The sequence below is a fragment of the Amaranthus tricolor genome, chromosome 7 (genome assembly GCF_026212465.1).
Source record: "Amaranthus tricolor cultivar Red isolate AtriRed21 chromosome 7, ASM2621246v1, whole genome shotgun sequence".
Lineage (NCBI taxonomy): Eukaryota > Viridiplantae > Streptophyta > Magnoliopsida > Caryophyllales > Amaranthaceae > Amaranthus > Amaranthus tricolor.
In genome coordinates this window covers 3,543,385-3,615,473 of record NC_080053.1, presented here as the reverse complement: position 1 = coordinate 3,615,473, position 72,089 = coordinate 3,543,385, and the positions used below count along the sequence as shown (strand labels likewise).

Genomic DNA, 72,089 nt, shown 5'->3' with positions numbered 1-72,089 from the left:
TTGACAATGGAAGAAAAAATAAGAAAATTTTGTAGATGTGTAATTTTGGTTGGTTGAAAACCTAATTCAATTAAAATACACAATTTTTTCACATAGAAAGGGTTAGATTATTGATGACTTATATTCACCAAGTAAACTAAACAATGATTAAGTGCCTTAATCATTTATATTAGTGTACACAAGAATGGGTACAAGGTACTATCTTGTAATTGGATGATCAGGAATCAAGCAAGTACCATAATATAATGTACTAATGGTAGTGGAGTCTTATAGATGCAAAATATGGCTTTGTAGTGTAAGAATTCAGACCAGGACTAGTCAAAGAGCCATAAGCTGTTGTTTAGCTGCTGCTCGACCACTACTCACCCGAGCCAGGGTAAAGCGAGCTACAGTTGGCCCTTCTTATAAGCATTTTAGAGAGACTTTTTTTATATGGTAGAGACACATTGTATAGTGACTAGTGAGGATGTTAGAAAGACCTTAACATAAAAGGACCTTATTGATTCTCAATTTTGCACAAAAGTTGTCAATAGAATCTAATGATGCATTTAAGGAGTCAAGTTGAAACAAGAGAGGTATCACTTGCAACTATTGTAAGAAAAAAATGCTATCTTAAGGGATATTGTTGGAAGTTAAAGTTCAAATAATCTGATGATTGCAAGTCCAATGGAACAAGCTCCACCGAGGCTAGTAAAGTTGAGGAAGAATATGATGTAGGTGCTCTTATTGTTACTAGTGAGTACAAGGGTAGTGAGTCTTGGGTATTTGATTCGGATGTTCTAGCCACATGACTTCTAACTGTAGTTTCTTCTTAACTTATCAAAAGGTAGGTTGATAAAAGAAAAGTCACTATGGCAATGAGGCTAGTTGTCCAGTAGTTGGTGTTAGTGATGTTAGGATCATTATGTTCAATGGTGTTATGAGAACATTGTCCAGAGTCCTTCATGTTCCAAGCATGAATAGGCACTTAACTTTCCTTGGTAATTTGGATAAAGAAGGTTTTAGGTGCATTAGTGAAGGTGGAGTTATGAATGTTGGCAAGAGTTCTAAGTTGTCCATGAAAGGGTCCGTTGATGATGATGGCTTGTATAAGCTACTTAGTTCAACCTTAATTAGTTCGGTTTGTAATGCCACTACTTCAACCAAGCATGGTAATGATGATACTTCTTTTGATGACATGAATGTAATTTCAATATCTCCCAAGAAGTCCATGGGTTGTATGGACTTGGTTGGTAATTGATCATACTCTTTTGTAAGCCTTTAGAGGGCATTGTACTGCATGTGCTTTGTTTGTTTTGTGCACATGTTTATTTTGCTTTATTGAGTTTTTTTCTAGCTAGAGATGTCTTTGGGAGTGTCGTTGGATGAATCTTGAAGGTGTTGTTTTGTGACTTAGAGAACACAAATCAAGGTGGAGATTTTAAGGATTATTGATGACTAATGTTCACCAAGTAATCAAAACAATGATTAAGAGCTTTAATCATTTATGTTAGTGTAAGTAAGAAAGAGTACACGGTATTATCTTGTAATTGGATAATTGAAAATCAAGCCTGTGTCGTAGTATAATGTACTAATGGTAGTGGAGGCTTGGAGGTGCAAAGTATGGCTTTGTAGTATAAGAATTCAAACCAAGGATAAGTGAAAGAGTAATAGGGACAAATGGGGGACCATAGGTGTTTAGAAAAGGCAAGAAAAAACATCCAGAAGCAATTGTTCGGCTGTTACTCGACCACCACTCGCCTGAGCCAAGGTCAAGTGAGCTGCAAGTGGCCCTCTGTTCATGTTCTGATGCTCGTTGTCTCCTCCATTAAGTTGATGCCCCTCTTTTGTGTTACTCATGCATTGCCTTAGTTATTTGGTGCACCAAAGTCTCATACTTAGAGAAAACCTTCTATGTTTATGTTTTCTCCCTACATTAGCTCCTCTCTTCTACACATAACTCCAGTGCAATTCCTCTCATGTTTGCATTTCTCCTCTAAACACATTAATATTAATCATAGGCTAGATGGTGTATGTAACCCATTGATTGGTGAACCACCTTAAATCTTTGTCTTGATTATTTCTTTAGTATTGTCATTTATTATATATACTTGCATAGTTTCTTCCTACACTTTGACACAACATAAACATCAACTTAACTTCATACTTTTGATCACTGCAGGAACACCATAGAGAATCATGAACAAATAATAAACACATATACATCAGTAATCATTGAACTTACAACAATTAGAACCATAGAACAAGGGGATAGACAACGATATAGTCCAGCAATAATGAATCTACTCATCTGTCTAAGCACTTCTATTTATTCATGATTTCTCTTTCAAACTACTAATCCCTCGAAGTATATTCAAAGGAAGTGGATCTTTTCTCTATTCAAGGCATAGTGACACGACCAAGGGCATTATCGGCCACTCGGCGCCCACATGGCAAAGTATGAGCTCATACCCCCTCCAACTGACCCTCCTAGGTCCTACCTTCGGAAAAACTAATACACTGGGGTACCAATTCAGTGAAGAGGCCACCATATTGGAGTTTGCAATGCCCGCATGGTAAAACCTCGGTCAAGGGGCAGTGTCGGCCACCCGGCGCCCAATGACAAAAGTATGCTCATACCCCCGTTACGGTGATCCCGTCGGATCTCACCTAGGGGACTACTAAATCAATTGGACATGATCCAATTGAGTCACGCCAACTGTTGGCCTCTTAGGTTTTGATGATGACTTCACTTTTAAATAAACAAACATGTTTTAGAGATTGTTTTGTAGGTAAATATCCGATTTTGTTAAAATCGTTGATGAAGCCTATGACTTGGTTCGTGGAAGTTGTACGTGTCTTAAATATCCAAGAAGTTAGATAAATGCTTAGGATGTACAGGCGGTCTACTGTTCCCAAAGTTGACAATCTGACGGAAGTTGTAGATGGAGACAGTACACTGTTCTTACGTTGCAAGTCTGGAGAAGACATCGGCTGGAAAACTGCAAATAATTTATTTTCTGCTTTTAAGTTGATGTAACGGTTAAGAGTTAAATTAGTTGCTTAATTAATTAATAAGTTGGTTGGCAAAACTATTTTTAGTTATCTAAAAATAACCTAAGACATATTCTTTGATTAGAAAAAGTCTCCGCTAAATTAGGATCTCACTATTAACCTAAGACTTATACTATTTGTACCGTGGCTCCATATTCAAGGGTTCCGATAACTTCTCCTTTATTTTAGGAACAAGGAAAATTGGAAGTTACTTTGCCTATTTTTGGTATGGTTGTTACTCTATAAATAAGAGTGATCTTTGCTTAACCGAATATCCATCTTAGAGTGTCCTTAAGGTGAGATCAAAATAAGAAAAATATTTTGCTCATGAATTTGCCAATATCCGGCTGCTGGTGGTTGGTCGTGGAAGAAGGAGGATGAAGTGGTGGTGGCAGTTGGGGCTCCATGGGCAGCCTCTTGAGGCAGCAACTGGCGGCACAAAAGGAGAAAAGGAAGAAGACAGGGAAAGAGGGAACGAGGAAGATAAGTGAGGCGTGATTTTCTTTGTGAGTGAGGGAGGGAGTACTCACTTAAATCCTAACTCATCCTTTTATTTTATTTATTTACTTATTTATTTATTTATCTAGGTTTATTTTTTTGCGAGGCCCAACTAAGAAAATCACCTTCGTGTGCTCACACATTTTAATAAAATAATTATTTTGATTCGAACCTCTTTATTTTAAAAATCGTAACTATATTTTTAATAAAAATATAAGTTGACATTGAAATTCGTATATGAAAAAAAAAGAAATTTATTAAAACTAATTCGAAAACAATTTAATATAATTATAAAATCTCCCAAAAGTTATTAAAATATTAATTAATGACGTCAGAAATTATCGGAGTATTACAACACCTCTTCTTTTAGAAAGGAATCTGATAAGTGAAGAAAGAAAATTAGGAAGAAAATCAAGAAGATAATATGAAAAGCAAGTTGAAAATGGAAGATGTGTATGTATGGTGGGTGAAAGATTCCATGAAAAGGTTAAAGTAGAAGGAGAAGATAAAAAGGAGGGGAAGGAAAGTTATGGTGAGTTGTGGTGGTGATGGTAGAGAAGGAGGTGAAATGTGTTAACAGAGTGTAGTATGGAACGTGGATTAGTTGCGAGTGAGTTGTGCTAAGGTCAAAGATAAAGGAAAAGATTTAAAGCTATTTTGGCCACAAGTTACAGAAATGACTTGACTGTATCGACGTTGTCTTTTGTAATTTGAAGATTGTAGTTTCCAACAAAAATGAAGACTGTAATTTTTAAAACGACTAAACTTGAATATTGTAGTTGGCAAACTATTTTAAGATACAATATAGTTTTTGCCGGAAATTTTCATCATATTGAGTTTGTAGTTGTAAATGTTTAGTGACTCATAGGAGTTAGCTAGTTAACCAATTATTCATTGATTAAAAGAGGTGTAAATTTTTACTAAGATTAGCTACTAGATTTACTTAGAAGTTACTTATTTTACGAAACAAAAAAAAAAAAAAAAAAAAAAAAGCATGATCAATTACGGTCCCTATCTTCTTATATTTTTTATAGTTTTTAATTATGTAAAACTAGAATTATCAATGACCACATTAGTACATTTCATTCAAATAGCAAGAGAGATTTGTGGTAACAAGTTATTTAAACGTTCATTCCATTTACTATAAATAATGTTTTCCTTAATACTGGGAATAAATCCTGAAATCAAAAATAAAATTCAAGACGACTAACCAGGATCACAGAGTTTTATAAGTGTAGATGATTCTGCAAACTATTAAAAAAACATTATTTAATGAATAATTAGACGATCCAGATTACTCTAACGACTTGTTTTGTAGTCTGTATGTAACACCCCGAGATTTTCTAAGATCTAGAAATAAGTGATTATAAGGCAAAATCAATCTAACAAATGTCCTTTGGGCGTTACCTTGAATAATAGTTTATTTGAAAAAGTAACTGGAAAATAAATAAAAAATAATAATAACAAAATACATTTTGATGTGTAGTTTGATGATAGATAGCTATATTAAGGAATATAATATTATATTCATATAATTTATAGTTTTAAATATATTTTAGGCTATTACTTAGTGTTAATAATATTAATAACAATCATCATAATCATAATTATAATGCTAATAACAATCATCAATATCACAATCATAATCATAATTCAGTCAAATTCATAATGCAGGAAAAAATGTTGCATTAAATTTTGTAAAAGCAGCAAATTATCACTCACATAGTAAAACTAGACATTAAATCATAAATTATAATGCAAGTATTTTTTTAGAGGAATTATGATTTTCGGAGTAATTATTATCATTAGTTTTAATTTACTAAAGATGCACCAAAACATGACCAAGAGAAGATGTAAATCAGCATGAGTTAAGTAACAAACCTTATTCTGAATTCTGTATCATCAAAGTATAATTCCTCTTACCTGTGAATAAAGTGACTTTGCTTTATTTTATTCCCTCATTGCAATATAGAATGAAAACAAGATAAATAATAATTAACACAATAGATACTATGAGAGTTTGGTAACATAATATAAAAAATAAAAATTTTATTGATTAAAGTATAAATGTAATAATGTCGTCGAATTTCATTGGGTGTATATAAAGTAAATACATTGAGAATTAAAATGTAAACTAGTTTCTATAAATCAGATTATGTGTAACAATTTCCTTAAATTCTATTGGTTACTAAAATAGAATGTACCTAAATGAGAAGAACATTTTAAAATTTCCTAATAGGGAGTGTGAGAAGAACAAACGAAAATAAAGCCAGTACTTTTAAAGCCTATTTTAAAATTCCAAATAAAAAAAAGCATTAATTTTTTAATTATTAATAAAAATCCATAGGACCCCTATTAAAATTAAAACTTAAAAACCACAAGTGATTTTGTTTCTTGTCAAAATGAAGGAAAGTTATTCCTTTGTTTTTTATTTGTAGAAGTTGTTATTCATTAAAAAAAATTAAATAATTGTAAGGAAAAGATGCTCACAAAGCCTAAAAGAGCAAATTATGTTGGATCTTCCGTTTTAAATTTACATAGTTCTTTGTTCGCATCTTCTAATGAGGCATAAGACAGTCTGATCTGAAAAGTAATCAAGATTAGCTTCAATCTTCCATCATAAAACCATTGCCCACTGGTGATGATCGTAAAGAAGCTACGATGATTAAAGCTGCTGATAGAAGTGCTGATGAAAAAGTGATGATAGACACCATTCTTGCGTGGGCTTTGATACCTGCTGGTATGCTCCACACAATATCATCAACTTCTCCCGCATCCGTGCCGCTAATGGATGAAAATAAACATCCCTCACCAGGAGATTGTCCGTCCATCTTACAGTAGATAAACAAATCAGGAGCACCAAATCTGACTTTTGCATATCCACTTTCTTCTACAGGCTATTAAAATGAAAGAAAAAAGACTTTGTTAGCTGCTGAATAAAATAACAGGAAGGATAAAAATGTTTGATCAATCATCTTCATTGTTTTGGCCCAAATTATTGCACCTAAATGTCATATCCAACGTCAGAGTGTTCAGGTTCTAACATGAGATGAAATACAAAATCCGAATAGTATGATTTCAAATTTCTTGTTTAAAACTATGATGAGAAAGACGTCGAAAGTGGCCAATCACCAAAGGATGTGTCTAGAGCTACCTCAATCATACATTGAATTACGATGTGGAATCTCAACTAACATGCTGAAGTTAAGACTTATGAGATAAATAAACAATTAAAGATATTTTACGAGACAACTAGAAAACCTATAGCACACGGGATTGCGCAATCCGTTAGAAGATGCATAGATTGCTCTTTATCTAAAGAAGAGCTTCACCCAATCCAAAATTTGCTTAGGATAAAAAAGTAGACTGCAAAATGCAGATATCTAACATTCAGGGTTTGGCACTCAGCATCAATAATCCAATTGTTGTATGCTTCTAGAATTCTGCACCCACGGTCCTAACCACTCCCCAAAAAGCTAAAAACGCAAGAGTAAACTGCATTCATTGAATAGTCGTGTACTGATACTTTCCATCATCCTCGTCAAGAAAGCATACATCAAATAATTCGTAAATTCCAAATTTTTATTGAGGTGCCATATTAGGGAACAAGAGAAGCAAGGGATCTATTTTATAAGGAGGAAGAGTATACTTGTTGCAGGACTTGCCTACGTGTCTTTCTAGCCTACACGTGTATCCCTTAAATTAAAAACTTGTCACTACCTGGATTGATCAATCTAGGCCATAATATGTAAAGAAAACTTCCAAACAAAATCTATGACCTCGAATAGATTTGTTCACTTGCCAAAGCTCTCCTAAAAGAATCTACGGCTAATGAAAAACCATCACATCACAACTTTTTATTATCTTTGTTTCTTATATTAAAGATAATAGCTTCAAAATCCTACATATAGACCTTAAGAATAAGTTAACGATTCAGAGAACCTAGACCAAGCTCAAGTAAATTAAAGCATAAATGATATACATCTGGTACAAGCTACACAACAGAATTGTTTACCTATTTCCTTGGCCAGTAGAGTGTTCAATGATCACTTACAAGAAGAACCCTGCAGATGATGATTCATATAAGAGGATTTTGCTATATTTGCTCTTTATTTAATAAATATGTAATTTTACTTTTGCATAAATTCTAAGAAATGAAGGGAACAGTTTCTATTTAACATTCATGCACATGTGGCTGAACGGTGTAAATGAAGTAGGCCAGGTTATCACTTATTGTGATTTGTGAATAAAAAAAAATCAAGGGCAACAAAATTTTACAAAATAAAAAAAAGTTTTTTTTCTTAGAACCTTATAAGGAAAATCTTTAATTAATTTAGATTCAAAGAATGTATTTAATAAGCAAGTCTGACAAAATGTATAAAATTATACATATGCATGTTGTCCTTCAAAAATCATAATCAAACAAGCATCTCCTCTTCTAATATGCTTCTAAAAATCTAAACTGAGAGATTAAGCAAATATGCCGTTGTAAAAGCAACCCATCTGCAAATTCAGGTTAGATTGCAAACATGAAATCCAACTCAGCTTCATACAAGCAGAAATCAGCATATACATCAATTTTCATGATCCTTAAAGGTATGGACACCCTTGATTTCAGAACATAAACACCTTTTTTAGTAAAGTGTACCATGAGACCAGTAATCATTTGGACTAACAACATGCTTAGAAACCAGAAAATTTTAGAGAAACGATATACTTCCGCAAAAGAAATAAATAATTAAAAGTTGCAGTTAAAGATACTATAATTTAAAAACGTTTACCGGATATCGTGCATGCAAAGGTATTTCAATCTTGTACTCTAGTAATATCTCCTGCCCTGCTGAATGATCCAGCGCTGCATCTAAGTGAACTTCAACTGTTGACTGGTTGGAAAGAAAAGATGGCAACTCCAGATTTGTATCACCGAAAACAGCAGCATCCTTGAAAACTGCAGTAAAGAGCTGCTCTTAGAAATTATTTCATAACAAAATTAATAAACCACAAATTTTAGAAAACAGCTTGCAAGCACCTCCACGACGAAGAAGATGTTGAAGTTCAAAAGGATCCGCAAAAACCCCAAATGGTAGCCTTTCAATTATTATGAAGTCACATATCTGTGAGGCCACGTCAGCAATCAAATTTGCCTGAATGCTAAATCTAACAATTGAAGATAGATGGCGATGTGAACCCTCGCCAATTAGATGGCGCTCGATATCCAATAGCCTGGCAAGTTTTGTCTTTGAGCCAACAGCATTTTTACTCATGTGCTCAAAAACGTTTGAATTGGTGAAGCTATCATACTCCCTGAAAAACGACTCTAGAGCATATCTTGCAAAACAAGGCATGGAACTGTCTTTGTTCTTGTGAGTTCTATCGCTGTAATCATTAAGACTTTCCTGAAAACAAAATGACTAACAAATGAAGATCCAACCAGGGACAAGCATTAAGCAGACATTGCATTTCATGTTCCAACTAAATAAGGATATAAACTCTAACATGACACATTATATATGCTCCAATAAAAATTAATTTAATAGAGCTAGAACAACAACATTCATTACCCCAATGTCATTAAGTGGCTCCCATCTAGGCAAAGTTTGGTGGTCAGATGTATGCAACAAGCCATTGTTAGCTATGTTACCTGGACTCTAATACCAATGTAAGAATCATATACGTGTCCAATTGTCCGACCTGGCTAATTTATAAAAATTTTCAATATTTTAAACTAAGATTTTAGTGTTCAAGTATCATACACTTGTCCAAGTAAGGTCAAACATAGGTACTTTTAGTAAAGTGAAGAGCCCGGGTAACAAAATTTGTTTGTAAAAGAAAGAGTTTTTTCAATTGGCCCATGGTAATGAATATTATTTGCAATTTCACATAAAAAGCAAGTGCACGTAATTTAATTAGTCAACTTATAGCCCATTATAATTTGAGAAGCTTGAGGTTCTCTAAATAAGTCATAAACTCATCTCACATCTTTTACAAAATGAATGCCCTTCTCTTTCCCTTCCCCTTCTATTTATATGTTTCTCCCTACATTTTATTCCCCCAACTAACTAATTACAAAGTATTATTTATTATTTAATTCCTATATTTTATCCCGAACACCGATCGTAGTCATCCATTGGAACACTGGTAAAATTGGCAGTTTCTGACTATGCCCCGATTTCCAATAGGACATTCCTAGCCTCCCCTTACCAGGTCCGACCATATGTCGTTTACCCCTTTGAAATAGCCTTGGCTTTGTCCCTAACTAATCCCAAGTTCATGCGCAACCCCTTTGCTCGGGTTACTTGTGTCAGCCTCGATGTTGAATAACCCCATGTCGTATTGTGGTTGACTATGGCATCCATATACAAGTGTCCCTTTCGTGTCTCGAATTTAGCATGGATGGCACCTAAGTGGCGTGAGCACGCTACTCGCTTCTCCTCATTCTGGATCATCTCTTGGGCTAAGGCAGCAAGCTGGGTGAAAGTTAGGTACTTGCGTGCTATGTGTGGCCGTCCAAAAAAGAAAAAATTACTTCACCCCTTTGGCTCGTGCCCCTTTGACGTGCTTCCCCAAAAAGTCTTAACCTCGGTTTATGACTTCAGAGACTTTCTGATGCAAAGGCATCAAGCAACAAGAGTCTCACAAAGGGCATGCAGGATGCAAGTGGGTTAACACCTACACCGATTGCACATGAGAAACAAAGAACCAGCATTGACACGTTAGACATGTCAAGAAGGGACCTATGAATTCTCAAGGAAGCTGAGGAAAGCCAAAACACTACAAAAACTAACAATCTGAGCATAAGGAGACAAGCAGACAACAAGAACAGAACAGCAGAAGAGCCTGACGACCAGCAGACCTTGCTGTCACTGCTGCGCTCAGACCGGAGACACCTGGACCGGGAGGAAGACGAGGATGTCATAGAGGCCCTAGAGTCTTACTAACAATACACCAGGAAGCCTGTGAGACACGTTGAAGAAAGGCTGGCCAACAGAATAGAAAGATCAGAAATTTGCCTAAGTATTGGGTTCTGTTTGCATTTCTGTTTTGTTAGTTAATTCCACGTGTATTAAGCAAGGCTCATTGTAACGGCTATTTCTAGATGACAAACTCTATAAATACTTAGACTCTCATGTAATAGTTCATTCATGTTTTCATTTGATCAATCAATATAGTGAGGTATTTTCAGAAGAAGTTTTTTTCTGTTTTGAAGTTTTTGTGCAAACTTCATCAAAGTTGTGGATCAACTTTGGTCGGAGAGTTTGAAGAGTTACATAGCAACTTGGATTCTCAAAGGAACTATACAATCCAGGATTAAACGTCTTGGCATTGTATGTATTGTAGGATAGCCATAGAAAGCAATCAAGGTTCATCAGTCATCACATCAGAAAATCAAGAAGTTCCTTCTTGTTCTGTTCTGAGTGTCTGATCGTGTATTTGTTGATTGTTTTGGGTTTATGTGTGGATAATTGGGTAAATTTCTGAATCAACATTGATCCTTGCATAACAAAGGCCATAATCAGCCCTTTGTTTTGCATCACTTTCCCTTGTCTCCCCCGCCTTTGCCTGAAGGTGCCTCAACCCCTTATCTTTAGAGCCTTCCTTCTTTTGGAATTCTATAAGAGACTCGGATACCAATAGAGCTATTTTGATATCTTGTACGTCCCTTCGTTGTAGCTTTAATTTGGCCCATCGATTTAGACCATCCATGAAGGAGAACAGGGCTTCCTTATACGACAGTTTCGGTATTTCTAACATAAGATCGTAAAATTCTCGTACATACTCTCGGATATGCCCATCTTTGTGGTGCAAGCGAAGTTTAGCTCGCACATCATCTTTTGTATCGGCGAATAAGAATTGGTTTCTAAACCCGTCCTTCAACTCCTCCTAAGTAGTGATACTTGGCCCTTTGTCTTCAATGGATTCCATCAAGACAAGGCACTATTTTTTAAGTAAAAAGAAGCTTGATAAATCCATAGCAAGTCATGCTCCAAACCAATCGCCCCAAGGTGATGCTCCAGAACGTGAAGGAAGTACTCCACCTCTTTGAGATTCCGACAACCAGTATGTATCTAGCTTTGGCAACTCCAATCGGTGAGCCACCGTTGTGACTCCCTCTGTGCCTTGTGCGTCAAATCGTGTCTTGAGCCTCCTTACTTCCACCTTCGTCACATCGAGCTCATTTCTCAAACTATCTACATCCCCTTGAAGTGTGGCAATGAGGAAGGCATTGTTGTGACTAGCCTTGTCACTTCATTCCACAACCTCAATAAGAGCCCTAAGCATTTCATCGTGCAGTTATTGTACGAGATCTAGCAATTCCTCCTTGAATTACTCTATGCACGTAGTGACTATCTCCTTCAGGGTGTCAATATGCTCCTCCCAATGCTCTTGTTGTTCCGCAACCGTCAATGTTAACTAGGCAAGCTTCTTTTCCACTTAGCCTCAGTCTCACTTGTCCCTCCTACTTATCTACAAGTATCTAGAGAATTCTACTAGTAATCTAGTATTCATAAGTCTACATACTACTCTAGACTAATGTGGAAAATGCTAGAGAAAATTCTAGTCTTCAGAGGTTTCTCCTTGTTAAAGATGCGCTTTGGGCAGATTTGGCCACAAAAAAGCAAACTGCTCGACACGGTCCAAGCAAAGTAGGTCTTGTCATTAGAACCTGGATAGTGCTACACTTTGTAAAACATCTTGAGATTCCTAATATGTAAGACAAGCCAATTGGTTTACAAATTGGTGTCAATAACAAATAATAGATGAAGATCCTAAGCAATGAACATATTTTTCTTAAAGACTATGGAGTTCATACTCTTCCGAATAATCAAAAAATCATAAACTCCACAATACCGAACAACAATCAGAAAATTTTACCAAATCCCAACATTCCTAGAAAGCATAATTTTTGAAACATGTGGCTAACTACTTATTCTTGTCCTAAGCAAACATAGACCTCCTTTCTAACCTACTTCTCCTTTGCAAAGGGTTATTCCATCCACACAAGAAAACGGACCAAATCCATACTAAAACGCCTTTACTCTTTGTTGAAAGTCTTAATAGAAAGTGAAATTTTCTACCCCTAGTGTTGACATTTAAGAAAACCTCCTCATCTCCTTGGTGAAAGTCCCCCTACAATTTCCGGCTTAAAAGAGTCTCAATCAAACAATTTCTTGCTCACTTAAGTTTTGAAAATGACTACTCCTCCTAACACAAATTTCAACACCAACTTGTAATAACTATGCCCCTATTACAAACACATTACTCAGCTGAAATAATATCACTGAGCAAGCAGCCTTTTCCTTATATCAAATGCAAAAGCCTTATTTACATTGTCAACCGCTCTTTAGAAAACTTAGCTCTTATCTAAACAAAAAATCCTCTGATATAAAGTCTTAGATCTTATAATCATTAAATGCAGCCTGGTGGAAACACCTATTTTGCTCTACCCAAATGCAGCCCAGATAATAACCTTTAAATCTTATAACAAAACTTGAATCCCAAACATGGAAGACTATAACATAAGAACCGTAAAAAGTGTTCCCTAATTTATATTCAACATGTCAATGATAAAAAGTCCTAAACTTAGATACCCAGCAACATCAGGGTAATATGATGACATGATGTTACTTAAATCCCACAAGTCCTTCGAACGGAGTTCTATTGGTACCCCTTTCATCATCAAACCCTAGCTACATTGTCATACATTTCAATAGGGTGTCCTTAAAAGTTCCAATAACATGGTCAAAACCTCCCAAATTCCTCAAACTATAACAAGTCATTGATCCCACAAATCAATCGCTTGGAGCCCTAATCAAAACCCTTTTTTACCAAGAGCATTCACACTTAACCAATCTCACAATACATTTTTGAGAAAAAACTATCATAAACGGAAATTTGTTAATCAAAGAAAGAAAATTTCCATAAAACCTTTTTCCACCTTCACTGCCGATGATCTACTTAAATTTTTTTCACAAATTGAGATCAGAAAGCAATGATAAAGCAAGCTCAGTAAAATTTAAAAAATCAGAAAATAAGCTGTAAAAGATATGGCATAGCAGATGACTAACCTGACTAGAAACTGAATAGCAACCATAAATGCAATGTTGATGAAGAAGCATCACCATTAAAATAAATCCAGAAAGTTGGGTGAATTTGGCAACCATTTTCTGTCTTTGTTAGTTTGTATTAATTAAAGTGCATGCTGATTTTGTCTCTGCTCCAAACCAAATGGTGGATCAGTTGATCTGACTCGATCAAACAATATGGGTATCCTAATCCAAAGTGATATACTGACTTGTATACTTGATACATGAAAATCAATCAACAATCATAACGATTAGAAATCAGAATAAATGGAAAGCAAACAAGGATAATACTAGTACTCAGTTCGAGTGTGCCATAATAAAGATTAAAATGATGCGTTGCTTGTTAAGGAGTCAAGTAGGAACACGAGAGGTATGACTTGCAACTATTGTAGGAAAAAGGCCATCTTAAGGGATATTGTTGGAAGTTAAAATTCAAATAATCTGATAATTGCAAGTCCAATGGAACAAGCTCCGCCGAGGCTAGTTAAGTTGAGGAAGAATATGATGTAGGTGCTCTTATTGTTACTAGTGAGTACAAGGGTGGTGATTCTTCGTATTTGATTCGGGATGTTCTAGCCACATGACTTCTAACTGTAGTTTCATCTTAACTTATCAAAAGGTTGATAAAAGAAAAGTCACTATGGGCAATGAGGCTAGTTGTCCGGTAGTTGGTGTTGGTGATGTTAGGATCATTATGTTTACTTGGTGTTGTGAGAACATTGTCCAGAGTCCTTCATGTTCCAAGCATGAATAGGCACTTAACTTCCCTTGGTAATTTGGATAAAGAAGGTTTTAGGTGCATTAGTGAAGGTGGAGTTATAAAGGTTGGTAAGGGCCCTAAGTTGTCCATGAAAGGGTCCGTTGATGATGATGGCTTGTATAAGATACTTAGTTCAACCTTAATTAGTTCGGTTTGTGATGCCACTACTTCAACCAAGCATGGTAATGATGATACTTCTTTTGATGACATGAATGTAATTTCAATATCTCCCAAGAAGTCCATGGGTTGTATGGACTTGGTTGGTAATAAATCATACTCTTTTGTAAGCCTTTAGAGGGCATTGTACTGCATGTGCTTTGTTTGTTTTGTGCACATGTTTATTTTGTTTTATTGAGTTTGTTTCTAGCTAGAGATGTCTTTGGGAGTGTTGTTGGATGAATCTTGAAGGTGATGTTTTGTGACTTAGAGACCACAAATCAAGGTGGAGATTTTACGGATTATTGATGACTTATGTTCACCAAGTAATCAAAACAATGATTAAGAGCCTTAATCATTTATGTTAGTGTAAGTAAGAAAGAGTACAAGGTACTATCTTGTAATTGGATGATTGAAAATCAAGTAAGTGCCATAGTATAATGTACTAATGGTAGTGGAGGCTTGGAGGTGCAAAGTATGGCTTTGTAGTGTACGAATTCAAACCAAGGATAAGTGAAAGAGTAATAGGGACAAATGAGGGACCATGGGCATTTAGAAAAGGGCAAGAAAAAACATCCAGAAGTTATTGTTCGACTGTTACTCGACCATCACTCGCCTGAGCCAAGGTCAAGTGAGTTGCAGGTGGCCCTTTGTTTGTGTCCTGCTGCTCATTGTCTACTCCATTAAGTTGATGCCCCTCTTTTGTGTTACTTCCCCTATAAATACTCATGCATTGCCTTAGTTATTTGGTGCACCAAAGTCTCATACTTAGAGAAACCTTCTCTGTTTATGTTTTCTCCCTAAATTAGCTCCTCTCTTTTACACATAACACCAGTGTAATTCCTCTCAAGTTTGTATTTCTCCTCTAAACACATAAATATTAATCATAGGCTAGATGGTATATGTAACCCATTGATTGGTGAACCACCTTAAATCTTTGTCTTGATTATTTCTTTAGTATTGTCATTTATTATATATACTTGCATAGTTTCTTCCTACACTTTGACACAACATAAACATCAACTTAACTTCATACTTTTGATCCTTGAGTGAGGTATACACTTGTAACACCCCTGAATTTCCAAACCCTTAAACGAAACCAAAATCGTAAAGGACGGGAGGAAATTCGGGTGTTATATAAAAAGAAAAAGAAAAAAATTTAAATAAACGTTAAAGATTAACTTTAAAAGGTGAGTGTAAATTTCGGCAGCATCTCTACTAAAATTGAGGATATAATGTAGATCGATAGATAGAGTAATTCAACTAAACTAATCGAAGGTATCAAAGCCCTCTAGAATATGTCACGACGGAATGAACCATTGTCGACTCATCAATTCATCGATTCTAACACGGATCGTGGTTCCAGTGTTAACGCATTGGTTTAACAGCTATAAAAGAAGTATACCTACAACCGTACATCCAAAAATCATGCAGCGAAACTATAAATCATACAAGGAGTCACATGGCTCCACACAAGGGATTACACATCCAAAAACTTTACATGTAATATAAGATTCACAAGCATTGGCTACTAGTAAAATAATTGCTACGATCGTACTCCGCTCTATCCCCCAATGCAATACAAAAGAAGCTCCTATACCTGTTATGTCAAACTATGATCCTCCTGTTGTTCAACATAAAGACCATAGCCAAATGTATCATAGCAGGAACATCATAGAGAATCATAAACAAACAATAAACACATACACGACAGTAATCATTGAACTTACAACAATTAGAACCATAGAACAAGGGGATAGACAACGATATAGCACAGCCATAACGAATCTACTCATCTGTCTAAGCACCTCTATTTACTCATGATTTCTCTTTCAAACTACTAATCCCTCGAAATATATTCAAAGGTAATGGATCTTTTCTCCATTCAAGGCATAGTGACACGACCAAGGGCGTTATTGGTCACCCGGCGCCCATGACAAAGTATGAGCTCATACCCCCTCCAGCTGACCCTCCCGGGTCCTACCTTTGGGAAAACTAATACACTGGGGTACCAATTCAGTGAAGAGGCCACCATATTGGAGTTTGCAAGGCCCGCATGGTAACACCTCGGTCAAGGAGCAGTATCGACCACCAGGCACCCAATGACAAAAGTATGCTCATACCCCCCTTACGGTGATCCCGTCGGATCTCACCTAGGGGACTACTAAATCAATTGGACATGGTCCATTTGAGTCACGCTAACTAATCATAATCAAGGCTCAATAACTAGGGAATCACTTCGATACCACACACAACCATAGTGCGTTCTCTACTATTTAGAAATTTGTTCTCATAGTCTCCTAATGCTTTCATTCTACTTGCCTATATCAGTATTATGACTATTTGATAGCATAGTTTACTTTCTGGCGCTCTATAATTCTAATACGATGCATATAATCATGAAATATTGATAATACCTTAAAACGATGAATATGATAATTAATTACTGCGTATACGTATCTGTAAGCGTCACTACACGATCAAAAGTCACAAAAATCACCCAGCTAAAGTTCTACCTTCCTTTTATGAAATAGACACCTATATAAGTTAAGAATAGAACTAATAAGTCCCCTTAACTACTCTGTCATACCAACTAAATACCAAAGTAACCACTATCATCCATTCGAGATAAGTTCCAATCGCCCTAACACGTGCACATCTCATTCAATACAAGTCATAACCATTAACTCAACACAACATAAGTCCTTTCATCAAATTAAAAGTACAAGTATATGTGAATCGTTCCTTTCCATCAACTAATTTTGAGTATATCGGTTCGTGTTACCCAAAAATAACTAATCACAACTAAGCCTTCAATTTTAATATAATACTTATATAACGATAAGGCAAATCTTATAGTTATCGAATCACGATATTATTTGTTACATTCTCCAAAGCTAGAAAGAACTATAATCACAACAACACGACAAGTAAATTTAGCAACCATCGACGATAAGTTGACATTATGCTCTTGGCTTTACTAAGATTATGCATTTATAACTTCAATGACGACCTACTAAGAGCATTTGTAATTCACAACAATCAACTCACAACAATTAGCAACTATTACTCCCAATTAACAACCAAAACCATTTCTATAGTCAACTATAATAAAAATCATTAATAACTTAAATATATCATAATCACAACTAACACAACTAAACCTTAAAACAACTTATGAAATTATCAAATCAATCATCGCACCACCAACATATAACATAAGAGCACACTCTATTAAAATTTCATCCCTAAATTAAACCCTAATCAATTCATTGTTCAAAGATAACATCTTTAATTACTAACCATACTAAGGTTCAAAGAAACTAATACAAAATCAACACACAACCTGTAATTTTTAATTACACTCCAAAACCTAAATCATAAATATGTTAAACTCATCCATCAAACTCTTACCCACAAAAAGATTCAATGAAATTAACACAAACCAACATCAAACTCAATACACTAAATAAAACTCTAATTAAAAACCAGAAAATTAATTAGAGAAAAGAGGAGATGGCTCACAATGGGTGAACAAGATAAGAGGGTGAAGAAGATGGTGGTTAGTGTGGTGGTGGAGAGGAGACACCGCTGCCCAGCAGCCGGTTTCTGGCGGCACATTGCTGCTGCGTGGCTGTGGGTGCGACTCACGGCCAGCAGGTGGGTTGGGCTGCTGGTGGTTGGTCGAGGGAGAAGGAGGATGAAGTGGTGGTGGCTGCTGGGGCTCCGTAGGCAGCCTCTTGAGGCAGCAGCTGGCGGCACACAAGGAGGAAAGGGAGAAGAGAGGGAAAGAGGGAAGGAGGAAGATGAGTGAGGCGTGATTTTATTTGTGATTGAGGGAAGGAGTACTTACTAAAATCCTAACATCTTTTTATTTTTTTTATATATTTATTTATTTACTTACCTAATTTCATTTCTTGCGGGGTCTAATTAAGAAAATCACCTTTATGTGCTCATACATTTTAATAAAATAATTATTTTGAATCGAACCTCTTTATTTTAGAAATCGTAACTATATTTTTAATAAAAATATAAGTTGACATTGAAATTTATATATGAAAAAAAAAAGAAATTTATTAAAACTATTTGAAAACAATTTAATATAATTATAAAATCTCTCAAAAGTTATTAAAATATTAATTAATGACATCATAAATTCTTGGGATATTACAACACCTCTTCTTTCAGAAAGGAATCTGATAAGTGAAGAAAGAAAATTAGAAAGAAAATCAAGAAGACAATATGAAAAGCAAGTTGAAAATGGAAGATGCGTATGTATGGTGGGTGAGAGATTCCATAAAAAGGTTGAAGTAGAAGGAGGAGAGAAAATGGAGGGAAAGGAAAGTTATGGTGAGTTGTGGTGGTGATGGTAGAGAAGGAGGTGAAATGTGTTGACAGGGTGTGGTATGGAATGTGGATTAGTTGCGAGTGAGTTGTGTTAAGGTCAAAGATTAAAAAAAAAGATTAAAAGCTATTTTGGCCACAAGTTACAGAAATGACTTGACTGTATCGACGTTGTCTTTTGTAACTTGAAGATTGTAGTTCACAATAAAAATTAAGACTGTAATTTTTAAAACGACTAAACTTGAATATTGTAGTTGGCAAACTATTTTAAGATACAATATAGTTTTTGCCGGAAATTTTCATCATATTGAGTTTGTAGTTGTAATGTTTAGTGACTCATAGGAGTTAGCTAGTTAACTAATTATTCATTGATTATAGGAGGTGTAAATTTTTACTGAGATTAGCTACTAGATTTACTTAAAAGTTACTTATTTTACGGAATAAAAAAATTAAAAAAAAAAAAAAAAACCATGATCAATTACGGTCCCTATCTTCTTATATTTTTTATAGTTTTTAATTATGTAAAACTAGAATTATCAATGACCACATTAGTACATTTAATTCAAATAGCAAAAGAGATTTGTGGTAACAAGTTATTTAAACGATCATTCCATTTACTATAAATAATGTTTTCCTTAATACTGGGAATAAATCCTGAAATCAAAAATAAAATTCAAGACGACTAACCAGGATCACAGAATTTTGTAAGTGTAGATGATTCTGCAAACTATTAAAAAAAACATTTATTAATGAATAATTAGACGATCCATATTACTCTAACGACTTGTTTTGTAGTCTGTATGTAACACCCAGAGATTTTCTGACGTCATTAATTAATATTTTAATGACTTTTGGGTATTTTATAATTATATTAAATTAATTTTGAAGTAGTTTTAATAAATTCCTTTCATATACGAATTTAAATATTGACATATATTTATATTAAAAAAAATACAATCACGATTTCTAAATAAAGGGGTTCGAATCAAAATAATTATTTTATTTAAAACGTGTGAGCATACAAAGGTCAGTTTCTTAGTTGGGCCTCGAAAGAAAATGAACATAGGTAAATAAATAAATAAATAAGTGTATAAATAATATAAAAGGATGGATTAGGGTTGTAAGTACTCCTTCCCTCACTCACAAAGAATCACGCCGCCTACTTCCTTTCCCTCTCATTCACGGTTCAGCCCATTCCCTTCCCCACACCAGCAGTTGTGGCACACCACCACCATACCCACTCCTTCCTTCTTCACCCTTCTCTTGTTTCATCTTAGTAAGCCATCTCTTTTATTCTCTAATTAATTTCCTAGTTTTAATTGGAGTTCTATTAAGTGTATTGAGTTTGATGTTGGTTTTGTGTTAATTTCATTGAATCTTTTTGTGGGTAAGAATTTGATTGATGAATTGAACATGTTTATAACTTAGGGTTTGAAGTGTGATTGAAAATTATGGGTTGTGTGTTGATTTTGTATTAGTTTCTTCGAATCTTAGTATGGGTAGGAATTAAATATATTATCTTTGAACACGAAACAATTAGGGCTTGGATTTAGAGATGAAACTACTAATAATGTGTGTTTTATACTATATTTTGGTGATGATTGATTAAATAACTTTAAAAGTTATTTTAAGATTTGGTCGATTGGTTATTATTGTGAATAATTAGTAATGGTGATGATGTTAGTTGACTATGAAAGTGATTTTAATTGATTAAATTGAGAATAATAGCCACTAATTGTTGTGGGTTGATTGTTGTGAATTATAAATACCCTGGTTAGGTTGTTATTGAAGTTATAGATACATGATATTAGTAAGCCAAGAGCATAATGTCAACTTATCGTCGATGGTTGCTAAAGTTAATTGTCGTGTTGTTGTGACTATAGTTCTTAATAGTTTTGGAGAATGTAACAAATAATATCTCGATACGATAACTCTAAGATTTGCCTTATCGTTATATTAATGTTATATTAAAATTGTAAGATTTAGTTGTGATTAGTTATTTTTGGGTAACGCGAGCCAATATGCCCAAAATTAGTTAATGTAAAGAAACGATTCACACATACTTCTACTTTAAATTGATGGAAGGACTTATGTTGTGTTGAGTTAATGATTTTGACTTGTATTGAATGAGTTGTGTGCGTGCTAGAGTAATCGGAAACTCATGTTGAATGGGTAATAGCGGTTACTTTGGTATTTAGTTTGGTATGGCAAAGTAGTTAAGGGAACTTATTAGTTCTACTCATAAATTATATAGGTGCCCATTTTGTAAGAGGAAAGTAGAGCCTTAGTCGGCTGATTTTGTGACTTTTGATCGTGCAGTGACGCTTACAAGTACGTACACGTAGTAACGAACCCTTATATGCAATTTTATTTAAGACATTATTATTTATTGTAATAATATGCACTGCATCAAAACTATGAGATACTAGTGAGTACACCTTATGCGAAAAGCTGTCGACTATGAAATCCTTGCGCTTAGAATAGTTATAGAGAATGAAAGTGTTAGTAGGAGGCGGGGACCACCCCCCCTTATTTATTTAAGAATTAGATTATGCCTAATTGGAGTTAGAATGACTCCTTTATAGGTGAAATTCATATTCTATTGAGTGGCTCAGTGGATTTTGGCGCGCTGCTATCCCAGGGCGCTCATTAATAGTTGAGAGTAGAAGTTATTTCCATCTGATAAGGTACTAGATTATGATTAGCTGGCGTAACTCAACTGGATTATGTCCGGTTGTTTTAGTAGTCCCCTAGGTGAGGTTCAACGGGACCACCGTTAGGGGGTATGAGCATGCTTGGGTCATTGAGCGCCGGGTGGCCGATAACGCCCCTTGACCGAGGTGTTACCATGCGGGCCTTGCAAACCCCAATATGGTGGCCTCTTCACTGGTTTAGTACCCCAGTGTGTTAGTTTTTCCCGAAGGTAGGACCCGAGAGGGTCAGCTGGAGGGGGCATGAGCTCATACTTTGCCATGGGCGTCGGGTGGCCGATAACGCCCTTGGCCGTGTCACTATGCCAGGAAGTAGAGAAAAGATCCACTGATCGAAAACTATTCAGTGATAGAAAGTTTATTCATTGATAGAAAGTTATTTAATGATAGAAGGTTCTTTCTTTGGTAGAAAGCTTACGCGTTGATAGAACGTTTACTCTTTGATAGAATATTTACTCATTGATAGAACATCTACTTATTGATAGAATAGTTTATGCTAGTGAGAAGTGTGGCTGAGTTAAGTTACCTCAAGGGTATTACGGACTATGATCACACTTACCTTAAGATAGACAAGCTCTATAAGGTCATGTGTTAGGTATTCTGTTAATGCCTTGGTCGAGTTAAACTATGCGTGTTTTGCAAGAGTTTATGTTTGAAAAGAGGAGCGTGAAGACCTGCATTCTACCCAAGAGCACATGGTTCGGGTTGAAAAGCACGTAATGAAATTAAGAAGTATAAGTGGTCGATAAACGGTTACTATCTGTGCTTGCGTTTTATGTAATCATCTTATGTTGTTTTATGATATAATGCTATCTAGTAGTTGGCCTTATTATATTTGATGCTAGTTACTGACGTGTACGTGTTTGTGTTTATGTTTGATTGTTGATGACTTTCTATGATTGTCCTGCTACGACACATTGGCCTTTGGTCTAATGTCGAGCAGCAGGAGGATTATAGACAGGCGTAGCAGGTACTGGAGCTTCTTTTGCATTGCATTGCATTTGGGGAGAGTGATGAGGGCGAAGCATAACCTGTGTCATGCCGCTATCTTTCGATTTTGTAGCTCTTGTTATCTTTTGTAAACTTTGGTTGTATATGTTTTGTTACGAGGCCTTGTTTCCTCCCTCGTATATTTGTATTTCCGCTGCGTAGTTTATAACTCTGTATGGTTTTAAGGAGTTAAGTCTTTTTAAAACGCAAACGTCGACACTGGAACCACGATCCATGCTTGGCATGTTGATTTTAGAAGCCGGCGACGAATCATTCCGCTGTGACCTAGATTTGATAGGCCGTTGGTGCCTTTACTTTATTAGTTTCTAAATTAACTTTTTTTTTTACAAAGGCGCACAATTTTAAGGCAGATGCTGCCAAAATTTCCACTCACCTTTTTAAAGTTAATATTTAACGTTTATCTAAATTCTTTTCCTTTTCTTTTATGTAACACCCGAATTTCCTCCCGTCCTTTACGGTTTTGGTTTCGTTAAGGGATCGGAAATTAAGGGGTGTTACACTGTATTATATGAAGAAAATGGTAATGAGAGGTTTGTGTTATTTTTTTGATAGAAAATTATCTTAGCAATTTAAATGGTTATGATTATTCTCCTTCAATCATCTTATATCTTCACAAAATTCATTTTAAGATATTACTATATATATAGATATAAGTGCTAAAGTGGTAATGAAATTTGTGAAGAAAAAACGTGTTTATGATCAAAGTTGTGACATGGTATATTAATAAAATTCATAGTACAATTCATTTTCATTACCCGTTTTTGTTACCAACAACCAAACTAGTCGTAATAGTAATAGGTTGAAGTGAAAAAATATGCAATGTAACAAAAAAACGAACCAATAGTTAATGCTTTGATAAGAGCGATTCGTCTTCCCTTATAATCCTGAAATATTGTTTCAACTGTTTTGAGCCCATTAGTAAAAAAAATATTTAAATATAATGAAATTTGAATTGTATAGGGCAATGATTTTCTTAAAGCATTTGGGTTGACCCAATTAAAGTAGTCTCATGATGAGACGGTTTCAATAACTGTTCAACAATATTGAAACACGAGAGGGAATTAATAGTGGACGGAAATTAAATATACATGAAATCTTGCAAACATAGAGAAAACCTAAAAATATATTCAAGAAATAAGTATATTTTATGACATGCTTGGATTGAAGGTCAATATTTAAGGGGGGAAATAAAGTCAAATTAATGAAATGAAAGCAAATAGAGATGTATGTGAAGTAGTTGAGATAGTTGTGAAGAAAGTAAAATGAGCATGAAATAAAAATAATAAACGAAAAAGATGATGATTTCCTGATAGAGCTTTACTTTTATATTATTCTATTATTTTTATTTTCTTTTTATTATAGTTTTTATTAGCTAAACATTGCTAACTTCTAATTTTATTGAATACTATTATTAATATTATTATTGGTATAATTAATTATTATTATTATTATTAATACTACTACTAAATATTATGAGTATTATTATTATTATTATTATTATTATTATTATTATTATTATTATTATTATTATTATTATTACTATTATTATTATTACAATTATTAGCTTTATTATTATTATTATTATTAGTAGTAGTATTAAAATCAAGAAAGAGGGATAAATTTGAAGCGGACAACACATCAGCAGCAACTTGCGGCTCGCGAGTTTAATTGCGGCCGACGACCTGAGCGACCCAACTTTATTAAAACTTGTCGCCTTCACATTTCACTTTTGAATATGATTGGATGCAAAAGGCAGCAAGGTTGACGGAGAAGATGACTTGAATAAGAATAATGATGTTTCTCTTCTCCTCTTAAGTAAGTAAACTTTTGTAAATTAGTATAAAAGAGGATGGATTGCAATATTTTAGAGGGAGTAGAGAATTAAAAAAAAACTTTTGCTGAAATTGTATTAGGGTTGTAATTTGGAAAAATTTTTAAACTTATTCTTCCTCATGCTTTTGATAGGAATGGGCATTGTTGGCTAAGGTTTTCATCTTGAGGAAAGTTAGTATCCTCCTTTGCCATTAACTGTAAGTCTTTTCCTTTTATTAATATAATCATCTTTGATAATCTCTTTTGTCTTGAATATGAATTGAATTGGTTTAATTAGAATGCTTAGTTGCAAATAGGTTTTCTAATTGCTTATTCACATGCTATTGAATTGGATTGCTTTGTCTAATTTGAGTGTGGTAGCAACTTGAATAATTTATAAAACTTCCTTTAGTTTGTAAGTTGTTTAAGAAGGATTATCATTTTGGTTAATTGTAATCTTGCTTTAGCTTATAATTCCATAAGTTTATTGACTTGTTATCATGAATATTTGATGCTCTTAATTTATGTATTTATAATAAAGGTAAGGATGATTTTCCTTTCAATAGACTAGTTGATTGTGATGATTTGGGAAGATTGAAAATTAATGTGTTAAATTGGAATATTAACAAGTAATCAAAAATCGTTTTTATCTGTTTACAACCACATAATATTTATTAGTTGTTTTTAGTCAATTTAAACAAGTTTCCTCATCACTACACTTAACCCCCCCTTATATTAGAGTTTGTATCTAAGAAGATACACCTAAATCAATTGAAGATCCTATTTTCCTTGTGAATCGAACCTCTGCTTATTATTATATTACTTAGTTGTATTATAATTAGACCTGATCATGGGCGGCCCGACCCGGCCCGAAAAAGTGAGGGTTTGGGTACCAAAATATGGCCCGATGGGCGGGTTTGGGCAGAAAATAAGTGGCCCAAATTTTTTTGGGACGGGTTTGAGATTGGCGTTTGGCCCGCGGGCTGGCCCGGCCTGGCCCCCCATCAAGTGGCGTCCATTTTCTTTGTGTTGAACATTAAAAGATTTCATGAACTTGCAGTCTCTCTTCTCTCGTGAGTCATTTGAGAAAACAAAAGCAGCGAAGGAGTATGTGATTGCTGGTTGGGCTCCAAAAGTGAATGCATGAATTCTTATAATCACTTGATAAGATGGTATTAATTAGTAAAAAATAAAATGACAATACATTCTAATGGAAAGTATTTGACAAGGTTTATAATTATGCATATCATAATACTCTAATGGTTTCTTCAAAAAATTTAACCTATTAAAAACAACATTTTTTTAAAGATAATAATTTATTTTTTTATAATAATGTATTCTCCTATTATATTTTTTGAAAATTAACACAAAAATTTATTCTTATTAATATTTTAATTATGTATAACATAGGCCCGCAAGCCCGCATATTACGGGTTTGGGCAGGAACTTTTAGGCCCGCACTTCGGCCCAGCCTGCATTGATGGGCTGTTTTTCCCACCCGGCCCAGCCCGGTGTTTGATCAGGTCTAATTATAATATAGGAGTAGTTATAAATTACTTTGGCAAGCATAACGACTGTAAAAATAGCTCTCTCATTCATGGTTAATAAATAATTGGTATTACTGTAAAGCAAAAGTTGAAATGTTGTACAATTTAGGATAGCTTTTCCTTTGTTATTTAGTCTATTTTTTAATTGTTATTAAATATTAACTTTGTTCAAATTTTTGTTATTTTTTAAATAATTCCATAAACATTCATGATAAGACTCTTTATAAATAGTTATAGATATTAAAACAACACTTATAGTTTACATACTAAATAAGAGCTTTAAAAATATCATAAAATCGAACTTTAATATAAAACTTATTTTAATAATCGTAGTTTAAAGGTTCTTTTTAGGTGCTTAAAATTACGTCAATCACATTTTAGGCACTCGGGCAGGCATCTGTTCCATTGGACACCATTCCTAAGTACCTAGATTGGTACAATCTAGTGTCCTACCCATTTCTTATCCTGAATGAAGGTTTTAATTTTTGAGTAGTAGAGACTGATAACAGAGCTGACTACTCAAGCTTATGTTTAGCACAATTAATTACTTTTAAACTATAGTTCATTTATTTTGTAATGTCTCACTATGTTTTATGTATATAGTGGGCCCATGAATGACCAAGGTGTATACAAATACTTCTTAGAGATTCAAGCTTATGCATGCAGTAAGATGCATGCATATGACACCTAAGGAAATCCAAGGGGCAAACAAATACATGGACCAAGTCAAATATTTGTTCCCCCGATGGCAGCTCTCAAGAGGCCTTAGAGATCCATAGACGCTATATCCCCAATTAATAGTATTTTTTGCGTACATTTAAGAATTTGTATTTACTTAATACTTTGTGCAATGTAATTACAAACTTTATTTTATTGCATAGGATGTTTTTAACTAAAAACTACATATATGTGCAACGTCATTTGACAGTGTGCTTGCTTTAACACGACCATCCCTGTACATAGTAAAAATGATAACTTTTCACCTTCCATGGCTTTTCTCTAGATTTACGGTAATATCCAATAATTATAAACGAATAAACCACATACCCTAGTATTCATCCTTGACGAGCTAATAACTCCATTATTTATTAGTTTAACTTATCAAATCTAATTAAAAGTATGTAATTCACGAGGAAAGTATTTTTTATCATCAACATACTTTGAATCGAATTCCATAGACAAGGGAAACTCATTTGTTTTAATTTAAAGCTTAATTTGTTCTCATAAATTCTTAACACATCATCTAACCCATTCAACTTCCACATAAAACATTATTAATTATTAACACTTGACCACCCCATGCATAAATCTAAGATATCTACAATCGATTGCTTTCAAGTAATAGACATTTATCTCTCCTTAATCCGCGATTCATTTTTTGAAATAATCCTCAACAACCTAACACTCATAACCCAATGTCACTGCTTAATAACCTCAAAATCCTCAATGCTCGAATATGAAGATTCTTGCATACCCAAAATAAAATCATGCTCTACACCAAGCGTAACAGCCCGAAACTAACCAGTTGTTTAAACATGATTAATTATAGCGGAAGTTGATGCAGGAGCATTCGACTTATTAAAAATAAAATCATATGCTAATCATTTTAATTTACGGATATGGTTAATTTAAGTTTCAAGTATATTTTTGGGCGATTTTATGTTCTAACATAAGAAAAAAAGATTGTAAATTTATCTGAGACCATGACATTCTTAACTTAAGATCACAAATAATATCAACATACAAAAACATCAAGGGTGGTGCATGGTTGGTCCAAAAATCAACAATGCTATTTTTATATTTTAATTAAGTTTATGTAATAAAAGAAAACAAAGAAAATCAAAATTAAATTCATCATATGGCAGCCAAAAAATTAGAGTCAAAAGGGGGATGAATTTAACTTCTAGAAATCAGCAAATATATTGTACTTAGAAAGTTTAAGGGGGTTGAATTTGCCTTTTAAAAATCAACACATACATTGTATCTTTTTTCAATGAGTTTTTGGTGCATGAATCCGTAATCATTCATAAATATGTTTACCAAAGTTAGGGGATGTATCTACTTAACTCTTGTATTAGCCCTATAAATAGGAGTCTCGATGTAATGCGAAAGAAAGAATGTTATTAAACTTATTATAAACTTTGAGTTTATTTCTCTTGTTCATCTTTGTGTTTGTCCAAAGAATCAAGATTTTGATTAATACTTTGAGTTTGTCTTGAGCATTAATCTAGGGGAGATTGAGTGTGTCTTGTCTGTAGCCTAAACCTCCAAATCATCGAGTTTGTTCTTGTGACTTGGTTTTTATAGTTCTGTCATTTTCTTTCTATTTAAAATATTATTCATCTCAGTGTTTTCTCTTGATCACACTTACATTAGAATCAGAAGTTTAATACTTACATCGAGCTATTACGTTGATAATATAATCAATTACTCAACTGACTATTTTACCCTTTAAACATCTATCAAAATACATTTAGAATATATAAAGTAATTGCATTAGAAGAGGAAATTTAAAATTATCTAAAATATAATAAAGTTCTGCAAAAAAATTCAGCAGAATTTTGTTTGTAAATCGGATAATCCAAAATATTTATTTTTAACTTAAAAGTCACCCAGCAAGTATAAAACAATAATTTCAAAATATCAACCAGCCAGTGGCACAACACTAATTGTTTCAGAATGACATTATCTCGTAGGGTGGAAACTTTTCTCAAATAATCCAAAATAATTACTAAAATACTTTTTAAATAAAAGCTTTGTTTTACTTACATTCTTTTATTTGTATGGATATGATACCTTTGTTGGTTACTGATCTCTGTGCTTTCATCTAGTGTTGACTTCATCGATCTCAAAATATGTCCCCCATCAGGACAGGTTTATAGAACAAAACCACATAATCAACTTATGTTGAGTACACATTTATATAGCTTAATTTAATGATTACATTTGTGTTATTATATACTTGATTCGATTTTATAGTTTTAATTATAATCCTGAGAGAATAAATAGTGTCTTATTAATATTTTAATTCCTCTCACAACCGTTTAGTCGCCTGTAGAGGGTTAAGGTCGTCACCCCATAAGTTATAAGTTTGCAAGCGTGCCAAGCCAGTTCCATATCCGCATGCCGCCTCGGTTATCATGAACGTGCAAACTCACCCAGGGTCATAAAGAATGCCACCGCCCATAGGTGGACAGGCACATTCTATTCCACTGGAAAGCGACTGGCCGAATAAAATAAAGTTAGCATTCCCTTACGGCACCGGCCTTGGACTTTTCTTATTATCTTTTGCGAAATCATTCGCTTTCTTGTAGTTCTCTACATTTGTTTGTATCTTTTAATCATCACTCAAAGAATAACACTCGCTTTCTTGAGATCTTTATTCATAACTTTATTTTAACTTTTATTACAATATTGCTTCATACTTGATTATAAATTATTTATAATCAAGTCTTTAGTATTCAAATGATTTTCTCAACACATTCTAATTACCCAATACCCTTTATCTTATCGTTAGTTTTTAGTATTTTATTCATTATTCTTTTATTCTTTCTTATATTTCACATGAAACCAATAATAACAAATACATATAAACAGAATAATACTTATAAACAATGTACGCATATAACTTGTATTTAATTTAGTCACTTAAAATATATCTGTAATCATTTCCAGCCGCTTAACATAGTTCTAACTCTAAGTATCACTTGACACAATTAATCTCATGATCTAAGTACATACCTAATTCCATCCAACTCCATAATTCCATTTATTAACACCCACCCACAATCAAACTAACAAAATTCCTTATTGAACAAACCCAACTCATACGTCCAACTAAATGATACAACTCATGAGCTATATACACAAATTTCCTTTACAATGCAAATTAAATGAAATTAAGTCATAGCCCAAAGTAAACAAGATCGACTCACCTATTTAATTTAGAATCGAGCTCGCAGTTCCCATTTTAAATCCAATGCATTCATTTCTAACATCGTTGCTCAGCTTTGATATCTCAATTCATAATCATTAAATCCATTTATGTTCTAGTTAATATTCATATTTCTTATTCAAATTCAACTTTTGTTCATAATTCTAATTCTAGTTGACTCATTTGTGACTATCTCTTAGATTATACCCAATTCAACATTATTCTTCAATAGACTGAATACTTCAATTTATAACCATTTCAAAGCAAACACTTAACAGTTCAATTTGTATCTAGAATCAATTTCAACATTGAATAATACTCTACGATTAACCCTTTTCAAGAAAATGGAATTCTTATATAAATGTGTCTCATAGTAAAACAGTCTCATGTAAGAGTTACTTTAAATTTTAAAGCTATACTTAAACAAGTTTAAACTTATCTTAACTGATGTGCAACCTTTTCAAATATGAAGTGTTTATTTCTAAGACAGAAAAAGCCATTACATGAATCAATTTAGAGCTCTTTATTGAGTGTTTTTAGTGCTCTAATATGATGTACATGCTCTAGAGTTCAAAAAAATATACATAGCATCAAATATAGATACATATAAAGTACGAAGCAAAACACGTAGTGATATATATTTAAAGTAAGCTTGAATAGTATTTACAGCCTTATAACATATATGAGTACTTCAATTTATGCAAGAAACACATAACCTAATTGTTTCTCTAAGCTTAAGAACCTAATTTAATATATCATGCCTATCTAATATCTCTAAGTGATCCTAAATTTTCATTTATAAATAATAATGTATATGGATGCAATTCAGCACTAATAGAGATGAAAGTTTGATTTTTGGTTTGGATTTGATACAAATCCAAATGAAACTGAATAAAATTTGGTTTGATATTTTCAGTCCAAATCCAAATCATAATATTTATAATCCAAATTAAACCGAATCGAATTTTAAAATACTAATCCAAATTGAACCGAATTGCACCGATTTGTATATTTTGCACTGAAAATCAAATTTACATGTAATGTTTCAAAATTATTCTTTCTAAAGCTCCTAAATAGATATTAATAATTTTAGGGTTTTTAATTTGAGCAAGTATAGAACTTTTAACAAAAATCTCAAAATATGGGAAAAAATTCAAACAAATCAAATAGAAGATATAACATGCCTTTAACATTTCGGTTTTTTTGGTTTTTCTGTTTTGTTGGACCCTAGACCGAGTCCAAACCGAACACTGAATTATAATAAAAATTCAATCCAAACCAAACCAAATTTAAAATATATAGTCAAACCAAATTACTTATTCGATTTGGTTTGGTTCGGTGTTTAGTTTTTCACCAAATTACTTACACCCCTAAGCACTAATGATTATAATTTCCATGAATGAGATATATTGGATATGATGATGATAAAGATGTATAAGTCAGCACCAATGGTTGTTATTGAGCTCATGTCAATATGTGCACAACCCCTTCAAGATTTTGTTGTTTTTCTACCTTATGAGCAAATAAGATCAAGTCTTCAAGGGATGAATATATATGCAATTCAACAACATTTTTTATAGTAGGTTCTAAATTAAACCACCAAGAAACCTAACAAATGTTTGATCATCATCTTCATTGATTTCACATTTCATTAATAAAGTTTCAAGATCTTTAGCATACTCCTCCACACTATATTTATCTTGTTGAAGATAATGCAATTTATTGGAAGTTCTCTTACATGTAGTGTGTAGGTAGAAATTTTCCCTTCAATTGCTTCCTCATTTTCTTCCACGATCTCACCATTTTCCTATGTAGATGCATACTTTCGAAGCTTCAATGTAACAATCTTGACTTTTTGTCCTCCGAATTTTGTTTGTGATCAAACAACCTCTCAACGACTTGCAACCATTTAAGAAATTCATCAAGATCAAGCTTACCTTCAAACTCGAGAATATCCATCGATGTCATCAAACTTTGGTGGGAAGGTGCGGGTTTGAGTTTGTTCCTCTCTGTAAGAATGATTTTGGTTGCCTTTCTCATTAGGAGTAATGTTAATATATACAAGATTACAAACTATACTTTAGGAAACTAAATATTTTCCTAATATTCTACACAATCATAAAATTATACAAAATATTCTAGTAATCAAAAGATATTATTCTAATATATTCTAATACACCCCCGCAGTCGAATTGAGAGGTTTAGAGACGACTGGAACAAAAATCATCAAATAATACTTGAGGAAGACCTTTGGTAAAAATTTCAGCAATCTGATAATGAGTTGGAACATGAAGCACCCGAACATCACCACGTTTAACTTTTTCACGAACAAAGTGAATGTCGATCTCAATATGCTTAGTGTGCTGGTGATGTACTGGATTACCAGCCAAATAGACGGCACTAACATTGTCACAATAGACAAGAGTAGCTGTAGTAATAGGACAGTGAAGCTTAAGAAATAAATTGCGAATTTAACAAGTTTCAGAAACAGCATTAGCAACACCACGATATTCAGCCTCAGCACTAGATTTGGAAACAATAGGTTGTCGTTTAGCGGACCACGAAATTAAATTATCACCCAGAAAAACACAGTAACCAGAAGTGGAGCGGCGAATGTCAGGACAGCCACCCCAATCAGCATCGGTATAGGACAAAAGAGGCGAAAGATTAGAACGATACAACTGCAAACCATAGTGAATAGTACCTTTGACATAGCGAAGAATGCGATGAATAGCAGCCATATGTTCAATTCTAGGATCATGCATATAAAGGCAAACCTGTTGAACAACATATGAAATATCTGGGCGGGTGAAGATAAGATACTGCAAAGCACCAGCTAGGCTACGATACAAGGTAGGATCATCACAAGAAGAACCAGCATTAGCACAAAGTTTGCCGGAGGTAGCAACAGGAAAAGCAACAGGTTTACATTGAGACATGCTAGCCTTTTCAAGAATTTCAAAGGCATATCGTTGTTGAGAGAGAAAGAGGCCCGTAGAAGTACGAGTAACAGCAATACCCAAAAAAAATTAAGAGGACCCAAATCCTTCATGGAAAACTCAGAGCTAAGTTTGGACATAAAAGACTCACGGAGTAAATCAGAAGAAGCCGTAAGAAAACCCAGAGGCTGATACATGTAAACAGTCTCAATCAAGTGACCATGCAGAAAAGCATTCGTAACATCTAGCTGATGAATAGACCAAGACCTGGAAAGAGCAATACTTAAAACAATGCGAATAGAAGCAGGTTTCACAACCGGACTAAAAGTCTCATCACAATCAATGCCTTCCCTTTGAGATTCACCATCACCAACAAGACGCGCTTTATAGCGCTCAAAAGAACCATCGGACTTGGTCTTGACACAAAACACCCACAAAGACTGAATGATATTAGCATTAGGAGAACGAGGTACCGGATCCCAAGTGTGATTCTCAATTAAGGCATCAAATTCCTCTTGCATAGCTAACTTCCAGTTCGGGTCATGAAGGGCATGAAGGGGAGATTTGGGTAAGGATGAAAAAGAAACAGATAAAGCTTGGGAGTAGTACTTGGGATTGGGTTTGAAAATACCATGTTTACTATGCGTAACCATGCCGGGGTGGTGATGATGGAGAGTTGGGTATGGAAGAGGAAGAGGAAGAAGGAGGGTGGGAATGGACTAGGCTGCGTGAGGCAGGCCCAGTAGAAGTTGGGATAGCAACTGGGCCGAAAATGGAAGCAGGCCCAGAAGTGGAGTGGAAGCAGGGAGAGAATGCTGATGGGTTGGGAAGGTTTTTGATGGGCTGGAGGAAGCTGATGGGCCGGAAGCAGAGAGAGGCCCAGTAGAGGAAGTAGGCTGGCAGAGGGAGGGGGGAGTAGCTATTGGGCTAGGCGAAAGATTAGGCCCAGAGGGAAGAATAGGCTGGGGAGGTGAAGTTGTTAGGCTAATCTGCTGAAGCTGGATAGGGGAAGGTTGAGCAGTTGGGCTGGGCGTAGGAGCAGGCCTAGTAGGGGAGGGATTTGTATGGGATGTTTTGAGCAAATGAAGTGGGATATTATCATTTAAGAATTGGTAGTTTTGGGGAGACGGGGAAGGAGATTGAAAAAAGGGAAAGGTGACCTCATCGAATAGAACATGTCGAGATATAATGATTTTACGGGATGAGAGATCATAGCACTTGTAACCTCTATGAGAAGACGAGTATCCTAAAAAGACACATGGAGTGGAACGTGGATGGAGTTTGTGAATAGTAGTAGATGGAAAAAGAGGGAAACATAAACACCCAAAAACCCGTAGATGAGTATATGTAGGAGACTTATGATAAAGAAAATGAGTGGGAGTGAGATTACCAAGAAGTTTAGAAGGAAGAATATTAAGGAGATAAGTAGCCGTGTTTAAGGCGTGAGGCCAAAAAGACGGAGGAAGGGAAGCATGACATAAAAGAGTACAAATGATGTTATTGATGGAGCGGATTTTGTGTTCGGATTTGCCATTTTGAGAAGATGTGTAAGGACAAGAAAAACGAAGAGTAATACCCCGACTAGTACAAAATTGATGAAACATATTATTGTCAAATTCACCCCCGTTATCACATTGGAATGATTTTATATTAAGTTCAAATTGGGTATTAACAAAAATATTGAAATTCACAAACACATCATAAATTTGAGATTTTCGAAATAAAGGAAAAGTCTACAAAAAATTAGTATAATTATCAAGAAAAAGAACATAATATTTATATCCCGATGGACTAGAAATAGGAGATGATGGACTAGAAATAGGAGATGTCCACAAATCACTATGAACAATATCAAAAGGTTTAGAACTCATAGACATAGAATTAACAAAAGGTAATTGAATGTGTTTCCCTAAAGGACAAGAATGACAAACAAAATGAGAATCTTTATTACATTGAATTAAACGAGAAGAATACAAGAAGTTAAAACTGCATTGCCCGGATGTCCTAAACAGGAATGCCAAATACTAGAAGAAAAAACGGAAAAAGCCGATGATGTGGAAGACGAAGGAGAAGCTCCATGTGTAGATGGGAAAGGATAAAGATCACCCGTGCTATTAGATCTCAGAACGATGCTCCCCGTGGCCAAATCCTTCAGAGAAAAGCCAAAAGGATCAAATTCAACGGAAACCATATTATCATGAGTGAAGGTTTTTAATAAGTTTAGGTGCATGTAAGACATTTTTTAGGGTAAGGGATTTTTGGGAGGAAGGAAAATAAATATGCCCGTGACCAAGAACTGAAATTAAATTACCATTACTGACAACAATAGCATTATTGACTTGATGCTTTAAAGGAAAATAAGGAAGTAAAGTACCTTGAGATCGAGTCATGTGGGATGTGGCACCGGTATCCATATAAAATTGCTCATCCGGAGTAGACAAAGAGAGAGTGTTCATGGCATGATCGATGTCCATAGAAATATAATTCATAGAAGCATTAGTCCCGGTTTGATAACTTTGTGCTGGTTGCGGACCAAGAAAACCAACAGAAGGTCCATTGCTTGAAGAAGGAGGAGCCCAAGGTGTAATGGGAAATAGAGTAGCAGGCTAGGCCCAATTGTGTCTGGCCCAAGAAGGCCAACTAGGAGTAAAATAAGATGGAAAGGAGGGTGGGCCAGTAGGGAGTCTGTTGGGCCGAGAATGAAAGGGTAAATGGGGCCTGGAATGTTGTTGCTAGTGACCAGCAGGATTGGCGGAGCCAGGGTGGCTGCCACGGTAGGTCCGGCCACCACAACGAGAGTGACGGTGGCCACCACGGTGGTGGGGAGGGCCACGGTTATTAAAATGAGCGGAATTTTTTCGGGAAAAGAAGCTTTGTTTGTAGTAATAAGGGCCGAATCTTGAGCGGGAGAATTGTGTTTATGATTGGAGCGCTCTTCCAATTCTAACATAGAACGAAGAGTATCAAAAGAGGGAATGGGATTCATATGTTGAACCAAAGACCAAAAAGTTTTGTAGTCCGAAGTCAAGCCATGGAGAACTTGGAGAGCCAATCGACTATGGGTGATAGAAGTGCCAAGATTATTAAGGGAAGTAGCAATAGTTTCAAGTTCATTGCAATAAGATTTCACATTGGAAAAAGTGGATAGAGAAATGTCATTAAATTGAGATTAAGATGAAGAATGCGAGATGTCTTATTATTTTGAAAATTGTTCTCAATACGATGCCAAGCATCAAAGGCACAATCATCGGGACGAACTATAGATTGAAGGAGAGATGGACTAATAGAACCATAAATCCATGTGCGAACAATGTCATCAAGACGTTGCCATTCAGAATCTTTAGAAACTAATGCTTTAGAGGAGTCATCGAGAAGAATGTGCGAATCAACAAGGTGAGCTCGATAATGAAGCTTGAATAAGGTGACCCAAGTATGAAAATTAGAACCATCTTCATCAAGTTGGATAGGCACGCTCGTTTTAATGTTAGTAACCAAATTGGTGGGATGAATTTTTGTGGGAGAGGCCATGGAGAGAGCAACAAGGAAAGGTGAAGAAAGAGGTGGCGGCAAGGGGGAGGAAGGGATGTGAGGGATCAAAAAAAAAAAAAACTAGGCTAATGATACCATGTAAGAATGATTTTGGTTGCCTTTCTCATTAGGAGTAATGTTAATCTATACAAGATTACAAACTATACTTTAGGAAACTAAATATTTTCCTAATATTCTACACAATCATAAAGATTATACAAAATATTCTAGTAATCAAAAGATATTATTCTAATATATTCTAATACTCTCTTCATCTTGACTCGAATCCTTCTTTATCTTCATGCTCATAGTGATCATAATTTTAGCTATCTCGTTTAGCCAAGAGCTTAAGTTCATAAATTTGAGAATCAAGCTTCTTGATTGTGGCATCTTTGTCATTTCTTTCCCTTTCATATAACTTGTGAAAATCTTTTCAAGAAGGTTGTTGTGATTGCAATTCCTTAAAATCTAATCCCTTTGCCTCTTGAATTACGATTCTCACAGTTTATAAAATAATCTCACACACACATGCAAAAACAATGATTAAAATAAATTTCTTATCTATCAAACACTGACAAATAATAACTTACAAATGTAACAAATAAATCCACTGATAGTACATTTGCTCATGGAGAATACATGGTAATTACGTCACCGATGCTAGTGTGCCCTACAAAATGTTGACCTCTTCCTAGCTATGGAGCTATCAGCTAGGTTAATCATTGAGGGGAAGAAACGTACTCCTCCAGTTTTGGAGTTCAAACTAGGAAGAGATAGTAGAAACCATCTTTATGGACCAACACATTGATCATGCCATCATTTAAACATTTATTGAAAGGTAAAAGTCGGATACCAATAAACTTAATGTTCGGTAACAACAATATAAATAATAATAATAATAACAGATTTTACAACAAATATTAAACAAAACTAATTATTAATCACAAAATTTAAACAAAACTAATAAATCTAATAATGTTCATTAACAACAACATACAATACTCCCTTCATTTCACCTTAATTGTCCTATATAGTTTTTTGACACTATTTATCGATCACTTTTAATTTGTACTTTATTTTTAATCTAGACGTCAAAATATAGTCAAGTGGAATCTTATTTGATTCATTTAAATGTAAATTTTATTAATATTAAATTATAATTTTTAATTATGCACAATTAGAGATATTTAAGATTAAATTAATACATTGGATAATACGTCAAAACTAAATAATACAATTGATATGAATTAGAGGGAGTATGAATTTGTACAATAAATCTTGCACAAAACTAATAATTAATCACTTTTCTTAAAACAAAAAAAAATAATAATAATAATAATCAGGGGGAACAGAATGAAGAAGCGAGCCTTACTAGTTGCAATTGCAGAGACAATTTATGGTGTTTGGAAATTACGGAATGATGTTATTTGGAGAAAAAAAGATACATCAACTACAACACACATCATCAATCAGATCAAGTGGAGTGTGAAAATAGGCTAATTCAACTGTGCAAGGAGAATGATAGGCAAATAGATTGGCTCCTTGCTTTGTAATCTTGTTCTTGGAATAATGCTATAAATGATTAAGTCTTGATTGGGAACCCTTCCTAGAAGGTGGCTCTCGCTAGTGCTCATGATGCTTTGGCATCATCTTGTTTCTTTGTATTTGTACTCGGATATTGTTTTGGTGTAATATAATTATTCTTATTTCTAAAAAAAATAATAATAATAATAATAATATTCAAGTAACCAAAAAAAAAAAAAAAAAGTCAAATCGGATACTTTGTACGAGTGAACTAGAGAGGCAATGAAAAAGGTGAACAGCTAATAACATTTTAATGGATAAGCATTCATCAAACAAACAATTCGTCTTCCCAGTTCCCATGTTATCCTGTTGACGTTGTTGGTACTGGAACTGGTAGCAAACAATAGCATTGGCGACCCATGAGCTTAAGCTTTAGTTTTGAGTCTGCCTTCCTCCATCGCAACTCTATTTTGTTCTTCAAACATAACACTAATGCTCCTACCAGAACATCCAATTTCGCAGTTTTTGCTCAAGTTCCCAATCCAAAGGTATCTCCTTTTTTTTTTTTTATTTTTTTATTTTTTTATCAATCTCTCATTTCTTTGGAGTGTAGGTTAGGTTTAGGGTTCGAGAGTTGAACCCAGGTTCCTTCTGGGACTTGTGAGAGTAATACATGCTCCCGAGACCTGAGTCGCTTCTTTTTAATTCAAGTTATTTATTGATTTCAATGGTGGGCAGTTGAATGAAGAATCATTGGTGGTAGTGGGTGCTGGTGCTGCTGGAATCTATGGGGCTATTTGGGCTAAAACTGTTGCTCCCAATCTCAATGTTAGTGTGTTTGAAAAGGGCAACCCACTTTCTAAGGTATAGCTACCCCTTTTGGCTCTTTCTTATTTAGTTTCAAATTACTTTTATATCATTTGATTTTGCAACTACATAGTCCAGTGAGACCTTTTAATGTGTAGTGTAGCAATATCAAAGGCATACCATGTACTATAAAGCAGAGGATGAGACCCTGTATTTTTTCCATAACATGTTATTCCCGTTTTCTTATGTATGTCCTTGAGAAGACCCATATTTGTTGAGTCATCTTGATGGTAAAACTGCGTTTTAAATTTAACAATAACTTGTAGAAGTACATTTCAAATTGCCTTGTGAACTTCCCTGTCTCTCAATTTTCACAAATGTTAAATGTTTATGGTGCAATTCCTTCCTTTGCTCATGTTAGTTTGGGCCATGTATTGTTGTAATCTATGTGTGAAGCAGGTAAAAGTTTCTGGAGGGGGTAGATGCAATGTGACTAATGGGCATTTCCATGAAAATGTGGTAAGTAAACGGTAAAAGCTTCAAATGGCAGCCTACTTGATATGTTCACCATTTCCTTGGTATAATCATACTTAGCTTACATGTTCATGAGGCTTTAAAATTATGATATCCAGTTGGAATTATATTCATTTGCATTAATCTAAAATCTTAGCTGAAGTGGTAACTTATAGAAAATTATATTAGACTCAAGGTAGTAGTTCCTTGCATTGAGACTTTGAGAGTCATTATGGTCTTTCCTTGCATTGCTCTTGATTTTGAATGAACAATAATGAGATCATTGGAAATAAAATTTTGCTCACTGAAATTTGGACATCTGCTTCTCTTCGTAAAGCAAGATTTGAAATTGCTCTTGCAGATACTGGCAGAAAATTACCCTCGGGGAAATAAAGAATTGAAGGGATCCTTCTTTAGCATGCACGGTCCATTTGATACTATGTCATGGTTTATTGACCGTGGAGTCAAACTTAAGGTTACAAAAATTTTGTTACCTTTCATCATTTGCTTTGTTTTGTTTCCTTTCCTTTCACAAAGGTAGTAAGTACTCACTCAACACCTTTAATTTTGCAACACTTGTTTTTAGAAGGGAAGAGAAAACGGGTTGGGTCAAGCAAGTAGGGGAGTAGAGATATAGGTACAGAAAAGGTCATAAAATGGATGCGCTGCAAAATAATTAGGAAAACCAAATTAAGTAAGTGTTGCTGAATCAAGGGCAGAGGGAGTAGCTACTAGCTAACAAGATGCTTATTTTTGTGTATGAGTTTCATTTTCATTGTTGAAATTTTTATACTGCTGTCAGACTGAAAGTGATGGTCGTGTATTTCCTGTCAATAATAGCTCATCTTCAGTTGTTGATTGCCTTATGAATGAAGCAAGAAATAGAGGAGGTATGTCATCACTACTGCCCTGTCATGTTATCCATCAGTTAACTTATGAGTTTTGACTGGGTCTATTTACATTTTTTGCATGGTTGTCTTAAAGAACTTTGAAACTCTGGTAAAACTAGTTCTAGAAGTATTTGATTTAAAATCATGGAGTGACAACCATCATTATACCCAATATCCCGCCCGAAAGCAGGGTCTGGGTGAGGTAAGGTGACGGACAATCCATATCCGTACCCCCTTCACAGGGAGGACTAGAGGAAAGCGGTCGGTTTTAACCCCAAACAATAAGAGCCCTGCAAAAGGAGGATATGAGTGGCAACATTGTCTCAAGAGTGCAACTATTAGCAGAGAAAGACAACATAAGCAGAAGTTATATCTAACCAACAAAGAAAACAAATGAGAAAAAAAGAAAATAAAAACAAAAATAAAGTAAACCACGATAATTATACAAAGAAACAAAACAAAACGTGTAAGTAGCAACTAGACCCTAGGGCAGGGAGGTAACTAAAGAAACTACTAGTAGTCTAAAACATGGATCTGACGTCTCCAACTACTCCTATCCCTAGTCAGGTTCGTAGAGAGGCGCAACTCATTTAATCGTTCTTGATCTGCTCCACCCACGTTTTCTTAGGTCTTCCTCGACTTCTCTTACCCTCCACTATGATGCTTTCTACTCTTCTAACGGGGGAGTCAAAATCCTTTCTTTGCACATATCCAAACCATCTTAGCCTGCATAGTAGTCATTACAATCTTTTTTTTTTTTAATGTCTATTACTTCTAGGTTTTAAAGGGTCTATTATATGCTTTATTTTGAATATATGTTGTAGAATACTTGATTTTCTAGGATAAAAAAAATATTTTCAAGCTAACAATACACATGCAATGTCCACGAAACGAGTTGTAACACCACGAGGTACCGTGTTCGCAACATCATGTCCGTTATCGCAATTGCGACGAAAATTCTTGATTTTTGTGTATGGTAGCATCTCCTTGCATGACCTCTTTGGGCTTCTGAATAACTATTTTCATGTATGTCACAATAAAGATTTCTATGCTGCTTTAAAAGCCTATCCTTCTTGACCTAATGTTAATATTGCACTGCAAATTGTTGGAATGTATTACTTGATGCAGTTTTAGTGCAGACAGGAAAGACTGTTACTACTGCATCTATCAGTGCTTCAGGGAAGCTTGTTCTCAATATTGAAATGCGTGCATCTTCTTCTGTTAACCTTTTGGAAGCTGATTATTTGTTACTTGCTACTGGAAGCAGCAAGCAGGTTGTTTGAGTGTTAATATTATTTTCTTTACTTCATGATATTATTGTTATCTTGATGAAATGTTATTACATGTTACAGGGTTATAGTCTTGCTGGTCAACTTGGCCATTCGATTATAGATCCAGTTCCTAGCCTCTTCACCTTCAAGATCAAAGACTCCAACTTGGCTGAACTAGCAGGAGTACTAAATTTCTTATCTCCTCTATTTTTTCCCTGATTTATCATCCAATTATCTGTACATTTAATCATTGTCATTGTTGGATCTCCATCTCCCCCTGCTTTAGAGTGCATCTACTGTGTTGTTTCCTTTTCACATACCTTTATCGAATCCTCAATTCCTAACTTGGTTTAAACACTGATTAAGCTTATTTTAGGCCAAATCTATGGAAAATTTTCATTAGATCGTTGAGTTGAACACTTGAGCACATATTCACATTCGAAAAAAGTATCGACTAACAAGCGTTAGTAATATAGTTTATAGCAACTCATATGTTTTGTGGTATCTTTTTCTTCAATGCGTTTCAGTACATTAGTTAATTGTATAAAATCCCCATATATATGAGGGAAGCTATTCATAAAAGAAACGTTTTTTTAAGCAGTATAAACGGAACTTTTAAGAGTACTTGAATCGGATTGTTGAAATTATCTGCAAAAGACTCAATATTGATTAAACTTCATGTAGATAATCAAAACTCCACCTTTTTTATTATATCACCCCAATGTCATTACGTAACTCTCACTTAGGAAGGGTTTGGACCTAAGCTTTGGATAGGTGCAAACTTACCCTTTAAAAACAAAGGTTGATTGCATGAAGAATTCATAATCAAAATTAGGAGTTCAAAGAACACTATATCCATAGGATGCTTGGTCTTTGTTTTTAGCTTTTTTTGTTGAAAATTGTACTTGACTAGAAGAATGGATGTCTTTTTGTGCAAGAGAGTGTTGTACAATCTGAATGTGTTTCGAATATAGATATGGAAACTTCATTATTCTTAACTTAGAAGACAAACATGATAGATTGGTATCCCGTATCCCAATGACGGGTAAAGTAATTCTATAAAAGGAAGCTTATTAACATGTGTGTGCTCGTGCCCATCAACCTACCCATCGCTTAGGGAAAGAGGAAGACAATCGGTTATAGGATTCATTTTTGATTTTATGCCTAAACTTTTTCTGGCCTTTTTATTGTAAGGAAGTTCCCTTTGCTCTCAAGAAAATAAAATTTTCCTCTTCATCCTAGAAGGGTACCATTTGCAAGCCTGCTCTCACAATAGGACTTCAAGAAAATATTAGAAGAGTGCAAGTAGCGTCTTCTTTATTTATTTTCATACAGACTCATTTCTCTGTGTGATTTAATGTTTTTTTTGAGGTTTTGACAATAAATCCTAATTGTTACAAGTTGAAGAAAATAATTTCTAATCACCAATATCTAATTTATAGCTTTCAACTAATTAGTATGACCGAATGATGCACTTATGATCACAATTCTCTAATTAACAACATGCAATATTTTTCTCTTAGTGTCATTGTTTCATGACTATTAGTATTTCTTTTCTTCACAACTATGTTATTGCATAAGTTGTAAACTCGATGATGAGTAATGTTGTCCTTGGTGTATGTTGTGCTGAGCATTAGGGTGAGAATTGAGAAAGTAGAATAGCTGACTTCTGAAATATGGTGCGATGTTCCTAACAATTGTGTCCATGAACAACATAAGGTGGATTAAGTGCACTCATTGATTCCTAACACTTTCTAGTCTTTTTTTGGCAATTGATTTTCTTGTATTTTTTTGTCATTTAGGTTACCTTTTCCAAGGTGAAAGCTAAATTGAAACTCGACAATGGTGGAAGAAATATACCGCAACTTACACAGGCATGGCATTTGCATGATTTTTGATGTCTTGTAGTGCCATGCTTTTTGATGTCTTGTAATATTGTGATACACAATAGCTTTTCATTAGTAGACTCTAGTGATATACAACAATTAACTCATTATCAATCGCAGATTGGACCAATGCTAGTCACTCACTGGGGACTTAGTGGTCCTGTAATTCTTCGATTATCTGCCTGGTCAGCTCGTGATCTTCACAGCTCAAACTACAAGGGTATGCAGTATTTAAATTTTAAACAAATTCCTTGTGCAGTTTAACTATGTTGTCTCTCTGTGACTTGACCTTATTTAACTTCATCCAGGGACACTAGTATTAGATTTTGCACCTGATCTTCATAAAGAAGAAGTGAAGTCAATCCTCTTTAATCAGAAGAAGCATTTTGCTGTAATTAACTCTCCTCTGTAAAGCTCTGTAAGAATGTAGGATTACTATCTCTTGTTGTGAACTTTGATTCATGTTAAATTCACATTGATTCATGCTTTAATAAGGCGGTTAAGTACCATAGTAGAAAAAGAAAACCACATCGCGTCGTTGTAAAGGTTTTCAATAAAAAGACGTCTCGATATTTCCCGGATTGTAAAGGTATAAAAACCGTTTTGGGTTGTATCAAAGGATATTTCATGCTTTGGACCATTATTTAAGCGTTATGATAACCTCATCACTCCCATTAACGTGAAAAGTACCTTTTTTTCTTTACTAAAAGTGAGATGGGTGGAAAATATGATATACTTGCTTTAGAAAGTATATATAAAATGAAATATTTGGATTGGACATACTTTAATTTAAAGCCCGCTCTTAAATAAGCGATCTAATATCATTTTATTAAGGTTTCGTTTGGTTTGCTTTGAACTGGTTTGAATCATTCTGGTCTAGTATGATTGTAATTTGTAATGGAAATTAGTGTAAGAAATTTGGTTTGGTTTGAACTTTGAAGCTTTATGATTGGAAACTTTATGGTCTGATTTGTGTGATAAAGAATAAGTTCCTGAAATATGTTGAAGAGAATAAGCTATTGTTGTCTTTCAAAGCAATAATCTCCATCTCTTCCTATGCCTGTACTTCGGACTCACTATACTTTTTCTTTATCACCAGAAAGTTTAAATTTACTTGCTTGGTGTGGATTGTTTTAATTTTTAAAGGTAAAGAAATACCTTATGGTATTTGAGCGTGACTTGACTGGTACTACCATCCTTTTGGGACTTTTTTCACGGGTTACATGACTTACATTCCATTTACATTTGGAGTGGTTAAAATTGGGCATCCAATATATTGTAAAAAAGATTTTTTTGTTTGTTGTACTGAGTGATGTAATGTGACCATATTGTTCTCTTGGCTTTTCATCTTTTATTAGCTCAATTTGTTGTTCTCTTGGCATGTTGATTTGTACAGAAGCAAAAGGTGGTGAATTCGAGTCCTTCAGAATTCAGCCTTGTCAAGAGATTTTGGAAATATTTGCTTCAGCGTGAGGTAGACAATATTTCTTTTTATTCAGTGGCGGTCCCAAAATTTTGAACTCGGGGGTGCAATATTGAAAATTTGTAATGATCGACGAAATTTATATTGCTTTTTTTAGTTAAAAATTGTACTATTATAATTTATTTTTATCTTGCAAATAGGGGGTGCATTGCACCCTCTTGAACCATAACTAGGTTTGTCGTTGGCATTAATTATAGGATCCGTTTGGTTGTTGGTACTAAATGCTAGTAATTGTAATGATTTGTGATGTAAATTTTCATGAAGTGTACTGTATTATTCCCTAGGTGATGAAACTTTGATTATAAAAGCACTTTATTCACAATTATCTATTACCACCTCTCCAAATGGTTATGTATTGGAATTAAATTTGTGAAGAAAACGGGATGATTAAAGTAGAATAAGTATGACTGTAACTTGCCAAGAAAACGGGCCGATAGTGTTAATGTTTTATTTTTGATTCCTAAACCACTCAGATTCTTTGCAGGGTTTAGCTGAAGATATCTCATGGGCTTCCATTTCTAGTGTTTCATTGTCTTCAGTTGTCTCCCTTATCAAACAATGTCCATTTCACGTGACAGGAAAGGTATAAGATCCGCACTCTATCTCTTCTCTTTTTTCTCTTTTTTTGTTGTTTAGTGTCTGAGACATATTTTGCTCAAGGGCCAATTTAAAGATGAATTTGTGACTGCTGGAGGTGTTCCCTTGTCTGAGGTACTCCTCTTCCATCTATTCCCTCTTTTAATAATTTTCCTATTTTTAAATTGTAATAGTGAACTTAAGATGTGATGCTGCCTATTGTGAAGGTTTCTTTGAACACGATGGAAAGCAAAATACTCCGCAATTTATTCTTTGCTGGAGAGGTAATCCCTAGTCTTCTTTTTAAGTGTTTTTCTCAAAGTTTGTTCAACACTTGTCCGACTTATCACTCAGTTGTATCACGCTCTACAAAAAACCATAAAGATCAAAATCTTTGGCAATATGGTCGTGATACTGTCATGTGGGCGATATTTTGCATTGGAAAATCACTTATGAATGCAGTGGTGTGGTCCATATTTGTTTGAGAAAGTGAAACTATGTGTTGAATTTTTTAATGGCATTGAAAGTAGAAGAGGCTTTGTAAAAATCCCAAGCATCCCTTTGTTTTTGCAGATATTGAATGTTGATGGTGTAACCGGCGGGTTCAATTTTCAGGTATCATTCTAAACCTGTTTGTGATCTCTTTTGTCATCTCATAATAGATGTAGATTCTTCATTCTTGTGATCTTATGATGTTCCAATGACTGACCTAATACAAGATGATCCCTTTTCCTAATCATGAAACCGGAAATTGATGACGTTTTTCTTAGGTCTATGGATGGGCTAAACTTCATGGAGGAAAATTTTCATCTGAAGCTCTGATTGTATTATAGAAAAACCTTAACTAATATAGTTTAATCTTTTGCGGACTGTTTTTCATTCACATTCTATCTGATATTGGTTTATCAAATCAATCAACACACTTCCTTTTCAATTAGAATGTGTTAAAAGGCCTATAGCGTGAATATATGGAGAGATTGTTATGAGGTTCTTAGAATGTTGAACTTGATATGCAACCTGAAATGTACTTTATTTGCCTCCTCATTATCTTCATAATCAAAGATTGTTTCTACTTGATAACATTTGCTTGCACTTCTTAATATTTCTCTTCTACACACCCAACAATGATTTTCATGAAAATGGGATACACCAATTGGCTTAAGGTGGTCTAAAATTCTCATTCTTCCTGTATGGTTTTACAAAGGTCGATTCCTTCAAGCTTTTTAATACTCCTATGTTTCTATTTACGCTTGAGAGGAGCTTTTTCTTGTTTGTAAAGTTTGGAACTTGGAAATTTGGTGAGAAATCTGTCAGTTTCTCGAAGTCTTCGTGATGTATAGTGTATACATTCATTACCTTTGATGCATGTTTAATTACTGATAGAGTACATAAAATATTTTGGTGTTTCAACCGTCAGTTTAAAGCTAATGGCTTAATTGGTTTCTTAACAGTTGCTTGTATATTGAATGTGTATTTTTGTAGAATGCATGGACCGGTGGATATATTGCTGGTACAAGCATTGGAAACTTAGCAAATAGAGCCCGCCCTTTTGATTGAGAGATTCCCGCAAAACAACTCCGGCCTTGATTGCTCTATACAGCTGCGCGAGAGTTGACTGTGCCAGGATTTCGGCTTGACAATCTTTGATTATGCATTTGGCAATGTAATGAAAAGAAAATGATAAATGTTTTAAGTTTTCCAACCTCTCCCCTAGCCTCGTTGTGTCTTTTTAATTTTTTTTAAAAAGTGAAATTATTGGCACTTTTTATTATTGGGTTTATTTTATTACATTTATATTTATATTAAGTTCATATTTATTGTAATATTTTTTTGTTATGGCATATTATAATAATTTTTTAAAAATGTATTATTTTTGATCATGGATAATTGATGTTGGTCATTTGAAGTACAAATTTGTGAATTAGTGTTAGGTTGATCGGAAAGCTATCCCAAGGAAAAAGGAGAAAAAAGTATCAAATAATAGAAAAGTAAAATCAAGAAAAAGAACAACTGAAGTTGAAAGCATATTGCACGTGGAGATAGAAATGGATGACGAAAGAAAGGAGGTTGGGCGCACCTTCCATGACAACAAGCGTTATCAAACGACAATGGTTAAAATAGAGTATTATTATAGGTTAAAATATGATTTTATTACATTAATCATGATTTTAATAGTATTAAAGATAAGTTTTAAAAAATATTTATAAGATTAAATATGCATAATTTATTAAAATCTTGCTGAAAATTTTCATAGTGATACTTGATTTTGTGATAACTATTTTATAAGTAATATTCAGTGACAACTACTAACTATTTTATATAGCAATGCTTTTGTACGATGATTGAATTATTGGATAATAATTTTGCAAGCATGCAATTTCAGCACAAATTTTTTTTTACAAAATTATCAATTTCAAAAAAATAGTTAATTTCAGGCAGTATATATAATCAACAATTATTTATTCAATTAATCGATAATTATGTTGTGAGTTGTGAGTTGTGAAATATCAACCACTGTGCTAAACACAAAATGAAGTACAAAACCAAAAACTTCTTCCCTTGACCCTAAAATCATATTAGAATAATCTACTTCTCTTTCCTTCCAAGAGGAAAAGAGGAAGAACCAAAAATCTTTTCTTGTCATCAATGTCGTTTCTCAAAGCTATATAACAACCATGTTCCACACATGTTCAAACTTCAAATTACTTTTCATTATACCCAATTTTTCCTAGAATGGATAAGACATAAAGAACAATTATACCCTTGATTAATGGAACCAAATATTTAGTCTTATGGATCCTATAACAAGAATGGATAACACATAATGCCTGAATTGAACCAAATATCTCGAGCAACAAGAAAATGAACGCAAAATATTCAATTGCAGATGCAATTATAACTTTTTGAAATTTCAGCATATCATCCTTTTTAATCTTACTTTCGTCTATCATTACACCTTATAAATACCTTTATGATGGAAAAATGCTATGAAATAACATTCACAACATTCTTAGTTGTAAAAAGCGTGAGGCGCAAAAGGTCCTTAGTGCCTGCCTAAGCACAAAGCGCAGGTCGAAGACGTGAGCTTTCGACTTGTGCTTTTGGTAGGTGAGACAAAATTTTCACTAAAGCTTAAAAATCAATTTTTAGACATATAAAATACTTCAAACAACATGATATACATGTTTCACTATCAACAAGCTTGAAAACATTCATTACGCTTGTGGTAAACACCACTTTAGCACAAAACTATTATAATCAGAATATGAAGAATTCCAAAGTTATTCTTCTTTGCATGTTTTTTGTTTTTCTTAAAGATGTAACGGTTTTTTGAACTTCATATTCAAGTAAATTTGGGTTTCGAGTTTTATTCCTTTTTCGAACAAACAAGCATAAATTTATTACCCAACCTAACTAGGAGGCACACCGGACGCCCAAGACGTGAACCAAGGTGTACGCCTCTTATAATTGGCTATGCCTCACCAAGCTGAGGTGTTTTCAGCTGAGTTTCAGCTCAAGGTGCACAAGACGCAACGCGGCGTGCTTTCTTTAAAACTACGTCAACAATCTTATAGTAAAGTTCCCATCTAGTATCACCAAAACAATATACGTCAAAAAATTCGTTTAACTTTTGTCCACCAACTTCAATCGACTCTTGCCATTGCCAAGGAAAATGATGATCATATTTGGATATTTGTCCACTAACTTCAATCAACTTGTCATGGTCCATTGTAGTTCTTTTCATTATTGCAATTGCTCTTTTAAACTCCAGAATTGCTATTTGTAATTTGTTTAACTTATATATTACTTGCATTGGTATATTCCGAAGCACAAGTCATGAGCAATCATTAGGCTAGCAAAAATGGTATGCGTTATCCACATGTCTTTCAATCCAATATGGCTCATCCACAATTCTTAGAAAAAATGAAATAGATAATATAAATTATTAAAGAAAAACACGAAATAAGACAAAAATTAACTTATTTCTAAAAATAATCGTCTAATTTTCAAATTTGAGGTTTAGTTCTGTTCGCAGTTAGTAGCTGCGAACAGGTGCTTAATTTTTTAAAAATGCAAAGCTGAACTGGGAATAGGATTGTTGACTTTTTTGACCATGTTCGCAGTTACTGACTGCAAACACCATCGAGCATAATGGGCCTGTTAGTGACTGTGAACAGGGTCAAAAAAGTCAACAGTCCTGTGCGCAGTTACTAACTGCGAACAACTTCTTTGCCTTTTAAAAAAATTAAGCACCTGTTCGCAGTTAACTGCGAACAGAACTAAACCTCAAAATTGAAAATTAGACGCTTACTTTTAGAAATAAGTGGAATTTCGTCTCATTCCATGCTTTTTTTTAATAATTTATCTTGTCTATTTAAATAATTTCAATTCTTACCCGTTACCCAACCTACAATGTCAGGAATGAATGTAGTCCATTTGGAGTTTAGACTAGTCAAAGACTTGTTTCTCAACAATCTGTGTGAATACTCTTAAACAATCTCCTGGTAATGCCATCAGAAATATTTTACTAACTTAAACTAATTAACATCTGGGATGCTGACATAAACACATATATGATTATCGAATATCAAAATTCGACAAACCAATATTTGCTGGACTTTTTTTTGATATCTAACAGAAAATGCTTAAATTTATCTGGACTATCCTACTTGTACTTTTACTCTAACTGAACCGTCAAATCTGATACTTCCCCTCTCCCAATCATATGTACTATTTTATCTTGAACTTATCGATATACTATTTTAATACCGAATATATTTAATTATATTTGATTAAAAATTATAAAAATTGATGCAAATCCACAAAAGGTTCAAGCAGTAATTAATGAACCAAAAAGCAGGCATAAAGTAATGAAACTAACTAAATTGATGTAAATTGTTCGAGCAGTAATTAATCTAGAATTAATTAATCTTTGGTTCATGAAACTAACTAACTAACTTGATAAGAGAATGTAAATTGAAACTAACTAACTAACTAAAATTGATAGAATTTACATCAATTAATCTTTGGTTCAATTCTAGAATTAATTAATCTAGAATTGTTCAAGCAGTAATTTACATCAACTGAAAGATAAGAGAATTAATCAAAATTCTAGAATTATGTAAATTGGTAAGAGAATTAATTTAAATTCTAGAATTAATTAATCTTTGGTTCAATTGATTCTAGAATTAATTGAACAATTTACATAATTTACATCAATTAAATAATTAATTAATTGAACAATTGAACAATTTACATAATTGTTGTAAATTGATAAGAGAATTCATTAATCTTTGGTTCAATTGAACAATTTACATAATTTACAACAATTTACATTACAGTTGATGCAAATTCTAGAACTAATTAATTGTGTAAATTAATTGTAATGTAAATTAATTAATTAATTTAAATTAATTGTAACGTATATTAATGTAAATTATGTAAATTAATTAATTATGTGCATTAATTATGTAAATTAATTTAAATTATGTGAATTAATTAATTATGAAAATTAATTAATTATGTATATTAATGTAAATTATGTAAATTAATGTAAATCATGATAATTAATGTAAATTATGTAAATCATGTAATGTAATGTAAATTTAAAAGAGGAAAATCAATTATGTAAATTAATGTAAATTATGTAAATTATGTAATGTAAATTAATTTAATATAAATTAATTATGTAAATTATGTAAATTAACTAATTATGTAAATTATGTAATGTAAATTACGTATATTAAATTATGTAAATTAATTAATTATGTAAATTATGTAATGTAAATTACGTAAATTAAATTATGTAAATTAATTATGTAAATTATGTAATGTAAATTATGTAAATTAATTATGTACATTTAGTAATTTATGTAAATTATGTAAATTAATTTACATAATTTACATGACATAATTTACATAATTTAATGTAAATTAATTTACATTAAATTACATAATTTACATTAATTAATTAATTTACATAATTTACATTACATAATTAATTATTTACATTACATTACATTACATTACATAATTTACATTATTTTAAATTAGTTTAACTAATTATGTAAATTAATTTAATGTAAATTAATTAATGTAAATTATTTTAAATTACGTGATGTAATGTAAATTATGTAAATCATTTTAAATTATTTAAATTAGTTATGTAAATTATGTAATGTAAATTACATTAAATTAATTATGTAATGGAATGTAAATTATGAAAATTACTTTCATGTTTGCAGTTCAACATACAAAGGATATCAATTGTAATTACATAAATTATCATGTAATTATTATGTAATTTACAAAGGATATGGTTTGTAGAAGAACATTCGATTGAGACTTTGGAGAAAGTTAAATATGCTCCGCTAATAATTAATAAACTAGGTAAAGCTGCGGATTTTCAGATATGAAGAAATGTGAACACTCAAGACTGAAAGTTTAATATAGACAATAAAACTTGTAATGAAGCATTTTATTTCTTTTAACTACATAATAAAACACATTCTCAATTGGTTTATTTGATGTATCAAAAATTAATTATTTAGTTTAATTTAAAATTTAAATTCAAAATTAGATAAACATTATTGGAAAAGCGCGTGCACATAGTGCGTACCACCAACTAATGACTCGTAAAATTATCATACAAGATTGAAGATGTCATCAAAACTATTCGAAAGTGAGATGGCGCGCGTAAGGTTAAGCCACAGGCAAATTAAAATAAACGCTCCTTAAGCATTCACATTTAGTGTCAAATTATAGACGCTGAAGAGAACAAGAGAGACTAGAGAGAGAAAGAATGGATTCATTCATATCGTCTTTCTTCTAGGAACCGGCAGCACTGGCGGAGGCAACCGTGGAAGGATCATTGGAATCTCGCATTCGTACTTTTCACTCAGCCAATTGATGGCAGCTTCACTTTAATGATTTTAAAAATTTCAATCAGTTGGTTCTATTCTTCTCCTACCTTTTCTTTTATTCTGGTTCTCCTCTTTCTTCGCTGAAATTGATGAATCTTTAATTGCAGTTAGTTGTGAATTTTGCGGCTTTTTGGTGTGCACCTTGCAAATTCATGGAGCCTACTAGCAAAACCATGTCTGCTAAGTTCTCTGATACATCATGTAAATTATGTAAATTATATAATTATGTAATGTAATGTAAATTTACATAAATAGTTTTGTCTATATTAAACTTACATTACATTACATAATTATGTAATTATGTAAGTATGTAATATAATGTAAATTTACATAATGTAATGTAATTATGTAAATTTACATACATAATTTAATGTAACTATGTAATTACATTATATTAAATTATATTACATTATGTAATTAAATTTAATGTAATTATGTAATGTAATGTAAATTATGTAATGTAATTTAAATTTACTGTGACGTAATGTAATGTAAATAATTACTGTAATGTAATGTAATGTTGTAATGTAATGTAAATTTACATACATAATGTAATGTAACTATGTAATGTAATTATGTAATTACATTACATTACATTAAATACATTACATTACATTACATAATTACATTACATTATATTACATAATTACTTACATTACATACATTACATAATTACATTACATTACAGAATTACATTACATTAAATTACATTACATTACATTACACACATTACATTACATAATTACATTACATTAAATTACACACATTACATTACATAATTACATAATTATATTACATTAAATTACATTACATACATTACATTACATAATTACATAATTATATTACATTACATTAAATTACATTACATACATTACATTACATAATTACTTAATTACATAATTATATTACATTACATTACATAATTACATTACATTAAGTTACATAATTACATAATTACATACATTACATAAATTATCTAATTTACATTAAATTAATTTACATTACATCATTACATAATTTACATAATTTACACTACATAATTTACAGAAATTAATTTAATTTACATAATTTACATTACATTAGATAAATTACATAATTTACATTACATAATTTACATAATCTACATAATTAATTTAATGTAACATAATTTACATAATTATGTAATGTAATGTAAATTATGTAAATTACATTATGTAAATTATGTAATGTAATGTAATTATGTAGTTATGTAATTATGTAATGTAATGTAAATTATGTAATGTAATGTAATGTAAATTATGTAAATTATGTAATGTAATGTAATGTAAATTATGTAAATTATGTAATGTAATGTAATTATATATTATGTAATGTAATGTAATGTAATGGTTAATCTTATCTGGACTATCTTACTTGTATTTTTACTCTAACTCAACTGTCAAACCTGATACTCCCTCCTCTCCCAATCATATGTACTATTTGATCTTGAACAGTTGCCGAAATACTATTTTAATGCCAAATATATTTAATTATATTTGATTTAAAATTATAAAAATTGATATTGACAATCAAATAAGATATCACTTAATTATGAGCAAACTATAAACTATAGGTGATGGTGAATATTGAAAAAAAAACGACATTTAATCTGGGGAGTAATACAATTTCAAGCAAATTAAACCAAAAGTATAAATAACTAAATGAAAAGAAGCAAAAGGGAAGATTTGTCGACAACTCACCGACGTCGATTTTAGCAAATTCGACATCTGAGAACTTAGCAGACATGGCTTTGACAACAGACTCCATGAATTTGCAAGGTCCACACCAAGAAGCCTCAAAATCCACAACTAAATGCAATTAAAAGATTCATCAATTTCAGCAAAGAAAGAGGAGAACCAGAATAAAAAGAAAAGGTAGAAGAAGAATAGAACCAGTTAATTGGAATCTTTAACATCATTAAAGTGAAGTTGCCATCGATTGGCTGAGTGAAAAGTACAAATGCGAGATTCTGATATTTCTTCCACTGTTGCCTCCGCCGGTGCTGCCTGTTCCCAGAAGAAAGACGATATGAATGAACCCATTCTTTCTCTCCCTAGTCTCTCTTGTTCTCTTCAGCGTTTGTAATTTGACACTAGATGCGAACGCTTAAGGAGCATTTACTTTAATTTGCCTTTGGCTTAACCCTACGCGTGCCATCTCACTTTCAAATAGTTTTGATGACATTTTGTATGATAATTTTACGAGTCATTAGTTGATGGTACGTAATGCGCATGCGCTCTTCCAATAATGTTTATCTAATTTTGAATTTAAATCTAAATAACAGGGTTAGCCCTAGATATTTCAAGGCCCTGAGCGAAATAGCACATTGGGGTCATTTTTCTTTGCATTTTATCACCCATATGGACGTTACTACAATCATTAGTTTTCTTTTTTGACATGGGACCCTAGGCGACGGTCCCTCTTGCCCAACCCTAGGGCCAGCTCTGAGTAAATAATTAATTTTTGATACGGGTTTATTATGTAGTTAAAAGAAATAAAATGCTTCATTACGGATTTCATTGTCTATATTAAACTTTCAGTCTTGAGTTTTTACATATTTTCATATCTGAAAATTTTGCAACTTCACCTAGTTTATTAATTATTAGCAGAGCATATTTAGCTTGCTCCAAAGTCTCAATCGAATGTTCTTCTACAAACGATATTCTTTATATGTTGAACTGTAAACATGAAAGTCAGTGTTAACATAATGAAACATAGAGTACAAAAGTGTTACAAATAGGCCTTATATATGTGCTCCACGACAAACTCGAACACATAAACATAATGTTGCTGTTGATATGTAAATACACTGTTTGTTATCATAGTTCAGAATACCAAGTGTAAAACTACAATTTAGAATAGCTGATATCACAAGATTGAAAGAGAAATAAGAGGACAATAGTTGGAAAGACTCACAGTAGTCTGAAAACAATTTTAGTATCAAAAACTTCATTACAATTGATGTTGAGAAATGCATGATTGCATTTAGTTTTTGTGCCAAAGATTGGAAATGTATTGCTTTTAAACATATAATTGAATGTTCGTTGGCTCAAAGACAAAACCATTTTCATTTTTATTCGAACCGTTATAGTTTTTATCGTAACTTTTAATATATAATTGGGTGATGTGTTGATTTAAATGTTAATTTTGATAAAGATTTTCTTGGTTAGGATTTAGGATGACTTGAAAGTTGTTGATTGGGATAATTTATGCCCCAAGAGCTGGTGTTCTCACTTCTCTGGCAGGGTTTGATGAATTGGTTTGTTTATTAGATTCATTTTTGTTTGTTGAGATTGTTCAGCTATGGCCTACGGGTGAGGCTTATGAGTATCTTATTATTATTATTATTATTATTATTATTATTATTATTATTATTATTATTATTATTATCATCATCATTATTGTTTTTGTTTCCTTAGCTCAACATTTAACACCTACTAAGTCCTAACTCCTAAGGTGTATATCTCAATCCTTCTGCCTTCACTCTTTGTTGTTTAGCTAAAGGGGAAAATTAGGTCTTCGTTGTTGCAGTATTGGATTCATGAGTTGAGTAACATATCCATTATACAGTCAAGATCAATTAGAGAATCAAACTTTTATCATGATGGAATGGTAAAAAAGAGAGAAACAAGTTCAATAAATCACTTTCAACTTACTTTTTTCGATGGGAAATTCAGGAAAATCAAACACTTGTCATATTGATGAGGTGAAAAATCTGAATACTACCATTGAAGCCAGATATATTAATATTTAATAATAAATCTGCATCTGCATCAGCAATCAGCATCGCAAGAGATAAAAGGGTGCAGCCCGCAGCCTGCAGCCTACTTGAAAGAAATATCGCTATGCTATGCGTGTGTCTGATCCCTGTTTCACTGAAATGGAATAGGAATGCCGAGATTCTTGTTGACAATAGCCATTGCTAAATAACGAGTACCCATACCTATAGGCACCTTTTCTTCAGGGCCTTCCCAGAAAGGAGCTTCACCTTCACCTACCAGACGCCAATATCCTGCCTGTAACATCTCTGCTTGCTCGTCTGTTTCACAGTTCTGTAGCAGAGTTTCTATTCGGAAATTTATTCCAAGAGAACCCAGAAATTGAGACTGGGTAATGGGACCATGAACAGAAACATCTTCTGGAACAATAACACCAAGTTAGTGCAATAACTTTTATGTAAATTCTTCCATTTTATCCTATAAATCAAATTTAAGAGCAAAAATATCTGACGGATACAACTTATGAGGTACATCTGATGCCCAACACAAAATAGGGGAAGAACCAGAGAGAGAATAAGCAGCAAGAACTCTCTACCTGAAGCCTCCTCAGCAGAGTGTCGGATTGCTTCAAAATCAACATAGGCACTGAGATCAGCAGTTCCGGGTTCATCAAGGATCGGAACAAACTTCTGTTTACGAATTGCCTGCAGGAAGCCATAGATTCACAATGATTGAATCAGATTTCTGAAGCTTGTTCATCCTGCTTCTATTTATTCAACTTACTGTACAGCTATGTAAATTTTCATGCTCCACATGAATGCTAACAACTTGATAGGATATAAAAGATTTCAAGTTAATTGCCATGGGTTCAAGCAAGTACCACTTGTTCATCAAGACTGCTTAGTTTTTTCAACTTTGAAAAGGCAAGCAACAAAAAATACCTTCCATTTTTGTTTTCACATTTTCTACACTCCTATGCAATCAACAACCAGACTTGAAACAGCCTTGACTCCTTATTCAAAACTTAAATCCTATCCTTACATTGATTTGAGGTACAAGATCTGCTAATAGATTTTTAACAGCAGCCTTAAAAGCTAGATGCTGTTAAGAAGTATAACAAAGAAAACGCAGAGATACTTATCATATTCAAGCAATTACTGAAGTCACATCATAACAAGGCTTGAGATATACCTGAAGACTATCAGATACTATGCCATTCAGACCATAGTCGATAATAAGTGCTGCACCACCATCAGAACTTATTCTTTTTGAAATTGCTCCGGTCAACTCCATAGCCTTTGGACAAATCTCAATATGATTAAGCTTGTCTACTTCCTCTTTCACAATCCACTTGCAGCGCTTGGCCAGAAAAACATTTGCTGGTGTTGGCACAGGTGAAAGAACAAAGCGAAACCTAAACAGTTACAGCACACAGCAACATGTCGCTAAAGTTTTTTTGATGACCAAAACACTTGATTTATAGTATCATGAAATCTGAAAGCCTTACTGTGAATCTTCAGCTACATCAACCATTTTCTCACACCAGCCACGAGAAGCCCTCTGCAGATGAACTCAATTAGAAGAGTATAGTGGAAAGCATTTGCCTAAAAAAATGTTTTCTTCATGGACTCATGAGTTCAGATACTTCACAAAGTGACTGAGATGACAAGTACAAGTTTCTGGACATACACACAATTGACCGCGAAGTAGTGAATGTCATGGCAGACTATTTCATTCTTAGTTCTATCGCATTAATTAAATGACAACTTTCTACTGCATTAATCAAAATCAATTATCACTGGTAACTGAATTCAACTTTTATATGACAACTTTCTCCTGATTAATATTATGAAGTATATATGTAAAATCAAACTTCATCAAAATAATGTCATGTAATTTAAATGGAAAGTACAAATAACTTAACACTGCACTTAAATTATGCCCGAGTAAGAGACGGAGAGATAAATGGCAGATGATTAAACAAAAACAAAGCAGATCTTAGAGTCAAAAACATTGACAAATCCGTGGAAACAACAGAACCACAAGTTCCCAACAAACCAGGAAGGCAATTCAGTAAAGTGAAAGTCAAAATCAAAAACGATACACACAACAGGAAACAGCACAACAAACCTGAAACTGATGGATAGGTAGAGCATCAAAAAACTCATGCGCTATTATGACAGATGGCACTGAGGGAAAATCAAAATCAAAAGCAAAAGCAAAGGTTACACAGAGCAGTAAGCACAAATAGAATTACAGTCTGAATCTCAAAGCCCAAAACGAATTAAGACAACAGAGCCAGAAATGATTCCAGTAGTCGAACATTTTGATAAGTGGGTGAATCAAGCTTACCTCCTTTTAGCTTTATTTCGAATCATATGCCTCATGTTCAGATACAAACCAATAGAAAAAAAAAGCATTCATCCTACATTATGATCCAATACCTTAATTGTACCCAACACCCAATACATAGTATATTCTTATTTATATTTGAAAATTTTAATTTTAAAAGTTCAACATTTGGGTGATTTTCTTTCCAAAATCCCACCTTTCGTTTATTTTATAAAAATCCGACATGTGCAACATATTTTCTTTTAAAGGGCTAAATGACCCTTAACCTAACCAGGTTAATCTTTGACCAAAAAAGTAAACTGCCATATGTTAAGTTAGAATTGGTTATTGCTATTTCTTTTTTCCTTAATTACTTTACAAGAGGAAAAAAAAAGAAATACAACAGCCACCCCCACCTATCCTCCCTCCCCCCCTCCCTCACCGACCACTCCCCTCCCTGAAATGACAACCATAGGAACCACGTGCACCATCTAAGGATCAATAGATCCTAATGGTAGATTTTGCAATGAAGAATAGATTCCAGTAGTGGTACAAGGCAATCTCTGATGCACTTCTTTGTTACCAAGTGACTTCCAAAAGCCGGAAATTCCTTTAAAAGAAAATGTGGTGCAAAGGTTGGATTTTATAAAATAAATAAAAGGTGTGATTTTTAGAAGAGAACCACCAAGAGGTGGGATTTTTAAAAGTAAATTTCCTTTATATTTATAAGCATCCCACAAAATCTTCCAAACATCATTTATAATCTAACACCTCTAGGGCCCTAGTATTATGAGAATTTTTGTAATCTGAAAAAACAACTACACATAGATTGAAAGCAATGTAAAATCAAAATACACATACATTTAGGATTTACTTTTAGTCAGACTTGTATATCAAAGACGCACTATTAAAAAGTAAATGGAAGCGTCCAAGTGTCTTATCTATGTCCGAATGTCAAAGATTGACATGAAAATTTTAAGTAAAGTGAAGAGTTCGAGCAATATAACTTTAATACTAGCTTTGTATGTTAATTTTCTTTGTTTTTTGGGATAAAACAACTTCGCTCAAAAATCAAAAGCAAAAACAAGAGGTACAAAGTAATCTAAGCCGAAATGGGGAAATACAAAATTCAATTTTGCAAGCATCATAAGAGTCGAGCTACATAGTGCTCCATAACTGTCAAATCAAAGAAAAGATATATACATCACTCAATTTCATTAAAAAAAGATCAACCAAAAACGACTCCTAATCACACAAAAATTCCATTGCTCCTCACCATACAACGTAGTTAAAGTCTTATGCCAACAATATAGAGCCAACTACACAAATTAAAAATCAATTTGGAATTGCACTAACAAAGATTATTTGGTCGTATCTAATATAGAGTTACAACTAACAACCAACTTTAATGACCATTTACGTATACTCCCACCTCAATTCTTTTTTATATATTGTTGCATGTTGCTACAATTCCCAATTATTCATGTCGTTCTTCATGGTCATTATCGAGGTTATCTTTGACCTACTTCTTCCTCACAATTGTTACTCACAACAAAAAAGTGAAAACACCCAAATAATGGCTATAAAATGAACTAAGAGCAGAAGAGGAAACTCACTTCAACCTTACTATGCTAAATAATATCCGCCAAAGAAATGCAAACACAAATGATTCTTTTGCGGATCACTAGCAAGACATTAGTGTGCATGTGAGAAATTAAAGCCTCATTATCCAAAAAAATCATATTATCATAACGCACAAGTAGTGAATATCCTGAAACTAGAAATCTCAAAAGCTATTTCACACACTTTGTAACCTACTTTTCAAAAAAGAAAAGTGGATTTGACATAAAGATAATTTGTTAAGAGAACTACAAGTAAAGGAACCACATCATCTTATCATAGTTATACGACAAGAGCATAATCAAGGATTCTAAACCATTGAACAACATCCCCCACAGTGGATAATGAGGATAATTAAAATCATTCGGTGAAATTATATCATCAAACTCAAAAAATAGATCAAATTGGATTAAGACAAGTCGACACAAATAGATACTAAATAGCTACTCTCCAAAATCCCCCACAAAGATAAAATTTTGATCATTTACAAGATTCGTATCAGCTCCAACACTTTATGCCAAAGAGAGGCCTATGTGGTAAAGCCATAACCACTTCGCTCAAAGAGACAAGTTTAGACAAAATTTACCATAATTTTGGTCCTTTCTAAAAAACATTAAGCCTAAGGGTCATGCTTTGATCTCAAAATCCATGTACAACAACATTTGGTAAAATTTTACACTAGTAAATATTCAATATACACTTTACCTTGTCAACCATACAAATGTATTGTTCATTCCTAATCATATTATCTACCACTGAAAATATATTGTTTTTCCAAGTGTTAAATGTAGGCAACAGTCTAATTTTTTTTAAGACTATAATTTGTGAAAGAATTTATAATCGATAATTGACAATAGGATATGAAAAGTGCATAGATGAGATATTAAAAAAATTTCCATCGTACATGGGTTGTGGATCTGAGCGTGGTAACTGTGGACTAATCACAACTCCCTTTGTGCTTAGAGTTATGGAAATATCCCTAACTAAAAAAATTCTTATTCCCTTCTCCAATCGCAAACCAGAAAAAAGTTAAGATAAATCTTCCGAGTCTTCTAGCAACAGTGCAAAATACTACCAAAAGACTCCAACGAGAGAAAAATGCAAAAAATTATGAAGGCAAACAAGACTCATACAACTCCTTTAAAAAACTAATCCTTTTTTCAATCATCTAACCTCTAGAACTATCAAAGAACTCTATTTCAAAGTAAAACTAGAGAGCTTTTAGTAATGTGAAGGTGCATTCAGAACTAGAAAATTCCACATGGACAAAGGTATAAGATTTTTATAAATTCATAACTAATTTGAATTGTTTTATACATACCCATATATCACGTGAATAAATTCTTTTAAAGATAATGAAAGATGTGGGACCAACTTCAAACATAGCCAACTTTTGGATTATGTTAACTTAATTTTTACGAGCCAAATATTACCAAATTTACTAGGTCAAATACTATGGTCTTACCTCCTGAAGGAACCTGCTCAAAAGAGGCATGCCATGATATAGGAATTCCAGCTAATTGACTAATTATCTTCTCTTTTCCCGATGACATGACATCTTCATCCACACACTTCAAGTTTCGGTGTTGGATCTTCTTTAGTGTAGGACTGCACTCAACTAAGTGTACATGGAGTGAATCTGTAAATTGTTTGAACTTAGATGCACCCTGAATGAATGAAGAGTTATAATATTGTATTACTATATTCTATGAAAATGTAACATTTCTTTAGGACATTTGACCACGGATGAAACACATTATAAAGGAATTGCCAACATTTACTTACACGAAGAAGATCAACCATAAGGGTTCCGCGTCCTGGGCCAAGCTCAACTAAGTTCACGTTTTTAGGACGGCCCATTTGCTCCCAAACGCACATGGCCCAAACACCAATCATCTACAGCCATTTGTACAAAGTATTCACTAGAATCATTATAGGTGAAAGAAAGTTACATGAAGGGAGAATATGAGACTAATTCATGCATCTAAAGATATAACATTTACTAGTAAATAAACTGATTATCAAATTACCTCACCAAACATCTGGCTCACTTCAGGAGATGTAATAAAGTCACCTTCCGCGCCAAAGACATCACGATTGATATAGTACCCAGCCTTTGGATTTGTAAGAACTTCCTCCATATACTCAGCAACTGAGATAGGGCCTCCACGAAACTGTAAAAATCAAATATGAGGATGAACATGAATTGAACTATCCACAACGAAGACACGAATAATCAAACATATGATTGAATACCAAGGTAGGATACAACAAGTTTGTTGGATCCTGTTTCGGGCCACTCACAAGAAAAAAATTATCGGGAAGCAAAAAGTGAGTAAAAAGCTCTGAGAAACAATTACTTTGGCTATTATGTAGATTGAACAAAAATGATAACCTTTCATTATAGGTTGTATGTTAACTTTACTCATTAACTCATAGAGTTTGCTTGTACAAACTCATGTTATTTGGAATCTCCTACAATTCTCTTTTTCAAATGCTCGATAAAGAATAATCTTTGTTAAAAAAAAATCTCAAACATTGATTTCTTTGTTTGCAAAGATGTTCCCATATTGTAACAATTTTAAAGCATAGGCATAGTTGTAATAGTTGTATACATAGTGATCTCCTAATGTTAATATGTACTTGTAATCCCCAAGCAACTTAGTATCAAGGGGAGAGCTCAAATATGAAAGAGTAGACTAGGAAGACCATCTTCATCGTTAAATCTAGTACAAGCCAAACCCTCATAGAAATTCATCCCTCATTGATAGGTAATTAAATAAAAAGTCTTAGGCTAAAAGACAACAATCCCCAAGTTGCACTTCCTTAGTAGAAGAAAAGAGAAAATGAGCAATTTAGAAACTCAAGGAGCTGCCCTCCCATTTCCATATGGCTTTGGATTGGGATGTGTATTTAAGCTTATGAGTGTAGGAAAATAGACAAAAATTAGAAAGTTGAAATAGTCAATTTTTTGTTAATATTTAGGTTTATTTATTAGCCCTAATAAAGGGTTTCTGCTAACCTCATTAGCTAAGTTACCTTGCGTATATAAATTGTAGCCCTAATGAGTGTTAATTAAATAAATAGCGATTATTCACCTAGAAATCTTTTTTTTATTCTTTTCATGGTATCATAGCCATAATGTTTCATTATGATCTGGTGACCGAAAGGACTATTTTCTATCATCATCCATTAACGAAAAAACACAAAAACCTTACTTAAATATATCTAACATTAATTCCAACGAAACCAACCAGGACACATTTTACAATTGCTCCAACATATGAACAAACCCACAAATGTCCCAAAAGAAAACTTAACCCATACCATCAATCTTGCTGAAAACGGAAAGGAGAGATCCGATTATGGTGTAGATTCGAACCAAAAGAAAGGAGAGAAAAGCTTCAGGTTATGGTGGAGATTCGAATCAGAAAAAGAAAGGAGAGGAGAGCTTCGAATCTGGTGGAGCATTAAACAAGAAAAATAAAGGACAACTAGTCTCTTGAGAGACCGTCTCTTTGAGAGACGTATCTCAAGCCAACCCATTAAAGATTAATACCTACTTACCGTATTCTTAATGCCTACTTCCATTATCCTTAATGCTTACTTACCGTAACCTTAATGCCTACTTTCATATCTTAAATGTCTACTTACTCCATTCTTAATGCATACTTAAAATATTTTAAAAAATCTATAATGGGCCTGCCCAATTGGAGATGGTCTCTCAAAGAGACCGTCTCTCACAAGAATTTGTGAATAGAGGAGAAGCTATGGTTATGGTGGAGTATCAAACAAGAAATTTTACCGAGATGCCATTTTTTTAAAGATAAGTTTAACTAATTTAAAAGTAAGAATACATAATTAGGGATAAGGAATCTCCACTGCATTCACTACTAATAACAGCAAAGTCAGCCACTCACTCCAACAAAAATCATTTAAAGCAAAGTCCTTAAACAACATGTTTGCCTTAATGCATGAATTAGCTAAAAACTTAAGTTTCTCCCAAACAATATCTAACCCAAGAAAATGATCATTAAAAAATTGTTTATTTCTTTGGATCCATATCAACCAAGGAATAGCAAGAATGCAAAAATTATATAATATTTTGAGGTCTCTTAACTTCAAAATAATAATAATTAACTGGAAAAAGATCTTGATTTTCACATGCCCTATCCAAGTCTCCCCTTTAACGTTAAACAATTTGATCCACAATCCTCTAGCAAAACTACAATGCAAGAAGAGATGATGGCTGTCCTCTATATCCCTAAAATGCATAATGCATCATCGTGGGCATAATGAACGTTGGGGCGTCTTTTTGCATGTTTTCTAGAGTATTTAGTTTTTCAAACAGCATCATCCACGAGAAAGCTCTAACCTTGCAGAGTGTCTTGGCCTTCCAAATGAGTGTATCCAAAGGGAAAGTAGGGGAAGTTTTTGGAGGCATTACAAGGAAAGAGTAGATAGACGCACATGAAATGGATTAAGAAGGATCATGGTTCCATATTCTCCCATCAAACTCCAAAAGAGAGATGAGTGTTTTTGAGAATGGATAAGAGATTGATAACCAACCAAAAAACTCGTAAGAGACACGATCACAAGAATTTAGAGTGTACCTGTGAAATTGTTTGTCGGGGACTAAGACGAGAAAAAGATAGTGTCGCAAGCGCATCCCATTGAGCTATACGTAAGTTGTCTTAAATCTGATGATTTTGTGCCAAAGAGTTAGGTTCAAGGGGAAATCTCCACAAGCACTTTCCAAGCAAAGCAGTATTTTTGGCCCTTGTACTTCCCATACCCAAACCATTATGGTTATGTGGTAATCTAATTTTCTTCCATCCAACTAAGCAATCCTTCTTCTTATCACATGCTCCCTCCTAAAGGAAGTTTCTCATAAGTTTTTCCAAATTGTTTACAATGCTACGAGGGGCTTTAAATAAGGATAAATAGAGAGGCAAGTCATTCAAAGTCGTTCATCAACCATCAAGCCTTTTTGACACCTTCTCAATGATTGGTGACCACAAAATTTTCCTTCTAGGACTGAGACCTAAAGGAAGGCCTAAATAGGTAATTAGAAATTCGACCACTTCCCAACCTGCCAAGTTAGCCAAGTGTCTCAAAACATTCTTCCCAATGTTAATACTTGCAATGCTTGATATAGCCAAATTAATCTTTAAACCCGAAAAGTATTCAAATAAAACGAGAATATCTAATGTTTTTTTTTGAAATTTCATCTCTTCCTACTTTCACACCTTCATTTTCACCCCTATCTATCCCTCTCGAGATCAACCCACTTAACATGTCCATTACCAAGCAGAACAGCAAAGAGGAAAGTGAATCTCCCTATCTAAGACCCCTAAAAGTCTTGAAATATTCTTTGGCAAACCATTTACCACTACGAAGAAATAAAAAGAGTTCGAACAACCTTTAATCCACCTACACCATCTAACTCCAAAACCCTTTTTCTCTAATATTTGACTAAAAAAACAAGTATACCCTGTAATAAGCTTTCTCAAAGTCAACCTTGAAAACAATTCTAACTTGAGCTGAACCACTAAACAAATGCAAAAAAAACCACATCCAGAATTTGTCGATCTTTGATGAATGCACTTTGTTCAAAATAGATAGCGCTTGAAATAACTTTACCCAATCTTCTAGCTAGCACTTTACTTAAGATTTTATAGCAACTAGTCTTTATGCTTATGGTTCTAAAATTTTTCAACCTTATTACACCCTTGTTTCTATGGGAATTAAGTGAATGAATTTAGAGTTCATGCTCTAGCATATAATTCATGTCTTGTTAAACTCATGGAATATTTTAATTAGGTCCTTGTCATGGACCAGGTGACTCCGTTGGATCCATTACTAAATATATCATGAAGGGCTGAGAAGGGGTAATATAGAAATTAATAATAAATAATACTTAGGAGTTTGTTAAGTTGGGGGGAATAACATGTAGACATAATTACTATAAACAGAGGGGAAGGGAGAGGAATTAGGCATTCATTCAAGTAATAGTTTTAAGAGGAGTTTTTTACTCATTGGGAGAGAACAATCCTCTCGAATGCTTGTATACTATCCTTTGTAATCATTCTTTGTTTACATTCAATCTTTCGTTATACACTTACATTTTACATACAAATCGATACATTCATATACATTTTCTGTTCAATCTTTAGTAATTACATCTTATGGCTAAGTCAGTCCATGACAATTGGTATCAGAGATGTTCGATTCTTGGTGATGGAGGACGTGTCAGAGATCGCGAAATGTGGTCGGAATCCTGCTGGAACTCATCAAGATCTCAAAACTGGCTTGAACAGAGTATTAATTATAATGGAGGATATAATCACTAAAATTGACAACAACATAGCACGACAAGTTCAGATTTCCAGACAGTCTCAAGCAAATCTTGACCAGTTTCGAAACAAGTATTTAGAGAATAAGAAAAATCAGATGATCTTTGGGAAGCTTTACTCAAAAAAATGTCTATGAAGGATTCAAAGGCTGCTCATAATGACACGGAAGCTGTAGATCTAGACAGTTGTATTGAAGTTGTGGCGAAGAAAGAAGAGTGTACGAATTCGATTCTTGTCATTAATGAAATTACATCTTATGGCTAAGTCGGTCCATGACAGTCCTCTTTCCCTATTTCCCAACATCTTTTGAAGAATTCTAATGTAAAACCATCTTGTCTTCTACTTCAAACATAGCTTGTTTTATCCCTTCCAACTTAAATAGGCTTTTCAATCCAATCTGCCAAAGATGATCCGATCAAATCCCACTCTAGACCTATGATGAAAGGTTTAGCATGATTTTCTTCTATAAACAAGTTTTGGTAAACATCTGAATTTCTCTATCAATGTCTCCATCACCACGAATCTTCTAATAAATGTACCCTCTAATTCTTCTATGAAATTCTTCACCCTTCTTCCATTTACCACTCTAAAGAAAAATTTGGAGTTAACATCTCTCTCTTTGACCCCTTTCACTTTCACATTCTGGAGCCTGCTCTCTAATATAATTTATTTCATTCTCCAATTATCTCTCCTATTGACGTCCTCCTAGCCAATTGAAGCCTTTAGTTCTTTACTATCTATCAAGTCAATTTTTTCCCGCAAGCTGTTTTTCTCCCGGCGAAGGTCCCCAAAGATTTCCTTATTCCAAGTCTTTGATTTATTCTTTAGGAATTCCGGCGTCTCGTGAACATGTAGCATTCAAATATGGCGTCCTCATATTCTTGCCCCTATTATTCATTTGACTCACGACACTTGGATGATCAAGCCAAAAGTTTTCAAATCGAAAAGGTGTAGGTACTCAAGGTAACCCTTTTGTCTCCAAAATGAGCGAGAATCAGAAGTTACTCTTAAACCTAAGAAAAGGGTTAGATCAGTAAAAGTTATACCCCATCCTTTTGCATAGAAGAGTGTGTCAATTCTGGTAGTTCCTTCTCTATCGTCCGAGATTGACCAAGTGAAAAAGCCATTAGTAATTGAGAAGTCTTATAAACCATAATCGCTAATCACTCGTTCAAATAGTCATACTCATTGTAATCCGAATGGAGGTATAAACTAGACAAATAAAGAAGAGAAGAGCAATTTATTTTTGAATGGAGACATGAACTAGAAAAATAAAGGAACGGAGAACATCCTTTTTCTTGAATTTTTAAATCAGGAAAATGAAGGAGAGAAAACATGGAGAGAGAAAGAAGGTAGGTAGCATCGATTTTGAGGGGTTAGTCCTTATTTGTGATTCCACTTACCTTTTTGATGGGGAAATAAACTTAATCCTACTTAAATCACCCATATATCTTATCCTACTAGCCTAAAAAAATTGAATCAACCCATATTAAATTCTTATTAAAACAAAACAAGAAAGTCATGGATTTGTTGGCCTCAAAGTGGAAATAAATTGAAATTTGATAGTAACTTATGATCCAAAAAACATTAAAATTTTCACCAACGCAAAAATATTTATTGATGGTTGTGATGTTTGTATTGTGCATGATGACAGACGAGGAAGATTATTAGACATGGTATTGAACAAGGTGTACTTCATTGATAAGATTATTCAAGTTGGTAATGCAATGATTGCCCATGCATCCACCAAACTATAGATGCACCATTGTCGCTTATGTCATCCTCCCCTCGGGTATGTAGAGTTTTCCTTTCAATTAAGCTTTCAAATTTATCTTATTGTGATATGAAACTTTTGTTCTTGCGAAGAGCCATCAACATTCTTATTTCTGTAGTCATTCTTATGTTGACAAACCATTTTTTTTAAATTAATTTTGATATCTAGAGACAAATACCTTAGTTTACTACACGTGATTTCTCTTACTTTGTGCGATTTATTTATTTATGTCATGATTATACTCGCATTAGTTGGGTATATTTATTGAAACACAAAACGGAAAGTTTTGATGTGTTTGTCAACTCTTATTAAATAATTCAAACTCAATATAATATACAAATTCAAATTCTAAGATCTAATAATGGAAGTACATTAAACTTGACATGAAATATTTAATATCCACAATTGCCTTTATTCATCAAACCTCTTGCTCAGATACTCCACAACCAAATGGAGTAGCTGAACGGAAGAATTGTACCCTTCTAGACATTAATAGAGCCCTTATGATCAAATCCCAAGTGCTAGAGCACTTTATGGCATGAAGCCATTGTCACAGCCAATTCAAAAATCACCTTCCCACAATAAAACTCAAATATAAAACTCCTCTTGACTCCCTTGGATCCTTCACGATCATCCCACCTACTCATTTCCTACCATAGAATAAAAACAACGCCGCATGGCATCGCATCGGCCGCGCGTTGTAAAGGTTTTCAAAACAAACTAACCAATATTTTCCGCGTAATAAAGGTGTAAAAAAAACCGCATTTTAGGCCGCATTAAGGGATATCTTATGGTTTCGACTGATATTTAGACGTTATGATAACCGCATCACTCCTGTTACCGCATCAGCGTTCTGTTACCGCAATTGCAACCGTTACCGTATTTTTACACTATGTTTCCTACAAGCACGTGTTAATGGTTGCACGTTGTATGTCAATTTTCGAAAACAAAACTGAAAAGAATTAAAGCCTACGGTTGGCAAGTGTCTTTATTGATATGGTACAAATTAAAAGGAGAATATATGTTTTGATCCAATCAATATCAGTTAGTATATCACCATGGACTGTAGTTACTTTGAAAACTCCTATAGTTACCACCACGTCCGATCTCAAGAGGAGAGCTCTAGTGATGATTTGAACTTAAAAATCCTCTTGAGTAAGTAGGTGATTACAACTGCGTCACCATATAAAGGCGATTTTAAAGGCAAAAATCGTTAGCCTAACTTATGTAAGATCGAAAGTTGTTGATATTCTCACAAAGGCTATTGCATCTGAATCATTTGAAGAAGCGTTAGTGCAAGTTAGGTGTGTTCAAGATCCTACCACCCAATTTGAGGGTTTTACTAGACCACACAAACACTACGTTATCAATGGGTTTCTGTTTCCCTTACTAGCTAGATTATCTTGTATGTATAAACTGTAAGTCTGTAACTCTTATAAGAATTGATTGAATGAATAGCAATTATTAACCTAGAAATCTTTTTTTTATTCTTTGTAAAGAGTAACCGCTCTCTTCCTCCTGTAAGGGTTTTCTAACACCACACAAAAAACAGAAATCACAATTCTTACATCAAATGCATATTGCCATGATCAATTACCAGGAAGTTATTAATACAACCTTTTCATGCAACACACATTTACACATTAAAAGTACAAAACTTTCTCCATTATATAACACACCATCAAAGATATGAAAATGCAATAATTAACCTCCAAAATAATTTCATAACAAGAAAATAAAGAAAAAGAAAACGGCTAACCTTGATAATGCTTTTTAAGTGATTTACAAGCTCTGAATCAGAGTTCAGTCCATGAGAATGCTCTGTTACACATAAAACAATAATAAATCAATGAAAAATAAAATCTCAAAACCATAGTAAAACAAACAGAGACAAAAGAAACACAATAAACGATGAAGAAAGTGATACCAGGAAGATTGTAGAGACCAGAACGATCAATGGAGATGGTGGGTTTGGATGTTGACAGGTGTGCATTAGGATTGTCCACCAAATGTTCGACGAAATGATCAGAAGAGTCATTTGAGGTTGATGAGGAATAGAAGTAGTAAGGAGAATAAGAAGAGATAAAAGGTCGTAGGAAAGTGCAAGACTTTGACGATGAAACGAAACCAAATTTCAGACCTCTTCTTAGCATTTGCATCTTTCTCTCTAAACACTAACGAACCAACTCTAGCATTCGAACAACACTCAATTTTAACTACAGATATCAAATTTATTTCCTTTGATATATATGAAAAATAAAACAAGTGATATAAAATTGGAGAAACAAAATAAGGGTTTGGGCAAAGAGTTCAAGGTAGGGGCCGAGTTATTTGGATAAAAATCGAAAACCAAATCAAACCAAATCAAAATTAAAAATTTAGTTTGATTTTCTTATAATTTAATTTGAATATGGTTTGAAAAGGTTGGAATCGAAAGTAATTTGGTTTGATTTTGGTTTGCAAATGTTAAAACCAAAAAAAATCGAAAAAAAATCAAAAAATTTGAAGATAAGCTTTTTAAGCAAAAGATTTCAATATATAAGGTTCGGTTCTATGAAGCTTAATTCCAAAAATAAGTGCCAACAGCCCAAACCTTAGGTTAGGAGTATATTCATAGTTAGTGATAGTGATCATAAAATAAAATGGCCCAAATTCCATAAATTCAAAAATAAAAGCTCAATTTTAATTATAAAGGCATTAATTTCAACTTAAAGTAAATATTAAATAGATCAATTAAAATAAAATTTTTCAATTTTGACCTAAAATGATTAATTTTGACATTAAACTCATCAATTATTTCAAAGTCTTCAAAATTGAAATTATGTGCAGATGGTTGGAGAGCAATCATTCAAGCAAAAAATCAACTTCATGATTAACTTTTGTACTTACATATTATGTATGCAAGGAACGGGCACATATTAAACCCACCTTGAAATTACAAAAAACATTATCGATTTATTTATCATAAATAACATGGAGCAAAAATCAAAATTAGAAACAAAAATTTAACTCTGCTTGAATTCTTTACAAACCCCAATTTATTTACATATCATAAATAACATGGTGCAGTCTCCATTTGTTCATCCTCAATTCCAACTACTAAAAATTCATCCAACAACACTAACAACAATAAAGACCAAATCTAAACTTCAATAACATCATCAACAAAATTGTCTATGTAATTTAACACTGTTGAAACACATCTTGAATCATTTTTTAATCCTTATTCTCAATCCCAAACCAAACCCTAACTTATTCATGTTCAAATCACACTTCTAACACTTACCCAGTACAAATTCTATCAAAATATAACTTAATTCAATCTAAGATTCATAAATTTACACAAAACTTTAACTAATTTAACAAAAAGGAGAAGCTCCCAAAAATGGAGGAAGAAAAAGGAAGAGGCATGTGGAGGAGCTCTATGAATGTTGTGACCGACCGGCTGCTCGGCAGCGTGGTGGTGCTGCAGGTTTCGGACGTTGGCTCTGGTGGGCGGCTGGTGTGGCCAGCATGAATGTTGGTTTTTGTGAGGGAGGAGAATGAAGAAAGAAGGGAGAAAGAAGAAGATAAGAAAATCATAAACTTTTTGAGAGAAAGAAAATTACGAGTCTTTAGTTTATTTTATTAGTGAGGGAAATAAACAAGGAAGAAAAAAATTAAAATACTAACTATATTCATCTTGGGTATTTTATCTACAAAACCCAATAAAAAAAATTAACCCTAGCCATACTTAACTTTATTTTAATAGTTGTAAACACTTAAATAAACTGTATATGTTTGTTATAAAAAAATATTATAATAACTAATACAAATATTTGATAACCAATATATTACAGAATCATTTTCAAAATAATTTAAATTTTTTTGTTGACGTCAAATAATTGCAGGGTGTTACAGGCATCCTCAACGACATCCACATCATCCTCAAAAGGATCGTCAACAAGCTCACTTCTCTCATTACCATCATCCCAAGGTCCCATTTCATTACTTTCTCCCAAGTTAACCATTTCATCAGTTGTAACTTGATTCGGAGGGGG

At 33.5% G+C, this 72,089-nt stretch overlaps 3 protein-coding genes across 12 annotated transcripts in view; 1 reads left to right on the top strand and 2 right to left on the bottom strand.

Annotated features, from left to right (window-relative positions):
* Positions 1 to 5,916: 5,916 nt before the first annotated feature.
* LOC130818811 (uncharacterized) lies at positions 5,917 to 18,381 on the bottom strand. Of its 3 annotated transcripts, none has more exons than XM_057685037.1 (5): positions 18,058 to 18,372; positions 13,599 to 13,832; positions 8,561 to 8,927; positions 8,313 to 8,479; positions 5,917 to 6,428 (listed from the first exon to the last, which is right to left on the bottom strand). In XM_057685037.1, the coding sequence occupies exons 2-5, from the start codon at positions 13,692 to 13,694 to the stop codon at positions 6,138 to 6,140; spliced, it is 921 nt and encodes a 306-aa protein (XP_057541020.1). In that variant the 5' UTR covers positions 13,695 to 13,832; positions 18,058 to 18,372; the 3' UTR covers positions 5,917 to 6,137. The 3 variants fall into 3 exon arrangements, with proteins under 3 accessions (XP_057541020.1, XP_057541022.1, XP_057541021.1); XM_057685039.1 differs by having other exon boundaries at positions 13,599 to 13,744; XM_057685038.1 differs by lacking the exon at positions 13,599 to 13,832 and having other exon boundaries at positions 18,058 to 18,381.
* Positions 18,382 to 38,124: 19,743 nt separating this feature from the next.
* LOC130818809 (uncharacterized) lies at positions 38,125 to 47,405 on the top strand. Of its 3 annotated transcripts, none has more exons than XM_057685035.1 (16): positions 38,125 to 38,430; positions 38,621 to 38,746; positions 39,149 to 39,208; positions 39,564 to 39,677; positions 40,005 to 40,092; positions 41,221 to 41,366; positions 41,445 to 41,546; positions 43,166 to 43,237; positions 43,370 to 43,469; positions 43,558 to 43,640; positions 44,646 to 44,723; positions 45,217 to 45,315; positions 45,393 to 45,443; positions 45,536 to 45,592; positions 45,882 to 45,923; positions 46,791 to 47,404. In XM_057685035.1, the coding sequence occupies exons 1-16, from the start codon at positions 38,302 to 38,304 to the stop codon at positions 46,863 to 46,865; spliced, it is 1,422 nt and encodes a 473-aa protein (XP_057541018.1). In that variant the 5' UTR covers positions 38,125 to 38,301; the 3' UTR covers positions 46,866 to 47,404. The 3 variants fall into 3 exon arrangements, 2 of the variants coding, with proteins under 2 accessions (XP_057541018.1, XP_057541019.1); XR_009043990.1 differs by having other exon boundaries at positions 38,129 to 38,430; positions 45,406 to 45,443; positions 46,791 to 46,831; XM_057685036.1 differs by lacking the exon at positions 39,149 to 39,208 and having other exon boundaries at positions 46,791 to 47,405.
* An 8,476-nt stretch (positions 47,406 to 55,881) lies between these two features.
* Positions 55,882 to 72,089, bottom strand: part of LOC130818808 (uncharacterized) — a 19,776-nt gene continuing 3,568 nt past the window's right edge. For 2 of the 6 annotated variants that reach the window (XM_057685030.1, XM_057685029.1), the window contains 10 exons: positions 69,977 to 70,237; positions 69,809 to 69,870; positions 61,950 to 62,093; positions 61,705 to 61,815; positions 61,385 to 61,586; positions 58,099 to 58,157; positions 57,476 to 57,528; positions 57,160 to 57,382; positions 56,564 to 56,672; positions 55,882 to 56,387 (listed from right to left, as the gene is read on the bottom strand). In XM_057685030.1, coding sequence (XP_057541013.1) covers positions 56,122 to 56,387; positions 56,564 to 56,672; positions 57,160 to 57,382; positions 57,476 to 57,528; positions 58,099 to 58,157; positions 61,385 to 61,586; positions 61,705 to 61,815; positions 61,950 to 62,093; positions 69,809 to 69,870; positions 69,977 to 70,208 — 1,461 coding nt within the window. In that variant the 5' untranslated portion in view covers positions 70,209 to 70,237 and the 3' untranslated portion in view covers positions 55,882 to 56,121. Of the gene's footprint in view, positions 56,388 to 56,563; positions 56,673 to 57,159; positions 57,383 to 57,475; positions 57,529 to 58,098; positions 58,158 to 61,384; positions 61,587 to 61,704; positions 61,816 to 61,949; positions 62,094 to 69,808; positions 69,871 to 69,976 lie in introns of all 6 variants that reach the window. The other 4 variants (XM_057685033.1, XM_057685034.1, XM_057685032.1 and 1 more) reach the window with 3 other exon arrangements.

Bases quoted from the DNA above. Each gene is read 5' to 3' on its own strand.
- LOC130818811 (XM_057685038.1), bottom strand. From the start codon at position 18,153: ATGTGCCGCCAGAAACCGGCTGCTGGGCAGCGGTGTCTCCTCTCCACC. The intron at 8,928-18,057 runs GTGAGCCATCTC...TTTTGTTTTCAG, and splicing joins TCTTATCTTGTTCACCCATT to GAAAGTCTTAATGATTACAG. The intron at 6,429-8,312 runs GTAAACGTTTTT...TCATTTTAATAG, and splicing joins CTTTGCATGCACGATATCCG to CCTGTAGAAGAAAGTGGATA.
- LOC130818809 (XM_057685035.1), top strand. From the start codon at position 38,302: ATGAGCTTAAGCTTTAGTTTTGAGTCTGCCTTCCTCCATCGCAACTCT. The intron at 41,547-43,165 runs GTACTAAATTTC...TTTGTCATTTAG, and splicing joins ACTTGGCTGAACTAGCAGGA to GTTACCTTTTCCAAGGTGAA. The intron at 45,924-46,790 runs GTATCATTCTAA...GTATTTTTGTAG, and splicing joins CCGGCGGGTTCAATTTTCAG to AATGCATGGACCGGTGGATA.